General features: G+C 45.5%; 9 protein-coding genes across 17 annotated transcripts; 2 read left to right on the top strand and 7 right to left on the bottom strand.

Annotated features, from left to right (window-relative positions):
• Nucleotides 1-5,579: 5,579 nt before the first annotated feature.
• On the bottom strand, nt 5,580-7,602 carry DAD1 (defender against cell death 1). The gene is made up of 3 exons (XM_005533986.3): nt 7,357-7,602; nt 6,260-6,410; nt 5,580-5,757 (listed from the first exon to the last, which is right to left on the bottom strand). The coding sequence occupies exons 1-2, from the start codon at nt 7,565-7,567 to the stop codon at nt 6,280-6,282; spliced, it is 342 nt and encodes a 113-aa protein (XP_005534043.2). The 5' UTR covers nt 7,568-7,602; the 3' UTR covers nt 5,580-5,757; nt 6,260-6,279.
• An 8,004-nt stretch (nt 7,603-15,606) lies between these two features.
• Nucleotides 15,607-16,545, top strand: LOC102112461 (olfactory receptor 6E1-like). Its single transcript, XM_005533990.2, has one exon. It carries the CDS (start codon nt 15,607-15,609, stop codon nt 16,543-16,545), a length of 939 nt encoding a protein of 312 aa, XP_005534047.2.
• Nucleotides 16,546-23,725: 7,180 nt separating this feature from the next.
• On the bottom strand, nt 23,726-27,025 carry LOC102112651 (cathepsin G-like). 3 transcript variants are annotated; one of them, XM_088068020.1, is made up of 6 exons: nt 26,961-27,025; nt 26,167-26,258; nt 25,602-25,755; nt 24,949-25,120; nt 24,605-24,862; nt 23,726-24,061 (listed from the first exon to the last, which is right to left on the bottom strand). In XM_088068020.1, the coding sequence occupies exons 2-6, from the start codon at nt 26,222-26,224 to the stop codon at nt 23,894-23,896; spliced, it is 810 nt and encodes a 269-aa protein (XP_087924146.1). In that variant the 5' UTR covers nt 26,225-26,258; nt 26,961-27,025; the 3' UTR covers nt 23,726-23,893. The 3 variants fall into 3 exon arrangements, with proteins under 3 accessions (XP_087924146.1, XP_087924145.1, XP_014117946.1); XM_088068019.1 differs by having other exon boundaries at nt 26,843-26,969; XM_014262471.2 differs by lacking the exon at nt 26,961-27,025 and having other exon boundaries at nt 24,979-25,120; nt 26,167-26,602.
• Nucleotides 27,026-27,277: 252 nt separating this feature from the next.
• On the top strand, nt 27,278-30,471 carry LOC102112840 (olfactory receptor 10A5-like). 7 transcript variants are annotated; one of them, XR_015774661.1, is made up of 4 exons: nt 27,278-27,407; nt 27,494-27,615; nt 28,496-28,598; nt 28,875-29,431. XR_015774661.1 is itself a non-coding variant. In XM_088068015.1 (4 exons), the coding sequence occupies exon 4, from the start codon at nt 29,501-29,503 to the stop codon at nt 30,449-30,451; it is 951 nt and encodes a 316-aa protein (XP_087924141.1). In that variant the 5' UTR covers nt 27,278-27,407; nt 27,494-27,537; nt 28,496-28,598; nt 29,460-29,500; the 3' UTR covers nt 30,452-30,471. The 7 variants fall into 7 exon arrangements, 6 of the variants coding, with proteins under 6 accessions (XP_087924141.1, XP_087924142.1, XP_005534049.1 ...); XM_088068015.1 differs by lacking the exon at nt 28,875-29,431 and adding an exon at nt 29,460-30,471 and having other exon boundaries at nt 27,494-27,537; XM_088068016.1 differs by lacking the exon at nt 28,875-29,431 and adding an exon at nt 29,460-30,471 and having other exon boundaries at nt 28,518-28,598.
• Nucleotides 30,472-30,987: 516 nt separating this feature from the next.
• On the bottom strand, nt 30,988-35,779 carry LOC102113031 (olfactory receptor 4D2-like). The gene has a single exon (XM_088068018.1). The coding sequence runs from the start codon at nt 35,445-35,447 to the stop codon at nt 34,494-34,496; it is 954 nt and encodes a 317-aa protein (XP_087924144.1). The 5' UTR covers nt 35,448-35,779; the 3' UTR covers nt 30,988-34,493.
• A 7,123-nt stretch (nt 35,780-42,902) lies between these two features.
• Nucleotides 42,903-48,819, bottom strand: SDR39U1 (short chain dehydrogenase/reductase family 39U member 1). Its single transcript, XM_005533988.3, has 6 exons — nt 48,789-48,819; nt 48,092-48,198; nt 47,679-47,761; nt 46,686-46,807; nt 45,487-45,630; nt 42,903-45,267 (listed from the first exon to the last, which is right to left on the bottom strand). The coding sequence occupies exons 1-6, from the start codon at nt 48,817-48,819 to the stop codon at nt 44,852-44,854; spliced, it is 903 nt and encodes a 300-aa protein (XP_005534045.2). The 3' UTR covers nt 42,903-44,851.
• Nucleotides 48,820-51,719: 2,900 nt separating this feature from the next.
• LOC102113225 (olfactory receptor OR9H1-like) lies at nt 51,720-52,655 on the bottom strand. The gene has a single exon (XM_005533993.2). It carries the CDS (start codon nt 52,647-52,649, stop codon nt 51,720-51,722), a length of 930 nt encoding a protein of 309 aa, XP_005534050.2. The 5' UTR covers nt 52,650-52,655.
• A 5,582-nt stretch (nt 52,656-58,237) lies between these two features.
• Nucleotides 58,238-59,185, bottom strand: LOC102113410 (olfactory receptor 6Y1-like). The gene has a single exon (XM_005533994.2). The coding sequence runs from the start codon at nt 59,183-59,185 to the stop codon at nt 58,238-58,240; it is 948 nt and encodes a 315-aa protein (XP_005534051.2).
• A 3,681-nt stretch (nt 59,186-62,866) lies between these two features.
• Nucleotides 62,867-63,826, bottom strand: LOC102113602 (olfactory receptor 6B1-like). Its single transcript, XM_005533995.2, has one exon. The coding sequence runs from the start codon at nt 63,824-63,826 to the stop codon at nt 62,867-62,869; it is 960 nt and encodes a 319-aa protein (XP_005534052.1).
• Nucleotides 63,827-67,984: the final 4,158 nt, after the last annotated feature.

Genomic DNA, 67,984 nt, shown 5'->3' with positions numbered 1-67,984 from the left:
CCAATGGACCCCCTTTGCCTTCAGGTTCTCTCTGCCCCTGGCAAGTCTGGAAGGGAAATGTTCTCCCTTTGTGACATCAATTTCTTCAACATCTTCTGATGCCCCAGTGATTCCTTTCTGGGACTACCTAAAAACAGAGGCCAGACAAAATCAAGGGAATAAAAAGTTCTATTTATTGAAGAGTCTTCAGGCACATTTAGGGCAGACAAAGCACCCCCAGGAGTTACACTCAAAAATGGACAATGGCTCACGAGTTTTCACACTTCTGTAAGTTTGGTCCAGTTGCATATTGGGGGTTAATCTTCCATTTACAGCTTCAGGTAATGAAGTCATTTACCCCCAGTTTGTTCCCCACAACTCACTTTTGTTTCCATCTCTCAGGGCCTGAGGCACTGAGGTTTCCTTGATTTCCCAGGCCTAGAGAGGAATTCTTTTGTCTGACCAAAATGGGAAAGCATCAGCTGACATTGTATGTGAAGTTTAGGGTTGTACACTGAAGAATCTCAGGATTACAAATACACAAAAAATAGAGAAGCTAAAATCCTAAGGCATCACCAGGGCTTCCTCTGTGGGCGAGAAATGAGAAGTATGCTCTGACAGAAACACTCTCCCTGCAAAGCCTGAACCTTGCCTGTACCTCCCACCAGCTCCCAAAGTGGCAGGAAAAGCTTCTCTGGACCAGTGAGGGTGGCTGTCCCTCACCCAGCTGGGCTCACAGCCTGCACAAGGAGCTGGTTTTGGAAAGGGTCACGATTCAAACACTTTTAGCCAAAAGCCCTGGTGCTTCCTGCGGGAGGACCCTGCTGGGATCTGACCCCACACTGCTGAGCAGCAACACCACAAATCCTCGCTGGTGTCCTGCCTTGGTCCTGCACCTGAGCACTGAGCACTGACACAGGTCACAGAGTTACTGACCCCTCCTGACAAGGAGCAGCTTTCAACCTTCCACGTCTACCCTGACTGTTTTACAGTACAGATGTTCAGGGACTTGTTCTCGTTTCTCCCTTGACACAACCATCGTTTTCAGATCTCTCCAGCTGTAGGAAGTCCATGGTTCTTTAAGTGCTGGATTACAGGCAGCTCTTGGAGACTACATTCCACTCATGATGAAATCTGCCATGTCACTGGGAAGCCTGAAGAAGCTGTCTAAGCCATATATGAACTATAAAGCAAGTCAGAAGTCATTGCATTTCAAATATTTGCAACCAATTAACCTCATTCCAAAAACTTTCAGGGATGTGGAAGAAAACTTTCCATACTCATTTACCTTTAGCATCACTTTTCAGAATTAATAATCATCATAAATTTTTTATGTTGCAATTCAAACTCACTCCCAGATGAAAGAGTTAAGGACTGTGCTGTCTTTGTTTCCACATCTGTGTCTTTCCTCTTCCAGGTTAAACCGACCCCAGGGACAGGATTTGCCAAGTGGGAGATGAGTTAAATGCTTTGACTAAAATGGCTCCTGGCATGTGAGCTGCAAAGCAAGAATTTGCAATCTACTTCAAAGACACTTTCAGATATCAGGCTGCCAATCTCCCACCACCACAACATGCCCCCCTTTGCCTGCATTTTCTTGTTTATTTCGAGATATGAAAACCACAGAGCAAAGCAAAGCCAGGAAATAATACAGCAGGACAGGAGGTGGGCTCATGGCCCAGCTGGGGCAGGAAGAGGCCACAGCACAAGTTCCATGACGCCACAATCGAGATCTGGGTCACCACAGATGCTCGTCTATACCTGACCACAAAAACCACTTCCTCTGGAAAGTGCAGCACAAAGGGGGTGGGGGCAGCACGTGGCAGGGAGGGGAGAAGCTGTGGAAAAGAACAGCAGACGTTAGACCACGAGCCAAAGTGGAATGAGGTTAAGACATCCTCCCCTCCCAGCCTCACCACAGCCTGCACTTGAGGAGCTGTTTTGGGTACAGCAGCAGGGATTGAGCTATGTATAGTGTGGGCAGGGAAAGGAGGGTAGAAATGCTTGATAAAGCATGGTGGGATTAGATAACAAAGCTCTTAGAATTGTGTCAGAGTTTCTGAATTTGCTGATAGGTCTCTGCACCCTGTTTAGAGACTGGAAAATCCTTCCACTTCTCCTGGCCCAGATGAGAAGGAAGGATGAAGGGGCAGGCCAGAGTCCTCTCATACTGTCAGAGAAGAAGGTTTCCATGGTCCACATTTAGCATCCTCTCCCCTGTGGGTAGAAGATGAATTTGTGTGTTTTTTCAAGGTTTTGTTGGAGAAAATATCCTGCCCAATATTTGTCACCTCTCATCAAACATGGCCCTGTGCACAAACCATCCTCTCTAATTTTCCTCCTCCTGCTTGTGTGACCAGGGACCCAAGTGTGGACTTTACAAGGACCAGAATCTGAAGGTGTCAGTGGATTTGTTGAAGCTTATTCCAACACAGGAGCTGTGGTAGGGCTTGGATTCATCATAGAGTCACAGAATCCCAGAATGGTTTGGTTTGGAAGGGACCTTAAAGCCCATCCAGCCCCACCCCTGCCATGCAAGGGACACCTTCCACTATCCCAGACTGCTCCAAGCCCTGTCCAGCCTGGCCTTGGGCACTGCCAGGGATCCAGGGGCAGCCCCAGCTGCTCTGGGCACCTGTGCCAGGGCCTCACGACCCTCACAGGGACAAATTTCTGCCCAATATCCCATTTAACCCTGCCCTCTGGCAGTCTGAAACCATTCCACCTTGCCATATCACTACTTTGTGAAAAGTCCCTCTGCAATTCTACTTCCCCTCAAGAATTCTACTGTCCAATTAATGGCAACTGGAGGAATTGTAAGCAGGAAAGAAGCAGGAAAAAGGGGGGAAAACCCCAAAACCTCCACAGCAAAGCCTCACATCTCCTCTCACTCAGTCCCTGTGCCCCAGGCAGTGGCCAGGGGAGGCTCCATGCCAGAGCTGAGCATCATCCCCCACATTTGCTGCTCCTGCTGCCCTGGCACAGCTCAGGGCCCTTCTGGTGAGAAAGCAGAGCTGTGTGGGTCATTTACCATCATATTGCTTCTGCCCAAGTGAAGCTCCCAGGCCTTGCAGAGCTGTGTTTTGCATTGCCAGCTGGGTGGGTGTTGATAACAGATCGTGTCCCTCTGACACTCCTTCCCCCACCAAAGGGGACGGGAGTGGGGGAGCTCCTGGGAGGGGACACAACCAGGCCAGCTGGCCCCAATTAGGCAGGATATTCCATACCACATTATGGGCAACTGAGAGACAGGGACATCCAAGTCAAGGTAAGAAGCCAATTTCATAAAGCATACAAGGTGTTTATATAGGGTTTTACTTGTATGGCACTTCCATAGGGTTCTACTTTTGGTAACAATTTCCCATTGGTTATACATTCTTCATGACATCAATTAATCATCACAAAGTTTCACAACATATCCCTTGGTCACTTCTGCCCCAGGGAGGAGTTATCTGTGTCTGTCTCTCCCATGGTTTCTGTTCAATTAGGTTTAAGATTCCAGGCTCCTTTTTCAGTTCCTCTGTGCTCTGTTTTATTCCCCATACCATATGATGTCAGCTCAGATACATAAGGTAAGGGAGAGATGAGGAAGGGAGGGTATTCCTGAATTTTCAGTGTTTGCCTTCTGAAGGAACCATCACACGTGGCAAAGCCCTGCTTCCCGGGAAGTGTCCCAACATCACTGCTGATGGGAAGCAGAGACTGACTTTTATTTTTTCTCTTTAGCCCATGCACATGCAGATCTCTACTGATTTCTTTCTTTTACTGTAATAAAACTGCCTTATCTCACCCTGCTGGTCGTTCTCCATCTTATTCTCTCCCCTGTCCCAGTGGGAGTGCTGGAGTGACTGAGTGGGCACCTGACACCCAGCCAGAGTCAACCCACTACACCAGCCCTGCCCCGAGCCCCTGCCTGCTCTCCCAGGGCTGCTGCCATTGCAAACGAGTCCAGGAGTGGTGGTGCCCAAGCTGCACAAGTTCTTTGTTCCTGACACAGACCCAGACTCCATTGTCTAGGACAGTGAAAACCCTGACCCCTCACAGCCAGTGTTAGGCAAGAGACTTGGGAGCCCCAGGTTTCAGACTGTTACAGCTTCAATGGTTGCAGCACAGCTGGAAATGCTAAAAAGGTGGTAGACAGGAGCCAAATAGAATTCTGAGAGGTTCTGAAGCCATCAGAGACCCAAAGCTCCATCTCCTCAGTGCAGCACACAAACATTTCCATGCCATGGAGTCTCAAGGCTTTCAAGGTTTTGCTTCCCCAGGATTTCAGCTGCAGAGAAATCCAGACGAGCACGAAGCAGGATCAGAGTGAGGACCAAACCTCATACATGAAGGCTCTAGTGAGACCTGAACACACTCGATCAGCACAACGGCATGAGGTTCAAAGCCAAGTGCTGCTCCTGCAGTGGGGTCACAGCAACCCCCTGCAGCTCCAGGCTGGGGCAGGAGTGGCTCAAGAGCCGTTCAGCAGAAAGGGACTTGGCAGCACTGGTTGCCAGCCGGCTCAGTGTGAGCCAACAGTGTGCCCAAGTGGCCAAAAAGGCCAATAGCAACCTGGCTTGTGTAAATAGTGAGGCTGCAGCTCGAGTGCTGCACTCAGTTCTGGACCCCTCACTTTAAAAAGAACTTTGAGGGGCTGGAGTGTGCCCAGTGAAGAGCAACAAGGCTCATGAAAGGACTAGAAAATATTTCTCTTCTGAGGAATGGCTGAGGGAGAGCTGGGGTTGTTCAGGGTGGAGAAGAGCTGGCTCAGAGGGGGTCACACCACACCTCTGAAAGGCTGGAGTGAGGTGGGGCCGGTCTCTGGTGCTGTGACTGCAGAGAGCAGACCGGGGGAATGGCCTTGGGCTGAGACAGGAGATTCAGGTTAGATCAGGGTGCTCAGGCCTTGGAAGGGGCTGCCCAGGGAGGTGCTGGAACCAACAAACCTGGGGTGCTCAGGATCTGGTGTGGGTGATGAGGTTGAATTAGTGGCAGTGCTGGGTGGATGGTTGGGCTGGAAGGTCTCTTCCAACTTCGATTGTGTGATTCTGAGGGGGGAACTTCTCCCTGGGCCCAGAGCAGCTCCAGTGCCACCCCAAGGCCCTGCCATTTGGGCAGTCCATCCCAACATCCCTGTGGTTATCAGCACATCTCAGTGCAGGCACCCTGACACTGTGGAGGGGTGGCTGTATCACCCAGAGGCCTCAGTGAGCCTCTAAGTCCAGCTGGGACAGCCAGATGGGGCCCAAGTGTCTCTGAGGGGTGTGGGAGGGTCTGTGGGAACTGGCTACACCTGGGGATATGCTGGAGGGCACTTCCTTCCTTTTGTGACCATTAACCACAGCCTCACCTGAATTTTCCACAGCTTTGAAGCCCAGAGGCACATTGGCAACAAACTCTGGAAGATCAAAAGGAAGGAAAGAGGGAGATGAGAACAGTGGGTGACAACTGAGTTTCCATGATCCCTTGTTTCCTGCTTCCCTTCAAAACTGGGGTGCAGAAAAAAAGCCTGCTGGGTAGAAAGGAAGGGAGAGAGGTAAAACCAGGGAGTCATGCCTGAGAGGGAACCTGGATGCAGGAGAAGCTCTGTATTTGTCACCAACAAAAGGCTGCAGTATCATAAAGTGTTTTATTGATGATCACAGTTACACAATGAGACTGCAAACCCCTCCACAGAACACTCTGTGGGGGGAGATCTTGAGCCCTGCATCCCCTTCCTCCACCAAGGAAGAAGGTGAGAGTGTGCTGGGCACTTCCCTATGCCAGGCTTTGCCATCAGGAGCAGTTCAAGACCTGGAAAGAGAGCAGCAATGTTTCTGTAGAGCAGACAGGACAAAGCTCCCCCAAGCCCCAGAGATCCTGTGGCCCCTTACAACAGTCATGGGCATGTCCCCACTACTCAACACCCAACTGTTCCTGTCCCCAGCTGCCTCATCTGCAAAGAAACTCCAGACTTGAACCTCAGCCATACCATGGCCTCACAGAGCCCAGGACTTCGAGCTCCCAAAGCTTCTCCTGCAAAGAAGAATGGGGGATTTCTCTCCTGAGAGAAGAGTGTGGGTAGGTTTCTGTAACAATCTCAGTTAAACTCTTTAATTACAAAAGCCAAAAAATGAATGCTCAAAATCAGAAAGCCATAAATCCTCACTCTGTGCCAACCCAGAGGACAACAGCTCAGCTATGCTTGGCCCAGAGGAAGTTGGGAGCTCAGGGGATTCCTTCTCATTCTAGTTCTCCCCAAAAGCACTGCAGTCCTGTGGTTGCCCCTTTTGTGACCCCACAGATCAGTAAGTACCTGACAGCCTCTCCAAGAGCTCAGCCAACAAAATTGATGACGACGAGATGGAGAATGGTGTTGGCGAAGAGGAAATCAGCGAACGCCCGCTCCGGTGAAATGCCCTGGAACTCACCCTTGTTCTGGGGGTTGATCTGGATCCGGAGACAAACTGCACAGCAGAGAAAGAATGAGCCATCAGTGGGAAGCACAGCCTTCCTGGGGCAGCCCAGCCCAGGATGGGAAGCCACTGGGGAAAAGTTATTCCATTTTTTCTACAGATGAGCAGAACACTGTCAGGGAATTTGGATGGGGCCATCATGGAGTCAGTGCTCCCACAGCACCACACACACCACAGGGTGCCCAGAGTCCTGTGGGGAACAGGCTCAGAGCAGGACTGGACTCACACAGAAGTGTGGATATTCCTATGTGCCCTGTTGGGTGTGTCAGAAACACAGAACGGTTTGGGTTGGAAAAGACCTTAGACATCTTCTCACTGCAATCCCAGGGTCACTTTCCACTATCCCAGGTTGCTCCAAGCCCCATCTAACCTGCTCCTGGACACTTGAAGGAACTGGGGCAGTCACAGCTGCTCTGGGCAACGTGTGCCAGGGCCTCCCCACCCTCACAGAGGGAATTCCTTCCCAATATCCCACCTAGCCCTATCCTCCGGCAGTGGGAAGCCATTCCCCCTTGTCCTGTCACTCCAGGCCTTTGTCCAAAGTCCCTCTCCTGCTGTCTTGGAGCCCCTTTAGGCCCTGGAAGGGGCTTTCAGGTCTCAGTGCAACCTTTTCCCGAACACCCCCCGCTCTGCCAGGCTGTCTCCCCTGTGCTGAGGGGGGCTGCACAGAAACAGGGCGGCTTTGGGCTATTCGGGAACCAAGCCCCGCAGGTGCCGAGCTGCCCAGGAGCTCCTGCCCCTCCGGGAGCGGAACGGGGAGCTCGGGAAAGGGCGGGGGGTGCTGAGGGTCCCGGGGTTCCCCGGCTGCCAGGGCGGCTCTGAGCGCTGCTCCGGGCCACCCGCTGATTTCTGAGGATCCCCGGCACACCCGAGGCCTCCGGGCGGGGGCTCAGGGTGACCGCCAGGGCTGTGAGGGGGACCGCGGGCCGGCACTGACCGCCCAGGATGAAGCTGCCGACGGCGGAGATGAAGCCGCTGAGGAAGGAGTTGAAGGGGAAGGTGCCGACGCCGAGGCAGTAGCCGAACTGCAGCGCACCGGTGAGCAGCACGTAGAGCAGGAAGGCGTCCAGCGCCTTGAGGCGCCCGGCGGTGCCGCCGCCGTACTCGGACAGGACCCGCCGCGCCACGGCCCGCACCGAGCCCGCCATCGCCGCTCCCGCACTGCGCACGCGCCGCGCCGCCCCCCGCACCGCGCGTGCGCGCAGCGACGTGGCGCTAAGGGATAGGGGAACCCGTGCCTTGGGTCTGCGCATGCGCCAAGGGCCTCGCGGCGTCCGCACCCCCGGTGTTTTCCAGGAGCCAATAAGAGCGCAGAACCGGCTGTTGCTGGGCAGATTAGAGAGCCGCTCCTTTTAAAGAGCCAATCAGAGCCCAGCACTGCTGCTGGGGGTGGGGCCTTGCCTGAGGCGGCTCGGCTGAGGGGTTGTCCGGGGGTTCCTGGCCCAGGGTCAGTCCGAGATCCAGCACGATGGTGCTGGAAAACAGACCTTTATCGCCCTGCTTGGAGCAGGGGAAAGGAAAAACACTGCTTTCCCTTTTTATTTTTATTTTTTATTATTATTTTTATTTATTTTTATTTTTTAATTTTTTTTCTTTAAAATCTGTCATGGTACTGAGCCTGAAGCGAGAGCAAAACAACTCTGCTGCTTTTAGGTTTCCGAAGGGGGGAACGACTTTTCAATAAAGCAAAGCAGAACTTTCCTCTACACGTTCATTCTTTTTAAATCATTCCAGCCTTCCTATCTCTCCAAAGTGAGGAACGCTGTCACTGTCGGCAGTGCATGCTCCCACACGGGCTCTGCAATAAAGGAAGGGCATTTTCCTATCATAGAGACAGCGATTTTAGATTTTATGAGGGATTTAACCCTCACCTTCTGCAACAGGTCATAGTAGAGCCTTCAGGGTGCATTAGAGCGAGGTGACTCTGAATGATGAGTGTTTGTAAATATACACACATGCAGAGTTTATTGTAGAACACACAAAATCAGGTGTGTAGCCATTCTGGTTGTCGTTTATAGGAATATGACTGTACAGCCATAAAGATGGTTCAAAGGACTGTTTCAGCACTCAAGGCCTGATGGAATTAACATCTCAGCAGAGTGGGAGTAGCACAGAAAATACACAAAAGATAATGACCATAAGCAAACATCAACTCCAAACATCACCTGGCATTGTCAGAGATACCTGGTATGAGAAAAAGATGAGAGAACCAAGGGATGAGGACCTAATTAACACTGGAGGCCAAGAGATCCATAACAAATAGGAAACCAATAACTTCATACCTTGAAACCAATGAACACTCAACCAATGGATTTCCATGGGTTTTGACTGTGTAGGTATCTGAAAAATCTTGTAAGGAGTGATGTGGGATGGAAGGATTTTCTCTTCACACCTGGGCAATGTGTGGATGAAATTATTTCTGTTGCACATCCTGGCCAGAATAAAGTAATGCTTTCATTCTGTAACACTAAATACGTTGTTGGAGGGTTTTGGCTTTTTCTGGAGTTTCAGTGGCATTGCAGGGCAACCATAAAAACTTGGTTTTGATACCAATAGTCAGACGGATCTGATGGGCCCCATGCTGGATTGTGGGAGTCAGTTTGGCTGTGTGAGGTACAGGAGCTGTTCCAGGGCCAGTGCCAGCTCTGAGGCGTTGGTGATGCACTGTCAGCCACTGCTCCCTGTTGGGTTTATACACAGGAGAATTGTACAACTGCCCCTTGCTCCTGCAATCCTGCAGTTACTGCAGCAATTCCTTCACGGGTTCCCAAGGGCCGTGGGTAGGGTTTCACTTCTGTTCTTTTTAAAGGAGGCAGACTTGGAGCAGTTTGCAACAGATGCAGAGAGGGAGGTGGGAGAACAAACACCCATCCCCTGCCTCTGGCATCTGTTCAGACACATCACTTTAATAGATCCAGCCCCAGGGTTTGCTGGTAGAGGCCTCACAATCATGACAACTTCTGTGCCTGTCTCATCCCCCAGTAACCAGGATTTTATCCAGGCTGAGCACTGGGATTGAGATTTACCAAAAGACATCAGTTATCTATATCTTTTTGTTGTCTGACCTAATGTCACGATGAGTGGCAAGTTCAGTTTGAAGTGCTGACATTTTTACCCTGGTATCTACCTTAAAAGTAGCCAAGGATTTAAAAGGGTGGGAAATAAACAGGATTATCACATTTCTCTGGCTTTTTTTCTGTTCTTTTCTGTGAGCCTTCACACGTAAATCCACCTGCCACTCCCCAGCTCACTGGCTGAGAGCAGTAGAGTCCAATTTCCCAACTTAGAGCAGGTTTAACTGGTTAGTTCGATTTCTCGACCAGCTGGGGGGATGACAGTGTTGAATTCCTGAGGGAGCCGCCCTCAGGAGGTGCTTTGATCTTATCCCAGTTCCTTATCAAGCCTTCCAGATTAGTGGTGGGTAATTTGTCCATTATTTCTTGAGGACTTCCTTTTGCAACACCCTCCACCCACAAACTGTACCTTGTTCTCCCACAAGGTGACACATTTTGTCAGCAGTTACCTGGTGAGGGAGGTTTTAGGACCTGTCCACCCTCCTGATGTCTGTTTTTGGTTTAAGACCACCTGTACCAGAGATACCCAATTGCTCACCTGTAGTTATTAATTATTGAGCTACCTCCAACCAGGTTATTCCTGGAGGTGCATGCCTTCTCCAGGCCTAGGGATTGCCATAATGTGCTTTTCTAATTGTTTAACGTGGACTTGTAGTGCATCAGGCAGGCCTCAGGACTGAGAGAGGAAATCTCTGTGGATTTGTCTCAGTTTCCATAGGGGAATGTCATTGTAGGTGCAATAATTGCATGTGCGTTAATTGCAGACGTGCACACTTTCCACAGTGTGGCCAGTTGTGGGGGGTTTACTCATGTAGGGATCTCCCTTTCCATAGGGTCCAACCCCCCTGCCCCATGGGCTGTGGGAAATAGAAAAATGGAAAATTTTACAGATGCTGAAGGGCTTGATCTGCCAATCTCTCCTTCTGTGCATCCTGAACCAAGGACCAACATTAGAAGGGGACAATTCCCATTTGGTTTGCCCTGGGCAATTATTCCTCTTCAATCAGTCATTAACCCACCTTGGGTTAGTGGGTCTTTCGCCCTGGTAGCACTTTGAGGGTCAGCTCAATTCTCTCCCAGAGAAAACCTTGCAATGGGCCCAGGGTACAGCAGAAGAAAGATTTGATGTGCCAGGTCATACCAGGAGAAATTGCCTCTTTTGGGCCAAGTTCCCAGCACAGAGAATGTCTCTGCTACTCTCTGCTCTCTCCTACAATAGCAATTACCTGCTTCTGTCCTGATCTGATTCTAATTTCATCCTGGTTATTCTGAGACACCAAGGAAAGTGCAAGCTGCAGATCTTGTAGAGATACTATTCAGTGTTGTGCTAAACTCTGGGGAAAATTTGGGTTTTAAAGGCAGTACATGAAAGCACCACAGCTTGCAGTCAAATGTAAGTTTGCTCCCACCTGCTTACAGCTCTCTGCTCTAAGGTAGGAACAGCTGTAGAGTCATTCTGTTTCCCTTTCTTAAGTGTATTTTCTCTCAGAGTTACACTGGTCTTGGACCTCTATTTTCCTGCTAATACTGATATATTCCATTTAGTGTCTTTTTGCTACTGTAACTTTTCTTGTCCTCCAGTCTGGGAGCATGAGGGAATATGTACAAATCCCAAAAGTGTCCTTTTGCAGGCAACAACAACAGACACTAGGCTGTGGTGGTGGAATGTCTTCTTTTAGAAGTCAGCTGTGGGGTGGCAGTCACCTCACTGTGGCTGTAGTTGTCACAGAGGTATCACCCCCTTGCCTCAGTCCCAAGTTGAACAGCTGAATGTAACAGGACATGGTCAGCAGGAAAATGAAAATAAATAACTGGGTGAGATGAGCCTTCACAGAGGCCACCAGTGAGCAGGTGACAGAAGAACAGTACCTAAAACTGCTGGAAAGCTGTGCCATGATATCTCTGGGCACTGACTGGATTGACAACTTGTGAACACTTGACTATGAATCCCCAGTAAGAGATATGGGGGGAACACTGGACCCTGTGGGCACAAAGAACATGGGCTGGGAAGGTTGTGTATTGGTGCCAGCCTGTCCAAAACCTGAGGTGAGAGCAGTGGTCACAAGAGCCCAGCCCTTCCAGAATTCATATTCCCAGTATTCCTTACCCTGGTGGCTGCTGGGGATCTGTGATGTGACATCTCACTCTCAGTGAGATGCCAGCAGGAGACAGAGCTGTGAGAAATGACAAATTCCTATGAAGTCTGAGTTATGTATTGAAACTCCTCAGCTCTTATCCCACAGAAGTCTTTATGTGTATGAATAAAGAGTTACGGTTTTTAGCACCTGATCACCGCTGATTAGCTCATTTTTTCACAAAAACCATACTCATTTTTTCACTCTTTTTGTGCATTAATTGTTGTTGTGGTTTGACATTGGCTAAACGCCAGGTACCTACAAAAAACTCTTCACTCCTTTTCTTTTGCTATAGTTGAGGAGGGAGAAAAAAAAGAAACATGGGGGTTTTGTCAGTTTGTTACTTCTAGAAATCTTTTTTAAGTTTGCTTAGGGAGAGGAATTTCTTCAGTTATGTCGTGGGGCTCTTCCATGGGGGACAGTTCTCTGTGAACTTCTCCAAGGTGGTTCTAACTTTGACAAGCAGCAGCCCTGCCTGACCTGCTGTGAGTGCATACACCTGTGAAAGCTTAAGCCCACTAATGGCATATGATGCAAGTCAAAATACAACTGCATCTATATATTGCATGCATTTCCTAGATGATGGTAAGGCAAAGGGGTAGGATAGAGTAGCACACCCCATCCTCAAATGAGCCATGGCACACAGGGTGATAAATGAGCTGAGTGTGATGAGCCCTGGTACAGACCATGGATTAACAACTGGCAGAATGACACGTGAACCTGCTGGAAACACATATCCCAAATCATCATGGAGCTCCCACTCCTACATCAGAACTTCCTCATTTCCAAACATCATATGCTGCTGGTTTATTTCTAGCTCTGGAAACATCAGCAAACTAGAGGAAAACATGTTACAAACAAAGAGATGGGCTTTGTATCCCAAGTTTGGGATACTTGGAGTCCTTGTCTTTCTTCCTGTTCTAAATGGTTACTGGTAATTTTGTTTACTTGTCCTTGGTGTGAGGTGCAGGAATTAAGCCCAACCTCTGAATTGCTTCCCTCAGGAAGAGGGAAAGTATTAAATGTCAAATGTGGCATTTTGATTCTGCAGAACTGAGATTTTCTTTAGTAATTGTCCTTTCCTCCTCTCCACAACTACAAATGAGCTGATTGGGATGAATGAGTCCCAATTTAAGCAAGGATCTGGGGTACTCCTCACTGACTTAGGAATGAGCTTGGTTTACAAGTTCTTACAAGGGTGTGTTTCCTCCTCACTTTAGGTCTCTGCTTTAGGAATCCACATTAGTCACTTAATTTCTGATAGTGAAGAGAGAACAATGATAGTACTGAAGGGTGGTTTATACTCTGGTCACCATCCCTGGAAAGCTCAAAAACTGACAGGGTGTGGTACTTTGTGGTGTGCTTTAGAGGGCCTGGTGGTGTTGGGTTGAAGGTTGGACTCGATGATCTTGGTTGGACTTGATCCTTTTACTGATGGTGTGATTCCTGTCTGACACTGGTGTCTGAGCTCAGCCTCTGGCAGCTGGGGACCAGCTGGAGTGGGCTGTGCTCCCTCCCTTGTCCTGCACTGCTAACCCCAGCTGCAGGCTGTGGAGCAGCTCTGGACAGCCCTGTGGCTCCTGGAGGACTGCTGAGCACAGCAGCAGCACCTCTGGAATGCTGAAGGGTCACTGCACACCACACTGCATCCACAGGCTGCTCTGGCCAGGCATTAAATCCTTCTTGTTGGCACTTGTGAGACTGGGACAACTGTGCACAGTACAAAAAAAACCCCAAAGGTGGTATTAGAATGGTGTGAGTCCAGTGAAGGGCAAGGGAGTTTATCAGAGAACTGGGGCATATCACACCTGAGGAGAAGCAGAGAGAAGACAAAGTCAAGAGGAGGGATCTGCCTGAACCGTCCACCAAGGGGGAGTTAGAGAATAGTTAGAGCCAGACCTCTCAGAACAAGAGGTGTTGGTCATGGCTTAAAGCAAATCTTTGCTGCACAAAAGGAAATAAATATTCACAGTGAAAACATGAGGGAATTTGTGGCACCACAGGGAAGTTGATACATTCCTGTGTTTGGAGATATCCACACTTAACTGAGAGAAGGTTATGAGCAACCTTATCCAGCTTTGCTTTTAGCAAGGATTGGACCTCCAGAGGTCCTTCCCAGTCTCATTTTCTCTGTGCTTTCATTATGTTCTTGCTGTTCTTTCACAGGTGTTTTCCCACAAGGTGTTTTTTCAGATTTTCATACCTAATTGGTCCCTGAGGTTTGACACAGTGAGGAAACACAAGACTGTAATACACTGCCACTATTATATAAAGGAACTGGAGAGGAAATTTTATTGCCAAAAATCAATTGTCAAGCTAAGTTAAGGCGAAACAGGATCAGACTCACAATACTTTTTGTAGCATCCTGGATTGTTGTGGATATGGTAACTACCTGGAGCATTTCTTAGAGTTCAGGTGAAGTTTCCTGAAGAATAGAGAAAGTTTAAAGGGACATTGACTTGGAAAACTGAACTTTTAGTCTTCAAACTAAAGTAAGAGCTGTTACTGAGGGAGTTTTTTGGTTTAGAGGAACACTGTCAACTTCCAGATAAAATCTGTCTATCTGTGGTATTGAAAAATATGTTCTATATTTCGTATGGTTTGTGAGAGGGAAGTTGTTTTGTATTGGTGTTTTTTGAGAAACAACCATAAGATGATGCCAATAAACTCCTGTGTTTTGCTGGGAAAAGGGCACTAAGGAGAATGATTTGATGGGAATAGTGCATTAAGGATAATAACAATAATAATAATAATAATAATAATAATAATGCAATAAGTGCATCCCAGCTTATAACTATCTTTTTGTTGAGCATTTGAAGAGGGAAATTTGAGTGTCTTGTTTGTTATCAGCTAAATAAGATGTGCTTGCTTTTCCTGGAAATTCATTGCTTTGATGTTTACTTAAGTCATTCAGAAATATCTGAAATTAATCTGAAATTAATCTAAAACCAGATTAAAATATCCAGATAACATAATAGATAAAACCTGGGAAACATAAGTGCAAAACAAGACAAGTCTCTTTTTACAGCAAGGAGGGCTGATGTCTGGGAGGAAGAGGAGGGAGAATGCAATTGAAAAGCCACAGAAGGGACCTGGCAAGCCTGCAGGAAAAGACTGTGATTGAAGGGATCAGGCAGAGTTTTCAGGTTTCCCTTCAGGAGATAATGGCATGGTGTAGTTCAGCAGTGCCCAGATGGGTGCACTGGACAGAGAACACGTCTGAGCTTGGGGCAGGGTGAGACAGAGGGATGATGCACATGGGGCTCTGAAGCAGATTGTCCATCAGCATCAGAGTTGAGCCACTGGAGCTGCAGAGCTGAGGGTAAAGAAACACAATTTCCCCACAGTTTTCCCCATTTCCTCTCTCACACTGGTGCTTGCTGTAGCATCCAAGCACTGCTCTGCGTTTCACCTCCTCTCAGGGGTAGCCAGACAGCCTTAACTTTGCAGCATTGCTGTCTCTGGCCTCTTCACTGAAGAGTCTCTACCTCTCTTTCCCCGTCTCCTTTTAATTGCAATAAGTTTCTCTTTTGCCATATTAATGTGTCCTTGAACCAATCTAACCTGCTTCAGGGTCAGTCTGTAGTGTGACTGCATTCCTCTGTGGTAAATCTCTGGACACAGGCAAAGTTCTCACTCTGGGCATTTTCCTGTGTTTGCTGGAGGGTGGATGTTGTCAGATCATTCAGAGAAACCCAGGGTCCACAACAGCTTCTGCACCTCTCTCAAGTGTGCTGGGAGGGAACTGTAGGAATTGTTTTGACTGAAGTGAGGACTCAGTTTTACAAATGGAGCTTGGGACTCCTTTTACATGATCAGGATTTTTAATATGTGGTTGTGGCTGCTTCAGTCTTTTACAAGATGCTTGTTGCTGGTATTGCCCTATAATGTTAGCAAAGCCAAACTGACACATGTTAAATTGTTTTCCAACAGTTCCCAAAACAGGTCTTTTCTTTTTCTGTCAGCAGTGATGTCCCAATGAACCGCACAACTGTGGTGGAATTTGTCCTCCTGGGACTGGCTAGCAGCCGCCATTTGGAGATCACCATCTTTCTGTTTCTTGCCATTGCCTATTTCTTGATCCTGCTTGGAAACATTTCTGTCATCAGCATCACTCTCATGAATAACTTCCTTCAGACCCCGATGTACTACTTCCTCAGGAATTTTGCCCTTTTGGAAATCACTTTCACCTCCACATTCCTCCCCAGCACCCTGTACAGCCTCCTGACAGAGAGGAAGACAATTTCCCTGCCTGGTTGTTTCCTTCAGATGCTGTTTTTCTACTACTTGGGTACCTGCACGCTTTTCCACATGGCAGTGATGTCCTTGGACCGCTATGTTGCCATTTGCCACCCTTTGCATTACACAGCTATCATGAGCAGCAGATTTTGCCTGCAGCTGATCCTGAGCTGCTGGGCAGTGAGTTTTCTCTTGATGTTTCCTCCCACCATTATGATTGTGCAGTTGCCATTCTGTGGTCCCAATGTCATGAACCATTTTTACTGTGACACTTCCCTGTTGTTGCAATTGTCCTGCACAGACACAAGCTTCATCGAGCAGCTTATGTTTATCATACTCATTATCATCCTCCCTGGTACCCTGATAGTAACTGCTGTTTCTTATGGCTGCATTATCCTCACCATCTTGCGTATACCATCATCTGCAGGTAGGAAAAAGGCATTTTCCACTTGCTCAGCTCACCTCATAGTGGTGACAGTGTTTTACAGCACGTGTCTTTACAGGTACATCCGCCCTGCACAGCGAGGTGGGCAGGACTCTGACAAAATTCTCTCTTTATTCTTCTCTGTGCTGACTCAGACACTTAACCCGTACATCTACTCTCTCAGGAACAGGCAAGTCAAGCAAGCTTTAAAGGAGGGAATTCTGAAGTTTTCTGGCACCCTGAGACAGATGTGAATGGTGGAGTAGCCCATCCAAGTATCTGAATTGTTTCCCAAGTGCAACATCTGTATTGTGAATTAAAGATGCTCATTTCAAATGGTTTATGCTTTCTAGATGTTATGTAACTCCTTCTGTTGCCAACAAAAATGTGCCAGCACAGAGAAGATTTTCTAGTCTTCTGTTACCTGGCAGCAGCTTTGCCTCAGCATTTTCCCCCTTGCTGGGATGGGTTAGCCTTGGTGAATAACCAATTTCCCACTCACACCTTCCACCCCACAGTGGGACAGAGCAGAGGCAGAAAAGAGGAAAAACAGAAACAAAAACTCTGGTAGATTGAGATAAAGACAGAGAGATGGTTTGCCAATTTCTACCAGAGTGAAACATACTGGATTTGGGGAAAACCAATGTAATTCATTACCAACTAAAATAGTTTAGATTGTGAGAAACAAAATTAAATGCTAAATACGTGTACTTCCCCCATTTCTGTGCTGAAGTTTATTCATTCATTCCAGACTCCTCCAGTGCTGTCCCCAGCACTCAGGGTGGGTGGGGAGGGTTGTGCTCAGTGCATGGGGTTTCCCCTCTGCTGCTTCTTTCCTCTCACACTTTTCCTCTGCTCCAGTGTGGATTCTCCACAGGCTACAAAGAATACATTGAGCTACAAAGCAAGTACAAAAATAACATTCTTATTATTGTTTTTATTTTTAGAACTTCAGCTTCCACAAAGCCATGGTTACAATCACTACCATACACACTATACCCATCAACAGAATCCCTTGTCCTCCCTCTAATGCAGTACAGGATAATCCTTGATCCCAAGTACAGTTCATGGAACATTTTGTTTCAGTCTTAGCTGTAAAGGCATTTCCAGGTTTGGGGCTGGCTTTGGCTGTGTGTAGTGAATCCAGGAATCTCCACCAGTAGTTTTTATAGCTGTGTGGATAGTAAGGAGAACTTGGAATGGTCCTTTCCACTTTTGCTTGAGTGGTTCTTTGCTCCAGTTCTGGACATATCCACAATGTCCTGGACAGTGAGAGTGTGGTGGAACATCCAAGGTCACTGATGATGCTAAAACAATAAACCTTTCCAAGGATGAGAATGTTTTTTCCCAAAGTTTCCCATACTCCCTCAAATTGTGATTCCTTACTCTGTGTTTTTCCCTGGGTATAATTACAGCCTGCCATGGTCTCCCATAGAGGATTTCATATGGAATTACCTTCTCCTTGGAGCTTGGCTGAATTCTAATTCTCAGCAATGCTGGGGGAAAAGCCTGTGGCCACTTAAGTGATGCTTCCTGTCAAATTTGGCCAGTGGTCCTGTTAAACCTCATGGTGTTGGTCCTTTGGACACTGGCTGTTCCCACTGACTGTGGCATGGGTGTGTCCAGGTGGGAGGCTCTGCACAGAGGCTATTTGTGTGTGCAAAAATATTTAATGTAACAAGTGACACCAGGTCCCTGGAAGATCACTTTTTCCTAAACAAATAATAGACAACAGACTGCCAATCCCTAAAAAAAAAAAAAAAAACAAGAAAAAAATCCTTACAAAAATAATAATGAGACAAGAGAGAAGAGGGAGAGAGAAAGAAGAGAAACATATAATTATAATAACTAACACTGAAATAAAAAACATTAAAAACATTTTTTTTCTCATTATTTCCTTCAGTACCTGTTATGTTTTCTAGTTTGTCTTAGCTTTAACCCCAGCTGGCAACTAAGGACCACACAGGCACTCACTAACTCCCCCAGAGGGAGAGAATTGAAAAAAAGGTGAAACAGGGCTTGAGATAAGAACAGTTTAATAATTGAAATAAAGTAAAATATAATATTACTAATAACAATGATAATAATGAAACAGAGAGGGAGGAATAAAAGCCAGCAGCACAATTCCTGTTCTGACCAACACCCAGCCCATCTCTGAGCAGTGACCAGTGCCCCCAGCCAGCTCTGCCCAGTTTACCTGCTGGGCATGTTGTTCTGTGGTGTGGGAGATCCCTTTGGCCAGTTCAGGTCAGCTCCTGGCTTCTTGTTCCCCTGCTCATTGCCAGAGCCTGGCAAACTAAAATCTCAATTTACAGTGAACACTAAACCATCCATGTGTTATCAGTATTATACTAAATCCAAAACTCAGTACTGTGCCAGCTACTAACAAGAAAATTATCTCTGTGCCAGCTGAAACCAGGCCAATATAGCATTTGATTATGAAATGGTCACCCACTCCTGCCAAGGAAGGTAAGTCATACCATTCCTTATTTTCCTCAATCTTCTTCTGGGTATTTCAGATTTTTATAAAGTTTTCTATCCAGAAACTTTCATCAGTCTTTACAATTCTTAGAAAATGTGTATTTCAGTTTTCCACTGGTTGTGCTGGTCTGGTGTGGTTGCAATACATGGTTGCCAAAACATCCTGCTGCAATTCTGTGTGATGCTTTCCAAACTCAAGGAAATTATTTTGTTAAAAAATTTGCATAAGGCAAAATGAAAATTACCCAATGATCTCTCACACAATTGTTTGGACAATGTTCAAGAATTGCTTAAAAAGAAAATAAACAATCAGGCAATGGTAGGAGTGTCATCTTTTTTCTGTAACTTCTCAGTGATGATGGATGAATGATCAAATTTAGCTATTGATGCTTTACAGGCTGTGATGCATTTCTTCTTGACTTGATACATGGCAAATGGGGAATCAGAAATAGAACAGTCATTGCAGCATTTCTGACCCTGGAGTTTGGGAATATCCCAGAAATGCAATCTTTTCCTCCTTTCCTTGTTTTTCCACCTGCTTTTCCCACCTCACTTTTCCTACACTTTTTTTATGGAAGCTTAATAAGTGTCCTGCCAAAAATGAGGACTCTCAAAGCACTGAAGAAAGTCTTCTCAGTTTTTTACACTGTTGCAGATCCAGTGCTCATCTACAGTCTGAGAAATACAGAAGTGAAGGATACTCTGAGCAAAGTGGTCAAGAAATGTGAATATTTCCTAAAGGTGAGGGAACTATAACCATTGTCTTCCCCTAGAAGACAATGAAAGAAAATAACATATTTGAGGAGAGCTTCTCACTAAATTCTTATCTCTCAGAGCCTGTGACATTTACCATTGACTTTTTACTATTAAATTGTTGCACTAATCTGAGTGAATTTAACTGCTTGAGGGAGGACGAGGCACTTTTCTGTGGAAAAGGGTTCTCCCTCTATGAATTGCACCATTTGCCTGGATATTTAGTACAAATTTAATCTAAGTAATAATTCCCCAAATCAGCTGATTGCAATCCCACTCCTCTGAACCACGCCCCATTTCACTTTATCAGAGTTGTTAAGGACAGATGAATCTTGGATTAATACTTTAGATTTATGGAATAAGTTTTTTAGACAGCTAAAGATAGGTCTAAAGATGAATGAATGGAATTCAGAGGGAACAGCCCAATCTCTCATTTAGAGTAACTATACCAACATGACTGTAATTATCTCAGTGGATGTGAGTGCTACACAGCTGCAAGAGTGATTTTTTTTAATTGTTTTTTAAATTGAATTACATGCTGGTAGCTCTTAACTGGTTCCACACTTTTAAACATTTCATATTCATATTTGTTTGTAATTGTCATCTCAGCTGTTTTCAGCCATTTATGTGAACTTCAAAACTTTTCTAGGCCAAACACTGATGGCAAATGTGAGCATGAGTTCTACAGTGCCTCACCCAGCATCCTCTTGTACAGTTTCTCTCAGTGAGCAGAGAAGGATGTGCTGAAGGTCTGATGCAGCAGAGAACAGGGCCTGAGGTGCTGCATTTAAACCTGGGTGTCTGAATGCAGGGTCACCCAGACTGGGGGGGAAGGAGGGGGCTGGGAGTTAGGGGTGCTGCTGGGTCCTGAAGGTGCAGTGTGTGTTACAGTCACTGTGTGTGTTCAGTCAGTGTCACACTCCATGTGTTGCAGTCCCTGTGCTACAGATGCAGTGTGCTACAGTGTTGCAGTCACTCTGTTGCAGTCACTGCATTGCAGTCACTGTGTGTGTTGCAGTCACTGCATTGCAGTCACTGTGTGTGTTGCAGTCACTCTGCTGCAGTCACTGTGTGTGTTGCAGTCACTGCATTGCAGTCACTGTGTGTGTTGCAGTCACTCTGCTGCAGTCACTGTGTTGCAGTCACTGTGTGTGTTGCAGTCCCTGTTGCAGTCACTGTTGCAGTGACAGTGTGTTGCAGTCACTCTGTTGCAGTTCCTGTTGCAGTGACAGTGTGTTGCAGTCACTCTGTTGCAGTCACTGTAGCAGTGGCAGTGTGTGTTGCAGTCACTGTGTTGCAGTCACTCTGCTGCAGTCACTGTCTCGCAGTCACTGTGTGTGTTGCAGTCCCTGTTGCAGTCAGTGTGTGTGTTGCAGTCACTCTGCTGCAGTCACTGCATTGCAGTGGCAGTGTGTGTTGCAGCCACTGTGTGTGTTGCAGTCACTGTTGCAGTGGCAGTGTGTGTTGCAGCCACTGTGTGTGTTGCAGTCACTGTTGCAGTGGCAGTGTGTTGCAGTCACTCTGCTGCAGTCACTGCATTGCAGTGGCAGTGTCTGAGCACTGCAGCTGACGCCTGGAGAGCAGCTCTGTGCCTCTGTGGGTGTTTGGAAGCGCAGCTCTGGGAGGTGTGTGTGTGGTGTTTCCTTTCCCCTGCCATGAGGCTGCATTGCTGCCAGGAAGCACCACCTTGGCCCTGCCTGGACTCTGCTGTTTGACTGCAATGAGGGAAGGCTGATGCCAGAGAGTTTGAGGCTTCCTGAGCTGTCTGTAGTCAAACTCTGTGAGTTTGTGTTCTAATGAGCCCTGCTGGGAGCACTTTGTCCAACTTTGTTTCTGTCTCGCACTGGGCTCTATTAAAGCTCCAAGTTTGTTCCTGCTTCTGCCTTGTCATTTCCTCAGGGTACCTTGGCAGATTTTGCCACAGCTGAGAAGCAGGGAGGTGGTACCAGGGTCCTGCAGGGGCTCATTAAAATGCTGACAGCCATAATGAGCTCTGTGGTTGTTCTTCTGCCGCTCCCCGCAGCGATGGAAGCATCGTGTGGTTAATTAGGGAGCTCCCACCTGTGCTACAATAAATACCTACAGCTTAATTTCTGTTTGTCTTTTGTTCTAATTACGTGTGACAGGGAGAATGGAAATGGAAACATTTTAATAGGGAATTAGTCCTGGCCTATACCCTGGTGGGAATCAGGAAGAGAGAAAAAGTATCTTAGTGATTAAGCATTTGAGTCAAAGTTTGATTCATGTGCTGGCAATAAGACAAGTCTTTTTCCAGTCTCTTCTCCTGTTACTGCAACCCCCAGCGGTGCCAAAGGCTTTGTTTGCAAAGCCTTTCTCTGCTCTAATTAGCACTACCTTTACCTGCTGTATTAATTATACACAGAAACAGAAGGAATATTCATCATTACTGCAAAAGGCTTTCAAGGCTTTTTTTAATGACTGAAAGAAAAAAAAACCTTAGTTAACAAAAAAGTCATATCTTCTACTCTGATCCCCCTGTGCTCCAGTTTTCCCAGGACGTGAATTCTGAAAAGAACTGGCTCAGTGGGGAGATGGACAGGTGATAGAAATTTTCAGGCACAATCAGATTAAGAAATACTTAAACAATAAATTAGGAAAAACTGAATACCTACCTGGAGATCACGGTGAGTTGTGTCACTCAGATGTCTCTACTGGGGCCTGTTGCAATGCTACAAGGCTAATAGTTTTAAATTAAAAGACAGTAGATTAGCCACTTAGTTATTAGGATATATATATAAGGAAGAACATTAGCATTTTAATTATTAGATTAGATATAATAAAGAAATTTTTTATTATGAGGGTGTCAAAACAATTAAATGGGCTGCCCAGAGAGCTTTAGATGCCCCATCCCATTCAAGGTCAGGTTGGATGGGGCTCTGAGTAACTTGGTCTAGCAGAAGGTGTCCCTGCTCATTGCATAGGGGTTGAATTAGATGATCCCTTACTACCCAAATTATTCTAGGATTCTGTGGGTGTTTCCAGTAGCTTGAGGTGATCCTTCCCCTCTGTTCAGTACTAGTGAGGTGGCACCTGGAGTACCACGGGCAGTTCTGAGCTCCCAGTAAAAGAGAGACACAGATGTGCTGGGGAGAGTTCAACAAGGTGGTGTGGAGATGATGAAGGGACTGGAACATCTCTCCTGTGTGGAGCACCCGGTACAGCTGTGAGTTCTTATCCTGGAAAGAGCAGGCTGTGGTGGGATAATAAGCATGGATGTAAATCTCTGAAGGAAGGATGTAAGTGGGAGACAAACACGTTCTTTTCAGTGGTGTGCAGTGACAGGACAAAAGCACAAACTGAAACATGGGAGGCTCTGAGCATCAGCAAACACGTTTATCTGTAGGGTGACCAAGCACTGGTACAGTTGGCCAGGGAGGTTGTGCTGTCTCCATGCTCAGAGATGTTCCAAAAACACCTGGAACTGGTCCTGAGCAATTGATGCTTTAGGTGGCCATGCTTGAACAGGGCCATTGGACCAAGTAAAAAATGGAAGGTCCCTTCCCACCTTGACCATTCTGTGTGACTTTAGGGTAGTGTCAGTGTACAGCAGAGTAGAAAACAGCTCCAATTCATGTAAGGTTTCCTGTCTGTGACTCATTGATCAGTGGTTTGCAGACAGTGTCTTCAGGGTGGGCAAGGCTAAGCTGGCTGCAGCCCAAAGGTTTGGGTGATACCACCAGAGCAGGAAAGGGATGTGGTGTTGAGCAGGGATGTGGTGTTGAGCAGGGATGTGGTGTTGAGCAGGGATGTGGTGTTGGGCAGGGACGTGGTGTTGAGCAGGGTGGCCTCCGTGAGAACAGACCAGGGGCTGCCTTCTCACTGCTCTGACACCAGACACGGAACAGCTCCTGAGGGCTTGACTGTGGTCCCACCTCAGACCAGGGTTAAGCCAATCAATGAAGCTGGTGGTGCCTCTCCAAAAAGAATATTTGTAAAAGGGCAAAATGCTGCACGGTAGTGAGGAGTGAGGCAAAACAAAGTGTGCAGCGTTTGGGGACTGAGACCCGTAGTGAGTGATCCACCTTCAATCTCCCTCAGGTTCTCCCAAAGAGTGTCACCTCCTCATTCTCCCACCCAGGGTTTGCAGCCAGCTCCCAAGAAGGCTGCAGACACAAGCAAGTTTGAACATGCTTTTATTGATGGCCAGAAAGCAGAGCTGGAACAGCAGTGGGAGAAAGGGAACAACGGGAAGCTGTGTGTACTTGGGACTTGCATTTTTACCTTGCCACAGAGACTTTCCTCAGTGCAAAAGCCTGTGTCTGCACCATGGGGGCTTCTCTGACTCCAGTTCAGCTGTCCCTGGAAGCTTCTGAGCACCAGCAGGTGTTTGATGTGTTGTGGAGCATTTTAGTCAGATGGAGAGCCTTGGAGTGCAAACTTCCTCAGCTGCTCACGTATCCAGGGCTCAAAATATGAGATTCTGGTAAATACCTCAGGGAAGAGGCGGTGTTTATATCCATGAGAAACAATGCCATGAGCCTTCTGATTGCAGACTAACGGGCCACCAGAATCACCCTGTGTCATGAAGGGAGTGAGAGGGGTCAGACACGCCACAGCACAGCTCTCCTTGCTTTAAGGAACAAGTTTCCTCTTCCCTCCCTCCATGTGAAGAACCTCCTCTTCCAACCACCTCCCTCCCTCCAGACCCAGCTCTGCAGGGTTTGTAGCTCCTCACTTCTCCTCTGAGCCCACCCATGAAATAATTCAGGCCTGGAGGCACTTTGAGATTCAAAAGCTCAAAAAGAACATAGAGGTACTTTAGACATGGGGAAATATCTAAGCCATCCTAGCAAGGATATCACAAAGAATTTACACACTAGAGCACTGTTTAGGCTGGGTAGAACGTCCCCAAGGAAGTAAAAAAGCAAATGCTGTTGATAGTTAGGAAAATGCACCCCAATTCAGGGAGCACATCAGCTTCAGAGCTTTTGTGAGGACCCTCAGCTCATCATTCTAAAGGTCCTGGTCCATCCTGGTTCATTTTACTTCCACCTGAGAACCAAGCTGACTGTTGAGTCCCAACATCCTCCCAAGCCTGCAGCCCAAAACAACACTTACATAGTAAGATGCCTTTTTATTGTAGTCATCCCCAACACAGATCATAGACTGACGCTGGTAGTCACAGAATTGCTGCTGACATATTGTCTCATTTTGCACCTTCAGTTCCACCTCCCTCAGCACATTAGTCCTGTGTTCTGTCACAGATGTCCAGCCCCAGCCAGGCACCTTACATTCAGCTCCTGCTCTCACATGTCCCTTGCTGCTGGGAAAGGAGATAAGTTGCACATCCTTATTGATCCTGGCCTTTGGCTGCAGCTGTGAGGCAGAGAGAACACAGGTTAGAGCCAGCAAAGGATTAGGAACAAGTTCAGAGGTTTGGGGAGGTGAGCAGAGGGAGATACCTCTGGCAGGAAGGATGTGTTGGGCCATACCTTCAGCAGCACAATGTCATTTTTGAAGCCAGCACGGCAATAGTTGGGATGGATGACCCAGCGTCCAGCACGGACCCTCTGCTGGCTCGGCTCTCGGTTGCTCACGTTGTGGGCTCCCAGAATCACAGTGATCCTCAGTGTCCTGCCAGGAAACACCAACATGTTCCAGCCACAGGAACAGCCCCCAGAGCAGGTGGTTGGAGGGAGGTGGTGGTGGGATAAACCTCCCCAGAGAGAAGCTCTCAGCAAGTTGTCCTCTGTAACCTGGGCTCCTTCCACAATCCAGCTGAGGATCCCTCACCCCACACTGACACAGGTGGGAGCTGCCCCTTCTGAAGACAAAGGGAAGCAGGGAAGGGGAGATGCTGGACCCTCTTCTCCAGCAGTAGCTCTAAGCCATGGTAGGAACTATGACCCTGGAGACCACTGTGAGCATTCCTGTCCCCAAGGACACTCAGCCCCTGGCAGACAATTCCTGCACCTCACAGAGGAGAGCTCAGCTCCAGAGATCCCTGCTCTGCCTGAAGAGACACGAGGTACTGTTTCAGCCAGACCAGAGCTGAGGCCCTCTGGGACTGTGTGAGACTGGGAAAAATCACCTGTGCAAGGGGGCAAGGTCTTACCCTTCCTTATCCACACAGTGAGCTGCTGAGAGCACTGCATCTGGGCGAATCAGGAACCCTCCACAGTAATTAGCTTGTGAGCCAATCTGAATTTTTAAATAAGCCATGTAAGGTCTGGAGTGGGGCTTCACTTCCCGTCCACCAATGATCCTTTCTGGAAGAGAGGTGGGAAATGTTAATATGGTGTATGCTGATATTTCCTGTCAAGTTTGGGGCTGCATGAAGGGAAAGAGTCATCCCCTAATGTCATGTGCCAGTGCTACCAACAGCTCTCCTTCCTGGGGCTGTCCAAAGCATTGCTGGTGCATGATGACAATCAGCACTGTCTGGGGTCTGACCACTCCTGGCTCTGGATGTCTAAAATGCCATCAAATGCACAGCTCAAGTGCCTGTAATGTCTCACTGGTTTCAGGCACAGTCTGAGCTGAGGGATAAGAGGAGAGAGGAAAGTAGGAGACTAGGGATAGGAGAGAAGGCAAGGCAGGAACCTTGCCTGAGATTGACTGCTCAGTGTCCACCTGTGCCCTCACATGTTCTTGTCTAAGTCCCATCTCTGTGTACTCACCAGCCCCAGGGCAGGGCAGAAGGACAAAAGCACTTGTGAGCAGAAGGGGAAGCAGCATCTTCTACCAATGTCCTGATGAGCCAAACCAGTTGCTGTGACCAGGCAGGAGACAGGTACAGAATGACAACCTCTATAAATGTCATGTGGAGCTGAAACAGGAAACCTCAGCCTGCCTGCAGCTCTATCATTTGCTGATTTTGTCCTTACAACCCCACACTGGGGCTTGAGGAGGGGTTCATGACACATTCTCTGCATTTTTGTCACAATCTTCTCAAAAAGATGGAGAGATCTGGGCTGGTTCAGAGCCCCCAGAGGGAGAGGAATGGGGTATCTGTTGAGTGCATATCCCATCAGAGACCTTTGGAGAAAGCCCCCTGGGACCCTGCATGTGGGCTGGTTCCATCTAGAGATGTTTCCCCCCTCCTCTGATAGGAATGGGGAGAGCTGGCCAGGGCCAGGCAAAGATCCTGGCTCTTATCAGAGTGGCTGACTGCCATCAGATGTCCTTGGGAAATCAGAAATCACCAATCAGGATAGCTAAGGTCGGTACAGATTAATTTTGTGCAATTCCAAGAGGAGGGGAGGGGAGGGGAGGGATTGATGTATGGTTGACAAGTAGTCACTTAAGACTGAAGAACAAATGTGGGTGGCTGGAATTGAATGAAAACTCTCCTACCAGAGACAGCACTGCCCCTAAAGACACCAGTCCAATTAAACAAAGACAGCAGGCAACATCAGGCTAATTCTGTCCCTGGAGTCACACATCCCTTGGTGTTTCCAGCTGTTGCTCAGACCTTTCAGGTTAACAACCAGTCACCAGCTGGTGAGAATGCAGAGTTCATAGCCTTAGACACATAAGACATGAGATGCCTGTGTCTGAGGAAATCCCTCTGGTCCCTCTTTACAGACAGGGGAGGGAAGGCTGCCATCCAGAGCAGCATTTCAGTGCTGCCATTGTTTGCTACATCCCCTTGCCCACAGAAGGAGCACAGCTCTGAGCAACCATCCCTGACAGTTCTGAAATCAGATTAAATTGATCCCACCTGTAGGGGAGTGAGGGCTTTCAAGAGACTCTACTTAAACCAGCTGTCAGAGGCAGCTCAGCCCTTCCCTTCATTGGCAAAAAATAGAGATGCATTGAGGTCTCCACCTTTTCAGCTGCAGCCAATTCAACTGAGTCAAAACAATTCTAACAAATTCCTTTTCTTTCTTTCTGTGAGACGGGTCTTTGGCTTTCTATGGTATATGCTATGTGCTAATGTCTACAGATTATTCCAGCTGCAGCAGAAGATCCATCTGCAATTAAAATCTAATTTTTAATCTGCAGTGTAAGCTGACAGTAGGAATCATCAGCCCAACACTGTTCCTAATGTAAGAAAACAAAGGAAATACTTCTATCAAAATTTGAACGACCCATTTTGGAAGCACTGGATGGCAGAGTTGCTGAAGGTAGGACACTTTACTTTAAAATGTCTATTGTGAATGTATAAAGAAAATCCAGGGAAGAGCTAAGGCCAAAATTTACTTAAAGGACCTCAGAGCCACTACACAGAAATTACATAAATTGAGGGTTGTTCTGAGAGGTGACTGAATTAGGGCATAAAAGACTGTCAGTACAGCAGTGGCTGCTGTGAGTGCTGTTGACTTTAATAAGGAGCTAATGACCACAGCAATAGTCTAAAACTGTCATATGGGCTTGGAGAGCAGAACTAGATCATTTCCACTCCAATTTCATGGCTCTAACAAGAAAACCAGTGTGAATGTGTGCTGTTAGAGACTGCAAGGAGTTTATCTGTCATGCATAGGCTATATTGAGATACCACTCAAAAAAGTGTCCTTTCATTCCTATGTTCATGGAAACAGTCAAACCCAGAAAGATTCCTTTTAAATACATCAGACCATCAGAAGTCTGAGAATATTGGGAGTTTCTTTATTGTGCTTGTGTGTTAAAGTTGTCTGTGGCTCCAGGATCCACAGCCTGCACCTCTGTGCTCATGCCATAAAACCCACAGAAGATATCCTGTGTGAGTTACAGCTGAAGAGAAGTCAGAGTCAGCCTGAGGGGTCCTGGCAGAGCTGTGTGACTGCTCTTGCTCTGAGGCTGTGTCCCTCTCTGTGTGCCAGCTCTGTTGTCGTGGTCCTTGTGTGTACAGAGCAATGTCCCCATCCATGGATATATTTCTGATGCCAAAATGCATTTTGTGCCTTGAGATTTGCTAGTGTAGGGCAGTGGCTGGTGGCCTCTTTGGTAAGAGATGCTGAGTCTGAAGGACACAGAATTAACCACCCCATTCTCCTCTGTGGCAGGCTGATCTCTTTTCTCTTTCAGTGCCTCAGTTTCCCTCTCGCAGGGCAGTGAGAAAACACAGAGCTGCTCCAGCACTGCGTGAACATCCCACACACAGCAACACTCCTCAGGGGAACGAGGCCATGTGAGTCATGAATGGATGGTCCTGAGCTTCACCCTCTGCATTTCCTTGTCATTCTCTATGGGTACCTCTGCCTTGAATTATTCCTTCTTCCTTTGCCTGCCTACACACAGAATTTTTGTTTGGTTTGCTTTGGTGCTTCCTTCTTTGGTCTTTGTAGACAGAAGTTGGCTTAGGTCTTCCCTTCACAGTTTCTGCTTGCTCTGTTTGGGAGTGCTTTCCCCAAAGCTGGGTTCTTGGGAGTATTTCTGTCCCAGAATATTTCTGTCCCACTGACAGCTGGGGATTGAAGTGAATATGAGCCAAAGCCTCCTGCAGCAACCTGAACTTCCCTGGCTTTCATCTGAAGCTCAGTTGCTCCAAAGGTAGTTTCAGATGTCTTGGAGGAAAGCTGCCTGCCCTGTCAGCCCACTCAGCAGGAAAAACAGAGTGCAAGGAGCAATGCCCACTGTTCCCCAAGGTGACAAAAGGGTTTTTCTTTCTTTGGTCTGTGGGTATTTCAGTTGTCATCTGGGTGTTCCCCTCACTGCAGGAGGAGCCTGGGGGACCAGCTGGGAGCACAAACCTGACATCTGGGGGGAGAGCATATCCTCAGCAATTACCCTGCACCCTCCCCCTAAATGCAATTAATCTGCAGCCTCCCCCTAAATGCCAACTCCTCTTAGTGGAAGGCTTGGTGATTGTCTCAGACAGTGACACTTGGAGGGCACTGACACCTCCCCCTGCAGCACACACAGCCATTGCCTTCTCCATGTGCTCAGCCCAAGCTGCTCTAGATCCAGCCTTTGATCCAGCAGCTCTCCAGGCATTCCCAAGAGACTCCTGGCTTGAGTAACTGGCTGATGTGTAGTGATCTTGTTGCAGTGACTACGGCTCTGACAGTCTGTCCCTCTGAGTCCTCCCAGATGGAGCCAGCAGAGGAACAAGATGCAGGAAACCACACCCTGCTGACTGAATTTGTCCTCTCTGGATTGTCCAGCCGCCCAGAACTTCAGCACCTGCTGTTCTTCACAATCTGCTTAGTTTACAGCATGACTCTCATGGGGAACCTTCTCATCTGCATGGTCACGGTGCACCCCACCCTCCACATGCCCATGTACTTCTTCCTCCGCGTCCTGTCCTTCCTGGATATCTCCACAGCATCAGTCGTCGTCCCCAAGATGTTGGCAAACCTCCTGTCAGAGGACAGGAGCATCTCCTACCTGGGCTGTGTCACACAGCTCTACTGTGTGGTTTTCTTGGCGGCCACCGAGTGGTACCTGCTGGCAGCCATGGCCTACGACCGCTACGTGGCCGTGTGCAGCCCCCTGAGATACTCTGCCATCATGAACACCAGGGCTTGCCTCTCCTTGGTGCTGCTCTGCTGCTGCAGTGGCAAAGTTGTGTCGGTGGTGCAGACAGCCTGGGTGTTCACCCTGTCCTTGTGTGGGCCCAGGAGGATCGACTACTTCTTCTGTGACATTCCCCCGCTCATCACGCTCTCCTGCTCGGACACCTCGCGCTACGAGAAGCAGCTCATCTCAGCCACGGTGCTCGTCATCTTCACACCCTTCTGCCTCATCCTGCTGTCCTACGCCTGCATCATCTCCAGCATCCTGAAGATTTCCTCTGCAGAGAGCAGACACAAGACCTTCTCCACCTGTTCCTCACACCTTACCGTTGTAACGCTGTACTGTGCTAGTGGGACTTTGATTTACTTACAGCCAAAATCCAGTAATTCACAAGACACTAAGAAGATCATGGCTCTCATATACACAACAGTGATTCCCACATTAAACCCCCTGATCTACAGTCTGAGGAATAAAGAAGTGAAAGAAGTACTAATCAGAGCGATGGCTGTGTTGATGAAGAAATAAAAGATTTTCTTGTCCATGAATGTGTGGATTAAAAACCTTATTTCCATTTTTGGTGAGCTCTAATGGTTTACTAGCTCGGGAGGAACGGCAGGCACAAAGATCTGTTCCACGCTTGTAAATATCTTGTCTTTATTCTTTGCTTCAGAAGCAAATTATTTAGAATTTCTATCTCAATTTCTTCCTTAGGAGTACAATATTTATACCAGACATTTCTTCTAAAACAGAGCACTTCCCATATCTAATTCAGGTATCCAGGCTGGAACTCCTCACTTCCATTGCAGTTGTTCACCTCACCCTCTCACTCTTTCATAGTGAACTTTCCAAGCTAAGCATACACTGGTTGATAGGGACTATGTGTTTTGCTTTGCCTTTTTTCTTCTTTGTTATATGTTTTCCATTCCTTCCAGCAGAAATGAGGTCCACTGAATGAAAGTGATCAGGAAATTAGTTCACTTCTTTCAGAGCCTTGTATTTTTCATTTAAGGCATGGGGAAAGGAAAGGAAGATTAACTAATGCTCATTTCTTATTTTCAGCATTTAATGCAGTGCCCACACCCTCCAAGCACTGTGGAGTCTGAGTAATGGGATAAGAGAATTCTGTAAGTCTCAGCTGGAGAAATTCCTCCAGGCATGAAGAGTTTCCAGAGGATTAACTGATATCTGGAAGGGCACACAGAGAAAAGGGCTGCTACAACCTAGGTATATTTATTTGGGAGAGTTTTTGAAGTTTATTCTGGAGAGAACAGGTGAATAGCCTGGGCCTGAGCCTGCTTCAACCTGCACTTTCCATATTGAGGTCAAGCAAAGGAAATCTCCATTACCAACGTGGCCATACTGACCTTTGAGGGCTGTCTCTGTTTCATCTGACTTAGTTACCTGGCCATAAAGGCAGTAAAGTATAATTGAGTATAATGTTCTTTAGTTGATTTAGTTTGCTTGTAAAAGAGAAAGGCAATGTAAGTCATCTCAGGATGAAGTCATTGCCTGACTTCAGACACTTCACAGTGAGCTAATGACAAAGTGATTAATTGCATTTGGCAATTTGCTTAGACTCCTCTAGGGAACTTAACTTGTCTGTGTACTGTTGTATATTTTTTCTTCATAATTAGAACACTGGAGAAAGACTTAATGAAACTTCATTTACATTTCTACAGACTTTGCTTCTGGCAGCTGATCTACTTTTACCTCTGTAAAAACAGAATTTTCTTCTTGTTTTATTACTTGAAAAGGTAATACTGAAAGAAGCACTTCTTAAAAAATTTTAATTAGTCTAGTATAATGACAGTAGTGTTAATCACTTTAAGGGACATTGCATTCCAAATGGTTAAAGCTTTTAATTTGCCTCTTTTAAAGATGTTTCAGACTCGAGTCCAAGGAGAGACATCCAAAATCATTCATCCATTTGGAATAAACCTTTTTTATGCCTGCTGCAATGCCCAAACACTATCAGTAACTTTCCCTTTTTCCTGAATTAATCTCTTCTGTTTCCTGTTGCCACATGTGCATGAAGGATACACCAAATAAAAACTGATGTGGTAGAAAGCAAGGCAGGTGTTCAGCTGGTGTAAATCAGAGTTTCACCTCTAGCAAGGAGCACTGATTTTTGGTCTCTAAGCCATTGGTTTTGCTAGAGCTGAGCTCACTTACACCATCCTCTCTCCTCTACAAAAAAGGGAAGTTCTGGTTAAATTATGCTGTTCAGTGGATCACAGCTATGCAAATAGACCAGGGGCAAAAGTTTGTGCCTGAATTCATCTCCCCAACCCCAATACGTGAATTCTTGATTCTAGCATTTTTATGGAAGAATGCATTTTAAAAAATCACATATTTTAACTTTTTTTCCTATTTATTATTTTCAGAAGTCTGTGTGAAATGGTATTTAATAACTAATTAATTCACTTTTTCTGGCAAAAATGTGTACTGATTTAAATGTCTGTCTCGATATGGGCTGCTGAGCTCTTAACATGCTGCCAGTTTATGGTTCTGTCAAATCATTTGTCATGGGTGCACTTGATCTCCTTAAGGAAGCCCCAAGAAAACAGCTAAATTAATCATTGGATATGTGTTGCTGGTGTGGTACTTGATTCCTCACTCTAGAACCACATAATGAAGTTTTAGCATTGTTGGAATGTGCTGTTTCTTTAATTCAGATTATAACATTAAAGGTCAGTGTTGAGTTGAATTTTTTATTAGCATTACAAGGGGTTTATTAATATACATGTATCTGTGTAGTGTAGGAAGGAAGGTTGGTTTGATTTATTGAATTATTATTGGATTAATATTATAAGTGATCTGGAGAGTTGTAGATGATGGCTTCTAGAGGTCACATGGTCCAGGAATAAGACAAGTTACAAGAAATAATAAATACAATAAACAATTACAAATAAATTCATGCACCTTAGGGCTTTAACTCTAAAAACTCTAAAACCCCAAGGCACCTGAGTTAGCACTCCAGAACCACAGCTGATGCCACAATTCTATAATTATCACCCTTGGAGGCAGAAAACAACCACAGCACACTGAAGAGACAAAGAAAACCTTATCTAAAGGATGGAAAGGGACAAACTCTCCTGCAGTGTCTGGCACACGATGTTCACCCTTGCTCAGCAGGGAGAGAGAGCAGAGGCAGTCTGGGTCCAGCCTCTGGTGCCAGTGATGATATTTGGGCAGACAGATGGGCAAGGATTCACAGTTAGCTGGGAAATTAAGTATCACTCAATTTTATACACACAGCCAGCACAATGAGCCCTTCAGCTCTCCATGGAAAGAAGAATGGAGAAAATAAAGAATGGCAAGGAATGTTTTGATTTTAATACATGACATAAAATTTTGACCTTTGACAAAGCATCAAAAAGTGACATAAGGAGGTTTTTCTTTTGTTTGCTTTTATTACCTTTTTTTCTCTTTTTTTTCCTTTTATTATTCTGAATTCTACTTCAGTTTCTTTTCCCATCAGTTGTTTATATGTTTTGTGGGAGTTTTTTGTTTCTACTGTCAAGAGGGATTTAATTTCTCACTTGTCTCTCTAAGGGAATTAAAACTCAAACAGCTCTAAACCTAAATAATCCTTACAGGTCTGAGAGTTTTCTCCCACTAATGCATTTTCAGAATGCTTTTCTCTCTATCTCAACATTGCTGGTGAAGTTACTAATGCAGTAATGTGCAGATGTCATCGTGCTGATGTCAAATTGATTTTTGCCTTTTATCTTTCATGTATTCTCTGTATTCTTTACACATGCATTTGTATCTCTGCAGCCTATTATTGTATTCTAGCTATTTTTCCCCAGTACTTTTCCCTATCCTGATAGGCAGAAAGATAAAATACATTCCCAGACCCCTATCCTACCTTGGTTCTCCCTAGGAACCAAGGCTGAGACCAGCTCTTCAAGATGTATTTTTATAAATAAAGTTTAATTTCCATCTGAGCTGGGAGGATTCAGAGAAGGCTGAACTGGGGAAAATTGCATCACCTCTTGTGCTCCTAATTAGTGATTTTTGTTAAATATGCTAATTTGCTAAACTTATAAAACTGTATTCACCCCACGGGGAGTGGGCATTTTGTGGATATTTTCCATGTCTGCCTCTGGAGGCCTCCAACAAAGACCAGCCTTTATATTCCCTTCTATAACTAATATTATCTCCAAAGTGTGTTGTTTTATCTCCAGGTTCAGTAAGGCATCAGTGCTAACTTAGAGATGAAACTACACCAGGGTGCTAAAGAGAAGTGAGACATGCTGGAGTGGAAGGCTCAGCTGTGATTTCCATAGGAGAGGAGGAGGGTGTGGGTAGGGCCCCTCGCATGGTCAGCACCCAGGGTGTGTCATGGTGATGTTTCTGTAGGTGATTTATTGCAGACAACTTTTATTAGGCCTTAGACATTCCACCATACTGCACACTCCATGTGCCTGACCTTCCTAAACTGATGGGAAGTGAATGTTGTCCCCATCTCACATCTAGAAAGTTGCTCGCGTACTGAAGGAGCAGGAATATCGGTGATGAACACGGTTTTCTCATGGAAACACCAGATCTGATGTCTTTGGATCTACTGTCGGTCTGGTTTCTGTATTCCTGCTGACAGAAATACTTTTCCCAGTGTTCTCCTGATGGCCTTTTTCATCTCAGTGTTTCTCAGTGTGTAGATGATGGGGTTTAGCATTGGAGCAAACACAGTGTAAACAATGGAGGCCACCTTGTCCCTGGGGTATTTCTTATAAGGCTGGGCATAGGTGAAGATGCAGGGGATGAATATTAAGCTCACAACAGTTATCTGTGTTCCACAGGTAGACAGAGCTTTTCGCTTCCCTTCTGTGAGGCATGTCCTTATCTTAAACAGGATGACAATGTAAGAAGTAATCAAGATTACAAAAAGGGTGATGAGGATCACTCCACTATTAAACACCATCTGGAGTTCAGCCATGTGAGTGTCAGTGCAGGCCACTTTGATGATTTGAGGGACATCACAGTAGAAATTGTCCAGTACATTTGGGCCACAGAATGGTAGCTGGAGAAGAAGACCAGTTTGTATAATGGAATGAAGAAATCCACCAAACCATGCAGCTGCCACCAATCCTGTGCACACATTCCAGCTCATGATGGACAAGTAGCGCAGTGGCTCACAGATGGCCACAAACCGATCGACTGTCATCCCTACGAGCAAAAAAGACATTGCACCTGCAATGAAATGGAAGAAGAATATCTGGAGGAAACACTCATTGAACGAGATGATTTTGTGCTGGGTGAGGAGGCCTGCCAGCAGTTTGGGAGTATTGACTGAGGAGTCGCTGATGTCGAGGAAAGCGAGGTTGGCCAGGAGAACGTACATGGGGGTGTGGAGCTGTTGGTCCACAGCCACAGTGGCAATGATGGTGAAGTTCAGTAGCCAGGTTATTACATAGATGAGGAAGAAGATCACATAGAGACAATACTGCAGCTTGTGACTCTGTGTCAGACCCAACAGGACAAATTCTGTCACAGTGGTGATGTTCTTTGATTCCATTCTTTATCCCTGCACAAACAAGAGCAATAAAGATGACTATAAATGTGTGTTGGACAATATAATTATTAAAACATAGAATCATATAATAATTTATGTTGGGAGGGATTTCTAGTATATGACCAGTTTTATAGGGGGAAAAAAACCCAACACAATACAGACAAATTCCCTTACATTTAGTGAGAACTTAGGATGTTCCAATTAGTGTCTGTTGCTGTTTGTCTCCACCTCCAGAAGGCTCTATCTCCTCATCTCATCAGGTAGTCACATACTGAAATGAGGTTTCCTGGAGTGCAGTGGTCTTGACACAGTCCTGCACTGATGGAGAGCTGGGATCATTTCCCTGCACTAGCTGGCCAGACCTTTGCAGAGCTGAAGCTGTCTGTCACTTTTTTTGACAGAGGAAAAAATTCCCATCTCCTGTTCAGCTCTTTGTCTATCAGGGTCATTATCTACAAAGCTGCTTCCTGGGCAGGCCTCTAACCCAGGCTGATTGCACAGGCCTGTCCTTTCCTAGATGCAAGATGACATATTTACTTATGTCAGACTTTATAATGTTTGTGCCAACCTATTTCTCCAAACTGTCCCTACAAATATCAGCCCTGCCATCCAGTGCATTGACTACTTTCCCCATTTTGCTGTCCTCAACAACTCCCATCACCACATGCCTTTGTATAAAGCCCCTCTATTTCTCTTGTAGGCCACTTTCACTGGAAGGCTGCTGGAAGATTTCCCCAGAGCTTTTTCTTCTCTCCATACATTAAATAACCCCAGCTCTCTCACACAGGGGAGGTACTCCAGCCTCCTGAGCATGTCTGTGGCCCTCCTTGGATCAGGAGGTCCATGGTCCGTCTCTGCAGGTCCCTGTGCTCCTTTTGCTTGGGGTCCCAGAGCTGAATACCATTCTGCAGGTGGGGTCTCGGGAGAAGGGAGTTTATGGGTAGAATTATCCCCCTTGACTTGCTGACCATGCTGCTTTTGATGCAGCCCAGGATACAATTGCTTTCTGGGCTGTGAGTGGACACTGACAGGACATACTGAGTTTTTCATGCACCAGACACCCTCCTCTGCAGGGCTGCTCTCAATCCACGCACTGTCCAGCCTTGGGATTGCCCTCAGCCATGTGCAGGACCCTGTAACTGGCCTCGCTGGACTTTCTGAGGTTTGCCCCAGCCCACTTCTGTCCTCTCAAGGTTCCTCTGTGTGGCATCCCTTCCCTCTAGAGCACCACAGCACTCACCTTGGGAAGCAGCACCTCTGCCTGGCAGTCACCTCACCTAAAGCAAGGACTGGCAAGTCAGGCTGAGCTGAAACTTATCCATGGAGCTGCAGGAGCTCTCTGTCTAAAGAGACAAAAGAGTCACCCCCACAGGAGCTGCTTTCCTTAATCCTCCCCTCCCACCCTTGTGGCTGGCTGGACATGTAAGTCTCCATCAAGCCAGGTGATCTGTGCACTAAAAAATAAGGACAAGGGAGGTGGCTGTCTCAGCTCCCATCAGAGTCAAGAAGTCTGGAGAGGGAATGTGCTCACCCTAAAGGAACATCACTGTGTCCTCCTTAGGCTCCATGGACAGCTCAGTCTCCACCAAATTTCTTTCCAAGTCCTAGTCTTCCCTTACATTATATTATTACAAAGATCTCTGCACCACAGTCCTTTTTGAAACTTTTCAGTCAGATAAATGGCATGAGTTAAAAATCACAGAGACAGTGCCTCAAGTGTTAGAAAAATAATGTTGTATATTCCAGTGAATTTGGAGACACTGTGGGGAAGTTCTAAGAGAGGATGACAACTGCTCACCTGCACCCACAGCCCAAGATGACTGAGCCATTTCACTGATGGGAAGTTACTACCTCTATTTGGCTGCTGAAACAAAAATCTGACTTCTTACAAGAAAAAGCCACATGCAAAATAAACCACAACTTTTTTATTTTCCCCTAAAAACTGGTAAATTATTCCCAAGATGGAATTGCAGAGAACTGTAGAAACAAGAACTTTCTGCACATTTCTATTGCTTCTGGTGGATACTCTGCAGGGATAATGTAACTTTTTCCCATCACAGTTTGCTCCTTAATGTCTGTGAATAATTCCATTTTAAACCCTTATACACATATCCTATTTTCTGCTTGAAAATTGCAGATTTTTTCTACAGATCCAAAAAGGAAAGCCACTTTTGGTATCAAATCATGTTTTCTAACAATCCACAGTTAATACTGTGTATTCTTTGTTCTCATTTCCCATAAACAATAGTATTTTCACAGAAGCTTGGGGGAGAGAAAAAGCAATTTGCTTTCAACTCTAATCCAATCTTTCTCTTTTGCCTCAGTAATCTCTCTATCATAAAACTAAGATTGAGTTCCAGCAAAAACTTGAAATACAGAAATGCTGAGACATTTGACAAATGACTCGTGCCTGCCTTCCCTCAGACCTCTCCCAACACATGGGGAGTGTCTCTGAAGCTGAGTGTTAAAATTCTATATTAAAAGTGACAACCGAGCATTTTCAGGTCATTTTCTCCTTCACAGTATAATCACTGTCACTGGCAGCACGTGGAATTACTCATCCTTCCAGTATTTTTGGCAGAAAGAGCAAACACCTTCAGCAAATTCCTGTTTCTGTGATCCATCTTCACACAAGCTACGAGGTGCCATTCCCAAGTTACAAGATAAAACAGCACAGCTCTACTCAGAGGAGCAGGGGATGCAAACCTACCTCCAACAAAAGGATCCAACAACCTTCCCTCATAGGATTCCTGATGCCTTTGTTAAGGGAAACTATGGGATTCAAGAAGAAAGCAAAATCTCAAATCACCTTGCACTTCTGGTCATTCAGAAGTGAATAACAATAATATAATTAGCAAAACTAGATTTGTCACTGTGGGGCTAATTAAAGAGTTCTTGTAGTGCTTCACGTCATGTGGATCAGGACCACGTGCAGATGCAGGAACCTTATGATAATTGGAGCAGAACTAAAATGGGAATGTTCATGGCAGTGTAGTTACTTCCCCCCCTTTGCAAGATGAAAAAATGCATATTATACTCTCCCAACCACAGACTTTCTGCCCTGGAGCTTGTGTTCAACTGTGCTTTAAAATAAAAATTTAGTCATTGCTACAGGATTGTTGTATTAGTAAAGCCCTCAGGGCACTAATTATTCCAAAACACTTCTCTGCTCCTTTACAAAGTGAATTTTCCTGGTTATACAATAAAAAGTTGGTCTACACATACACAAAGGGGCACACATGCCCAGCAGCAGGCAGAGAAACCACAGTAAGCTAACCAGAGAAATGGACACTGAGCCACCTCTCCCAAGGGCTCTCCCAGGAGATGCAGCAGGCACAGGGCTGGGTGTGATACCTGCTCCAGTGAGTCTGGGAACAGCTCCTGGGTCAGCCTGAGGCTGAGGCAGAGTTAATGCCCAGGAGATAAAGGACCCATCATGGAATGAAAGGAGAAAAGCATCTCAGATGGCTCCTAGGGATGTTATGGGGAGGAACCACACTTGTCTGGCCGTGCCCTGCTGCTGCTCAGTGCAGTCAGGATTCCCTGTCTGGGTCAGGGCTCTCTGTTGTGTGTCCTGTGTGTGTGTGCTGCAGCTGGAGTCACAGGGCCCATGTGTCCATGGTGCCAGGTGCCATGGCCCCTGCTTGGCCACCTGGGCACACATGAGCTCATCCTGAGCCCCTGTAAACCAGCATGCCCCAGTCCTTCCAGCTTTGCAGGCCCTCTTCCCTAAGCCTGGAGCACTGCATGGGCTTTTTGTGACCCAGGTGCAGGACCTAGCATTTGGCCTCGTTGAGCCTTCTACCACTGGCCTTGCCCCACGGATCCAGCCTGTCCAGACCCCTCTGCAGAGCCATCCCACCCTCCCAAAACTCCCATCCAAGCTGGTGCCTGCCAACTTACTAAGAGTGCACTCAGCCTCCCAGTCCAGATCATTGATGAAAGGCACTAAAAAGGACCCCAGTACTGAGCCCTGGGGAACACCAATTGTGATGGGCCACCAGCTGGATTTTAACTCCCTTCCCCACCACACTTAGCACTCAGCTGCCCAGACTGGTTTTTACCCAGTGGAGAGTGTGCCCATGCAGGCCATTGTCTCCAGGAGCAGCCAGTGTCTCCAGGAGAGCACCGTGGAAAACTGAGTCAAAGGCTTTACTAATCCAGGTAGATGATATCCACAGTCTGTCCCTCACCCACCCACCCATCTTGTCACAGGAGACCAGACTGGCCAAGCAGGACCTGCCTTTCCTAAACCCATGCTGGCCAGCCTGATCAGGTTTTCCTGTACCTACCAGATGATGGCACTCAGGATGATCTGTTCCCTTCCTGGCACCAAGGTCATACTGTCAGGCCTAGAGTTCCCCAAACCCTTCTTCTGGCCCTCCTTGCAAGTGGGAATCATATTTGCTAACCTCCAGTCAGCTGGAACCTCCCCAGTTAGCCAGGACTGCTGATAAATGACTGCAAGTGGCCTGCTGAGTGTTAGCACTCGCTTGGCACCACTGTGTGGATCCCAATCAGCCCCAGGCTTTTGTGTGCCTCAGTTGTGTAGAGGTCACTGCCCAATTTCCCTTGGATCATGTGGCTTCAGTCTGCTCTCCATCCCCCTCCTCCAGCTCAGGCAGATCAGTACCCCCAAGAACAACTGGTATGAATTGCAGCATCTTTTCAGGTTCTGAGCAGGATATGTGGGAGCCCTCACCAGGCATAAAAAGGGCTCAAAAACATCGGTGTTAACAGCAGAGACTGCAGGAATGAGGCCTGTCCATCTCTCAACAAAGGGTTGCAGAGCACTGCACTGTGCCTCACAGCCCTCACAGGCTCTGTGCATCAACCCCAGCAGCAGGGATTAACCAGCACAGCTCACTGTCAGGAATCAGAGCCGCTGTCACCTCCAGCAGCCCCAGCCCAGCACCCTCCTGGAAAGCTTTTGTGAGTCCAGACTGAACCCCTGATGATGCAGGGGCTCTGCCCAGGCTGGGGGATGTGAATGCCACTTTCTCCTTTCCAGGTTCAACCAGCAGCAAAGCCGAGAACTTAGATACTTGCCTAGGATTTCAGCTTCAGATTTACAAATTTGTAAGCTGTGAGAAAGGACAGGGTAGTCACAACATGCCCTAAAATCTTGGAAAATTGTCCCAGTCAAGTCTGAACATAGTTCAGTGGAAATTGATGGGTACAAGGAAGGGAAATACCAACTTTAATTAGGAAATCAGTGGCTTACAGTTTGTGAAAGAATGTGTAAAGCAGACTAACAATACAAATGGTGCAGAACTATGGGTACAGAAAACTCAAAATTAAGCCTTGCTGTCTTTAATACTATGTTGCAACTTAGCAGTCAGCCCAGAGCTAACCCCAAAGCAAGGCACCACTGCAGATCACTCATCTCTGCCAGAATGAGCCCAAAACTCCAGGATCAGCCTGGACACAGCTGTCACATGCCCTGGTGCCTGGAGACATGTGGCTATCCCAGCCAGACACTGGAGCTGCCTGTACAAAGTAACACAGAGGTGCTACTGATCCTAAGTGCCTCAGTGTGTTCCTGCCCATTGCCTCTGATGGGGGACCAGTGACTGCAGCCCTTGCTGGCACACACAGCCCCTTCAGTGCCCAGAGGGGTCATTGCCCCTGTGAGTAGAGCCCATGAGGGGGCCCATTCAGGCCCCAGGGGAGTGAAGAGTGCAGCCCCTGTCAGAATCCCACTGCAGGGCAGTGTCCAGGGATGTAAAAGGAGCATGTCAGCTCGTTTGGGGATATCTGATCAAAGGAGCCATGAAAGACATAGAGATGAACCAGACATGATGAGGAAGGCTGTGATGAGAACAAATCTGATCAGTCACAAAAATGGGTAAGGCTGTGTGAGGCTGAGAACATTTATTTTTACAGTAGGGAAGTATGGGAGACATCTCATAAATCCTGACCAATTAGCATTAACAAGGCAAGTAACCAGAAACAAATGGCATCACTCACACCAGCTGACGAGCTCTCAAGAAGCTGTAGGCAGCCCAGGACTTTGCAACTGATAAGGATGCAAAGCTCAGTGTCCAGGATGTTGGATGAAGACAGTGGGATGGCAGCTGCTGAGGAACTATGCTGGGACAGGGAGCAGCCAGGAGGGGTTAGACAGAAAAGGGTTATGAGAGCCTGGTTGGGTGTAAACCTGTGAGAGCAGTCAGTCCTGGTCTGGCTGAGCTCTAGACTTGAGCACCACAGTCCTGGCTTATTTAATCTTTCTGTAACACTCTGTGCAACCTCCCAGGGTCCCTCTGTGGTCTGCAAGGACCAAGTGGGCAGCTGGCATACTGAGGCCAACTCCTGAAATCAGACAGGGAGAGAGGGAGAGCAGAGACCCAGCCTGTGGTAGCAGCTCTTGGAGCCAGTGGGAACTCACCCTACAGCCACTGGGGCAGGAATACTTTGTGCCCACAAGAGCAGCTGCTGGGGGAGCAAGCCTGAGCAAGGAGAGTCAGGGGCTCCATGCCAGCTGGAGGACAGCAGGTGTGCTGATTCTGGAGGAAGCAACTGTATATCCCACAAACCAGGTGTACACATTTATCCAGCAGCAGTAATTCCAAGTAGGGGACTCCAGGTATGGGCAGGGTTATCAGGAGGGCAAGGGATCCGTGTTGGTACTTGGAGATACCTGCAAGTGTGGTGTGCCTTTGGGATAAGCCATTTGAGTGTTGCTTTGGTGTGTCAAGCTGGAGCAGCTGGCAAGGAGGGGATGGGTCAGGATGCTGTGGTCCATGCTGGAGTGCTGGGTGGACAGAGGGGTCATACTCAAGTGCTCAAAGGATTCCCAAGTGTGCACATCCTTGTGAACCCTGAGGGTGTCACACGAGTCTGCCAGCCCCATCATGCACGGTGCCTGTGTGTCACCTGTGTCCTGTGTGTGGGTGCTAACAGCCATGCCAGTATCATCTGTGTGTCACTGTCCACGTGTCTGCGTGTGACACAGCTCACCATCAGGGCTGCCTTACCCTGCAAACAGGAAGGAACAGCTGTGTCCTCAGCTTGGACAGAAACACTGGCTACAAGACCCCCAGGCTGGGATGTCAGTGGCCACACAGGAGGGTCCTGGGCCACAGCTGCTGCTTTTCACATGGCTTAACAAAATCATTAACCTCTAAAGGAACAGAGACACCTGCCCCAATGCAGAGGGGCACAGCATTGGCTCAGGTATGCCTGCAAACACTCTGCTAGCCCTGAGCACTGCAATGCCAGCCCTGGGGTAACAATGCCTGTACTCAGGATCACACAACCTTGCAGCCTGGGGGCCAGGTCACCAAAACCAGATATATTCTATTGAGATTTCAGCCTGCTGTCACCCAAACATGCACCTTTTCTGGCTCTACTGCAAAGAAAGGGGCATGGGGCATGTGTGAATTTATTGTGCTGGAAAGTCTTAACTGCACTCAGAAGACAGTGATCCCATATACAGATTCAGATGACAGAAGCTCATTTAAACCTGTCATATATTTAAGCCAAACATCATACAGAGGCAACTTTTCAAAAGTCCTGAGTGAGTTACACATCCAGACAGTGAGTCCAAGGCCTGGGAACTCTGCTTAGTGTCAGTCCTCTGTGGGATGCAAACACTTCTTTCAGAAGAGCTGAAGATGGCAGTTCTCAAAAAATACTTGTTCTCATTTACAATCACAACCCATTGCAGTCATCAAAGTTTATACAGGTACAGCAACAACCTAACTGGGCTGGTTAGCCTGCCTGCCTGACAGAAGGGTGCTGCAGACCACAACATCTGGGGAAGCTCTGAAGCTCTAAATACTCAGCTGAAGTAACTAAAGCAGCACTACTGACTGCCCCCATGGTACTGGCCCACAAGGAACTGGGTCTGTATCTCAGAGTATGTCAGCCTACTCTCACAGAAAACAAGCTCTTGGGAAGAGGAAGGAAGCTGCACCTAACTTACAGGCAGCAAAGACACAGTCCAGGAAACCCACATGTGTCTCAAACCACGTTGCTTTCATGACTACTCCCGAAGTCCCACTTCAGCTGGCTGTGCTTACACTAACTGCAAGGACTATGTCCAGTTCCATCTGCAGTCCCACTCTATTTTTCCTGCCTGGAAAGCCAGCACATTGCCATTCTGTCTCCAGTATGTATGGGCAAAGAGTCAGGAGAGTGGGACATCTAGACTTCACCAAGACTGATCCTTCAGCTACTCTGACTATAGCATGGCATAAACCAAAAATACATGGACTGCTGCTGCTCTGAATGGTAAAGAGTAGGTCTTTATCTGCCTGAAGTGCCTTTTAATACAATTTTCTAGTCCTAACTTACATCACAGTAGGAATGTCTCTCCAGAAGTACTGCTATAATAAACTTTGCTGCTCTGTGGACTTCACAACCTGCAACCCACTTTAGGCTGTGGAAGTGGGTCAAGGGAAGCATGTGGATACATTTCCTGCCACTGTGAGATGATGAAATTGCAATCTGCTTGACAAGGGTAGAGGTACTGCCCCCCAGGGCAGACCAGGCAGCTTGGATATTCTGTGTGTAGTCAGGGGGAACACCCTGAACACAAGCACCACCTCATGGGATCAATAAAAGAAAACCACCCTGATTCGAGGTAAGCACAATGAAGGCAATAGCTGAAATCTTCCTTTAGACTAAAGCTGTGACTTGCACTGCCTCACACAATGATGCACCACCCAGCTCTCCTCAGCACAAGCTTAGATGTAGTGGGCATGTAGCCAAGGCAAAAGGGGACGCAGTCTGATTGTCACCCTTTTCCCTACAGGCTGGCAAAGCAGCGTTCTCCCTCATCCCTGCCACAGCACAAGGAGCATGGAACCCTGGAAGGGTTGGACTAGATTCAGCTGAAGGTACTGACACATCAGCCTGGTACCAGACACAAGAGAGGGCAGAGTCTCCAAGAAATCTGTATTCAGCACCCTAAGATGGATCTTCTCCCACAGCCACCAAGACCTAGAAAGAGACTTATGCTCTTCGCTTTGCCTGTGTCATCATGAGGAAAAACAGGAAGGGTGACTTCCAGTACCATGGAAGAATCAAAACAGCATTAGGACCTGTTTCCTCCTGCCACATCTCTCAGGGAAGAAGACATTACACCCCCAGCTGCTTTGCCAGCAGCTCACACACAAACACCATGCAAAAAGGAAGACGGGCAATTCCACAGTCACAATCCTTTGAGGGGCTTGTGCCTTCCTTTCCCCAAATGCAGGTGATGTTGAGATTCAGGTGGCAGTAAGAGGGATGACTCCTAAACTGGGGATGCACACAGGGAGATACAGGGGAAAAGGATCCCTTTTCTCACCCTTTTTGTAGGGAGATGGGGAAGCATCAAGGGGCAGGGCTCCCCTCTTTCATGGGAAGGCATGGGAGCTCACACAAACAGGGCCCAGCCCAGCCCAACTTAGGAGGCCTTAAGCCACAATGTCCTTCAGAGCTGCAGGCAGCTCGGGGAAGATGAAGTGGTAGCCGCTCTCCAGAGTGCGTTTGGGCAGCACCCTCTGTCCCTCCAGCAGCATGACCGCCCGCTCTGCCCCAAAGACAGCCCGCACAGCCCAGGCAGGCACCGGCAACAGGGCCGGGCGCCCCAGGGCTGCCGCCAGCTCCTGAGCAAAGGTGCCATTGGAGGTGCCAGGGGAGGATGGGGCAACACCATTGAGGATGCCTTGCACAGACTCTTTCTCCAGGGCATGACACACAATCCCAGACAGGTCCTGAATGTGGATCCATGGGAAGGGCTGGAGTCCAGAGCCCATAGGGCCTCCAAGTCCCAGACGGAAAGGCAAGAGCATCTGAGAGATTGCACCACCATCTCGACCCAGCACTACACCTGTGGGGAGAAGAGAGTGAGATCAGGTACCCCTGCCCAAAGGGAAAAAGCCCCCTACACACCCAGACCTACAAGCAGGAGAATCCTTAGAGGGCTGGACTAGAACAGGACCCCCAACAAGGAGAGACAGAAGAACTGATGCCCCTTACCCATCTCTTCCCACTCTTGCCCCAGCAGTAAAGCAGAGTCACCATTAATAAGCATGATGCCCCATCTCACCTGATCTCACCACAACACCACGAGTTGGGCTCCCAGGGATGAGAGCTGCAGCCTCCCACGAGCTCACCAGGCGTGAGAAGAAGTCAAAATCCCCTCCTGGACTGTCTTCAGTGTACTCAGCTGTGGGGCTGGGGCGGTAATAACCTGCAGGGTAACAGCAGAAAGGGGGTCAGAGTTGAATGATGACACCAAGCCCCCCCTTCCCCATCAGACCATCTTCTCTGCCTCCAGGAACCCAGAACTCCTGTGAGGAAAGGACGAGAGAACTGGGAAACTTGTTCAGCCTGGAAAACAGACATTATTGCAACCATCCAGTGCCTGAAGGGAGCCTACAAGAAAGCTGGAGAGAGATTACAAGTGCCTGGAGTGCCAGGACAAGGGGGAATTGCTTCAAATTGAAAATCAGTTTAGATTGGCCATTAGCAAGAAACTCTACCCTGTGAGGGTGGGAGGCCATGGCACAGGGTGCCCAGAGAAGCTGTGGCTGCCCCTGGGTCCCTGGAAGTGTCCAAGGCCAGGTTGGATGGGGCTTGGAGCAGCCTGGGACAGTGGAAGGTGTCCCTGCCATAGCAGGGGTGGCACTGGATGGGCTTTAAGGCTCCTCCCAACCCAAACCATTCTGGGATTCTGTGAGCTCAATCACTCCACCAGGGACATCCTCACATGAACAGCACAGGGTCTCTGATGGCAATGCTGACAAGTTTTTGAACTACCAATGTGCTCTACAGGTTTAGCAGGATGCACTAACACTGAGGCAGCCCCAAACAGGCCTGCAAGCAACACACTGAGCTGGCTGGAAAGTGTCTGCTTTAATACTGGGCATCACGGAGGATAAACCATGGCAGCTTTAAAGGCTGCAGCAAGCAGTTGGAGATAATGCAGAGGGCTCCAGCTGAGGCCTTACTTACACAAATTAATTCTATGGGATGCCTGAAGGCTTTCACAGCAAAGCTCACACAGAAAAGCTTCTGCCCTAATGACACCAAGACAAAGCATAGAGACCCAAATTGCATAGAGACCCAAATTCCTCTCCAGCAGTACTAAAGCTTATCAAGGCTTGTCTGAACACAGCGACATTGATTGCAGTAAAGCTGACATTTCAAGGCAAGACATGTGCTCCCGAGGAACTGTGTTTCTGTCTGCAGGTAAAGCCTCTCCAGGTCAGCATGAGTGGTGTTTTGGTCAGGCCCAACCAATACCTACGCCAGTGACGAGGACCCAGGCACGGGGGGGCTGTTCAGCAGCAGCAATGGCTTTGGCCAAGGTCTTCGTGGTCTCCACCCGGCTGCTGGTGACCTCCCTGCAGAAGGCATCACCCCATCTGGGAAAGGGAGAACCAGGGATTAAACACCTCACAAGGACACCCCAGGAAACACTGCCACCAAGGGGGACCCCAGCTGTTGCCCTGAAAATTAAGCCTTCTGATAATGTTTTCATAGTTTTAGTTACTTTCCCATGAAAGTTCTGTAAACGTAAGTTTTTTATCACATTCCTTCTAAGAAATGTCTTTTGATGGACATTTCACATGACCAGTGTGCTTGGGAAGGTGGAAACTTAATTATCCAATCCCTGGTCATTGTCAAGAATCTATAAATACTGGAGTCAGGGAATAAAAGACAGTTTTTTTGTTCTAACACTGAGGGTGGTCATGTGAATCATTTCATGTCCTCTATTGACACCCAGCCAACACCAGCTCACAAGCACAGGAGAGGTCACAGGAACTCCCCTCACCGCAGGGCAAACGGAGGACAAGTCATCTTACAGCATAAATGCAGGGAAACACTGGAAGATGATGGCTCTTCACTTCCCCTAAAAGACTGTGGGGTTTGGATTGCCTTCGGACAAAGTCAACAAAGGATCTAGACAAAGGATCTGTTCCTCCTAGAAGTCAAACTTTGGTTCTGATTTTGCATTATCAAATGTAGGCATGGCACCCAACATCCTTTTGGAAATGTGGAACTAACTTTTCTAGCCTCCATCTGTAGATCCAGGAGGGAACCTTTCTTCCAAAGGTCTCTCAGAACCTACCAGGCCCACAGAAGTGTTCTGGATACTTGAAGATGCAAATGTCAATAGTTGGTTAACTCAAGAGCTTCCTGGTAATATTGTTTCCTCCCTTTCCACATTCTCTGACAACACAGGACTGTCCTGCCTCCACCTTGTCCCAACAGCACTACAGAACATCAAGTTACCTGCGGAAAGGGTTGAGGACATTTTCACCAGCCAAGTTGACCACAGCATCACACGGGGGCAGCCCGGAGCGGGACAGCTCTTCCTAGGCAGGAGTAACAGACACATCAACACATTAGGGCTCCCCTCTGCTCAAGCCTTCACTACAAATAAGCTGGGCAAGCTCCTAAGAATTTCAGCCAGTTTCTTCCTGACATTTGCAGACTACAAGCATGAACGGGGAAGGTTTTGCTCCTTGGAGCTACAGCAGTACCCATTTCAATGACTGTGACCCATGGAGCACCCAGCAGCCCAAAAGAACATCCACAGGAGCCAGACCTCCCTTGGCAGGCTCCCTCTATGCCATGGAAAGGCAGGGCACACGGGCTGGTTTCTCAGCCCAGCCACGTTCCCCCTCCTGTGACTGCTCTCATACCCAGCTGATCCGATCCTTGCCCCCTCGTCGCGACACATGGGTCACTTGGTGCCCTCGGCTCCGCAGCAGCTGGGTCAGGGCTCTGCCCACGAAGCCAGTCCCACCACCTGGTGAGAGAGTCAGACAGGCTGTCAGGGCTGTGTCCCTGGGCCGTCACCGCCCGGCAGCAGAGGCGCCCCGCGGCCCGAGCCTGGGGGTGCATCACCGCAGCCCCAGCAGCGCCGCCGGGCCCTGGCCCGCGCACCATAGCCAGCCCCATAACCGGGGGGAAGAGGCGGCCTGGCTCCAGCCCAGCGGGCAGAACCCGCAATCCAGGACCGCCTGATCCTTCTCCAAAACTCCGTTCCGCTCGCCACTCGCGCTCTCTCACGGCCCCGCTCCTTCCTCACGGCCCCGCTCCCTCCTCACGAACCCGCTCCCTCCTCACGAACCCGCTCCCTCACGAACCCGCTCCCTCCTCACGAACCCGCTCCCTCCTCACGAACCCGCTCCTTCCTCACGGCCCCGCTCCCTCCTCACGAACCCGCTCCCTCACGAACCCGCTCCCTCCTCACGGCCCCGCTCCCTCCTCATGAACCCGCTCCTTCCTCACGAACCCGCTCCTTCCTCACGAACCCGCTCCCTCCTCACGAACCCGCTCCTTCCTCACGAACCCGCTCCCTCACGAACCCACTCCGGCCTCACGGCCCGCACTCACCCACCACCACCCGCATTGCGGAGCTGCGCATGCGCCGAGCCGCGCCCCCCCGCGCATGCGCCCCCCGCTGCGCACGGCGCCCCCTAGCGGGGGGGAGGCCCTTGAGGGGCCAGCGGGCCCAGCGGCGCTGAGGGCTCGGCAATGGGCGGGAGAGAACGGACGGAGCGGGGCCGGGGACACGGGAACGGCCCGGGTCGAGGGGACACTCCGGGAACGGAACAGAGCGGGGCTGGGGACACGGGAACGGCCCGGGCCGAGGGGACACTCCGGGAACGGAACAGAGCGGGGCCGGGGACACGGGAACGGCCCGGGGGACACTCGGGGAACGGCCCGGGCCTGGCACCGCGCTGAGCAGGGCAGCAGCGCTGACACAGCACCCGAGGAGTTCCTCAGGGCGATTTACCAGGTCTGTAAAAGCGCAGGAGTGAATGCCCAGAGAAGCTGTGGCTGTCCCGTCTCTGGAAGTGCTCAAGGCCAGGTTGGACAGGGCTTGAGCAGCCTGGGATAGGGGAAGGTGTCCCTGCCCATGGCAGGGCGTGGAACGAGGTGAGCTTTAGGGTCCTTTCAACCCAAAGCGGTCAGAGATTCTACGATTCTGTTACTCTATTAAATATTTTAAATATTGCTAGTAGAAAACAATTGTGCAGTTGGGAATTAGGCAGGGGCTGTTCTCATTGACCCGGAGCCTCCCTTCTCTCTGACAGCTGCTTTCATGTCTCCTTGGGGCCATGGGAAAAGAAAATATTTCAAGGATGTAATTCTGCCACTGGGCTTGAAATACCTCTTCTGAGATGCAATGAAAAACATTGGAGATATAACTTCCCACCTAAAGGCAGCTGGAGCAGCCTTTGCTTCACACAGAGTTGTCTGTATTGTCAGCTCCTTTTACCTGTGTGAAGAACAGAGGGTGACAACAGCCTGCAGGCAAGATCTCCACACATTGGTGGCTCTTCTGGAGCAGCAACAAATGCTAGAGATATTTCTACCTACCTATCCAGCTTAGTCCACCTAATCATCTATCCTTGTCTGCAAGGACAAGGCTCTACATACAGCCATAGCCATTACACCACCTGTCCATCCCTCCATCCATACATCATCCTTCCCCCAGCCCCAGTCTGTCACTGAGTCACAGAATCCATAAGGTTGGAAAAGACCTCCAGGATCTTTGTGTTTGACTGAACACCACGATGTGAGCTAAATCTTTGCACCAAATGCCGTGTCTAGTCTCTTTCTGAGCACTTCCAGGAGTGGTGTCTCCCTTGCTTCACTGAGCAGCAGCAGCTCTCCTTATCCCTCTCACCACCAGCTCCATAAAAATGCCGTGTCCTGTGGTTAAGCAAGGGAGAAATGGGCTTTCTAGGAGGAGCCAGCTTGGAAATTTGAGACTTAAGAGTCATTTGCACAGGAAGATGCATCTCTGTACTTCACAGGATGAAAGGTGGAGATGAGCAGCTGTTTTCGGTGTGGCACATGCTGTTGGGTGGGTGTGAGCTGGAGCTGCTCTCCAAACACACTGTGGTCTGCTGAACCTCTTTTGGATCGGTCACGATGGTGACGTGAGTTGAAGTTGCTGAATGCACATTCTCCTTTGAACTCCTCCATAAAGGGCAGAAGGCTGTACCTCAGGACAGCCTAGTAGGTACTACAGTGTAAACTGTCCAAAAAAACAGAGTTGTAAGGGACTTTTGGATATGTCTCAAACCTGTATTTCCTCCCTCTCCCCCCACAAACCTCCATCTCATGTTTCACTTTCTTCCTAGAAAGACAAAATTAGAAATACTACAGACAAATAAATCTTCTAGTTCACTCTTGTCTGACTTAAATTAGCTGTGGATGTGTACAATGAGAATGCCTCCACCTGAACTGGCTGTGTTCCAATGCACAGAAATGAGGTACTGCAAGAGTCTGAGTTTTATGTTCTATTTTAGATGTTCAGTACACTTAGATACTCATCAAACTGTCTGATCCAATAGAATTAATTATAGCTTTAAAATGCTAGTATCTTTTGAATGGCTATAAGAGGCCTCTAAATTACAGGTCAGATGCATTGTAAATGTCTAATTATGGTTAATGAAACCAGACTTCCATCTGCTCTAGAAAAGGAATAAAGCTAGCCAGAGAAGAATAAGAAAAAAAGAGATACTTTTGTTCACAATAATGCAAAAGAAAATGTCAGAATTGTGTGTCACTGTGGTCAGCCATTAAACAGATGTGTGCTCTTGGCTTATGTAATTGACCTTATTTTTAAATTCTTACTTTTATTCTGGTTTTATGTGTAAGTGTAAATGATTTAAGTAATAGATGTAAACTTATTAAATAATTTAATGATAATCAACCATATTGTCCATTGAAGGATATCCTACATTCTATCAAAAATCGTTTAGTTGAAATAACAATGACTAGATTCTTGTACATTTGTTTATATTTCCTGCTTTTACTGACTGTCACTGTTAGAGCAGACGCAGCACAAAGCAGATCTGTAAGAAACTTTGTCCAAGCCTTTATTGTGCCCATACATAGCATTTTTATACCCTCCTGACCCCATAGTGCACCCCATCTCATTGCCCATCACCACACCAGCCCTCAAGTCCATTGGTGGAAGCACTGTTTGGAGAAAGTGTCCCCAAAAATCCAAAATACAGATAGATCTTGTTTTTCCATGGTGTTTTTTGCAGCACAGATGTTCTTTGTTTTCCTCTACCTTTATCTTCTTTCTCTTCTTCTCACAAACATACAAATCTTGCTGGCTTCTTCTCTTCTGTTAACTCTTTCATCTGACCCTCAGCCCACTGTGGGCCCTCTCCACAACTGACCATCTAGAAACACAAAAGACTCTTTAAAGCAAGTCCTGATGTCTTTTATTTTACATTCTAAGCATCTGTCCATACCAAATTGGACACTTAATATTCATTCTCAACCTCAGTAAACATGCTAAAATATCCCTTTCCTTTTTAACTGTTTTTTCAGAGACCCTTTTACCTCCCTGTTTCTGAGGGTGTAAATGAAAGGGTTTAGCATGGGAATAACAATAGTATAGAAAATTGAGATGGTGTTGCTTTTGTTGGGTGAAGATGTGGCTCCAGGCTGAGCATACATGAAGAAGACTGTCCCAAAGAACAAGCAGATTGTCATCATGTGAGAAGAGCAGGTGGAGAAGGCCTTGTGCCTGCTTTCAGCTGAAGGCATTTGGAAGATAGTGATGATTATATAACCATAGGAGATAAAAACCACCAAGGCAGTGCCCACAATTATTGATCCACACACAGCCAGCATTACGAGCTCATTGATGAGTGTGTTGGAACAGGAGGCTTGGATCACTGCAGCAACATCACAGAAGAAGTGGTTTATTTCCCTGTGCCCACAAAAGGACAAACTGAACGTGAAGCCTGTCTGGATGGTGCAGTTGATGCAGCCTGACAGGTAAGAACCCATCACCATGAGAACACAAAGCCTTCTGCTCATAATGACTTGATAGAGCAGTGGATTGCAGATGGCAGTGAAGCGATCATAAGCCATCACAGCAAGGAAGAAGGCTTCTGTTGTACCAAAAAGAGAGAAGAAGAACATTTGTGAAGCACAGCCATTGTAGGAAATGCTTCTTCTGCCCAGTAAGAATGCCAGTGCTGCCCTAGGAGTGATGACAGAGGAATAACAGATGTCCAAGGTGGACAAGTTCTCTAGGAAGAAGTACATTGGGGTGTGCAGGTTGGAGTCCATCCTGATGATGAGTATCATGCAGACATTTCCCACTACAGTGACAATGTACATGGAGGAGAAGAGAACAAAGAGAAGGAGTTGTGATCCTGGGTGGGATCTGAACCCAACCAAAACGAACTCACTTATCCTGGTGTGGTTTTCCATCTTTGCTTTCAGATGATGTTCCAAAAGGAAATTAGGATGCAGTAAATTTCAGGTAGTTTGCCTGGAGAAGCAATTATAGAAGAATAAGACAAACAATGAGATATATGAAATATAAGAAATATTAAATACAGAGTAACAGATGGAAAAAAATATAAAATTCATTAATATATCACATCTTCAGATTTTTTTCAATGATTACAGGGTAATTTGTAAACTAATAATCCTGTAATATTATCTTCAGTATAAAGAAACATTCTGCATGCAGCTTATCCAACAAATTTTAATTTAATAAACTTTAAAACCAAATAGAAACAGACATTTCATTCTACAGCTGAAGACCTCTTTCAACTGGGCAGAAAAAATCTCATACCAAGATTGCAACTAACTCACAAATGACTGCTCTACCCTAAGCAAAAGAACAAGGGAATTTGCTGCTTCAGATGATGTAAAACAATTGAAAACAAACTAATTGAAACTCATTGAAAATGAGCCAAGAAATGTATTAAAATAATGTGGATAACTTTTTCTAAAAAAAACCAAGTCTATTATTTTAAAAAACCCACATTGTTTCATGTGAGAAACTGAGTTTTTTCTTTTATTAAAGTACTTGGAAAAAAAACCCCTTCAAACGTTGAGATTTCTGAAATAAGTTTTCTCAAATGTTAATTCACACAGTATGTTAAAAACTGACTAATTGACAGAATGTTTCAAGTAATTCCATTTCAATTCTATTTAGTAAATTTATTTTCATAAGCTAGTTGTCCTCATACCTAGGCTTGAATATATTCTGTAGGCTGTTGCCTACATTAGAACTCACAGTTTGGATGCCTTTAAATTCAGTGGACAGAGATAAACACTCCAGCTTTAGAATATTTACTGTAGAAGGTATGAATCATGTTTTAAGATTTTCTGGTTTTCTCCATTGATCTAAAGGAAATTCCAGCTATTCTGTCTGTGAAAAGATGAATGTAGATGTAAAAAGCTGAGTGACAGAAATCCTCATCCAGTTACTGGCATTTTGTGTGGTTTGCTGTCATTTCCATTGGATAATTTTTCTTAACCAGCACATTCCTAATCTTTTCAAAGCACTGAATTATTTTTTAACACATTTCTCCAGCTAGCCCTTCATGGTCCTTGAAATGTAGCCTCAGCTCTAGGTACCCTCAGAAGCTCTATTTAATCCTTTAGTTCTTTTTTACCCACGAGTCTTAGGAAAGGGAAATAAATTTGGAGAAAGAATTTATCTTTGCTCTTGCTCATCAAATATTTTGACTGGTTTCCTTGGGTTTTTTTGTGTGCAGAGAGCTCAGGTTTAGGCAGTCAGGGTCAAGTATCCAGTCAAAGCCTTTTCAAGCCTGCACAATTCCTAAAGCTTCCTCTATTGTTAAAGGAGAGAAATAGATGCATCCACATGTGATTCTTTTAGTCTCACCCTACCTGTTCAAAACAAGGGAAAACCACTCCCTTAGAAGTGCTGTCTTTGTTAGAAAAAACAATAAATCTAGCCAGAAGAGAATAAGAAAAAGAGAGATACTTTTGTCCACAATAATGTAAAAGAAAACATCAAAATCTTGTGTCATTATGGTCAGCCATTTAACAGATGTGTGCTCTTGGCTTATGTAATTGACCTTATTGTTAAATTCTTATTTTTATTCTGGTTTGATGTGTAAGCATCAATGATTTAAGTAATAGATGCAAACTTATGAAATAATTTCATGATAATCAAACATATTGTCCATTGAAGGATATCCTACATCCTATCCAAAATTGTTTAGTTGAAATAACAATTTCTGCTGCTTTAAGTAAATGGCTTTTTAAATATGCTAACAAAAACCTCAGCGAAGAATGAAGATGCTGGAGATACTTTTTTAGCCAGTGAGGGGAAGATTATTGATTCACCTGAGAAGTCTCTGGAACTGTCTGTCTCTTGGTTGATCAAACAGAAAGTCTAAATGCAGACACATTAAATACTGGCTCCCTGTTAATGTACTTAATTTCCAGAAGAAGTAACTTCATTCATAAGCCCTGATTATTACATGCTGTATAATGAAAAGAAAACAATGATTTTTAGTCCAGTTCTGTCACTACATTTAACAAAGCAAAGCTCAGATTTCACACCCCACAATACACATACCTTTTAATATGGTCATTAAAGCCAGGTTTCATTTTTTGGAATTCAGGTTTCTTCAGCACATTGCCAAAAAATACCGAATATTTTTTCTACTCAGCTGATTTTTCAGTAGTCTCTTGTAATCAATGCATCACTGGCCTTTCATCTGACTGGTTCTAAGGGCATTGTCCTTAGGATGTTGCTTATATATACTTCAATAGGTGTACATAAAGACACCAGGGAATCAATTTCCAGAGTCCTGAACCTTCACAGCAGACATCTGAACCTCAAATGAGATATTTTTCTCTTATGCCATTTTTCTTTGCCTGCAAAAGGAGAAAAAAAACCAAAATAAAATGAATAAAAGGAATAAAATAATAAGGAATAAAACACAAACAATAAAGTGTAAAGCTGTTTCTGTGTGTCTTCTACCCGTACTTTTTTCCCTGCTTCTTATGCAGAACCCTTCATGCCCCTTGTAGATTTCTTTGTGCTAAGCAAAACACTGTGGACCTAATCAAGACCTCATTAGTCATTAGAATCTGCTTCTTTCCAGATTATCAAAATAGAACAGACACCGTTGGCTTCTCCCCAAGCAATGATGCTTCTCTTCTCTACACAAAAGCAAGTTTCACTAAATGTGTTCTCTTCTCTGGCTGGCAGGAGGAGCACACTCACCATCTGAAATGTAGATGTATGATTCAGGTGAGGGTCCAGCCTCTATGGGAACACTGCTCTGGAGCGCAGCAACCACTCCAGGAAGGGAAAAAGCATCTCACAACTCCTGTTTGGGTACCTCAGACACCCTGGGGTGGGGCTGTTCTTCAAAAAGCAAAATTGCATTCTTCTCAGCACAGGAGCATCACATTTAGTTACAGTAGACTATATTACATTTTCTTTGTTTTGGCACATGGTTTTAAATAAATCTGCATGAAATAGAGCTTCTATTCTTGATATAATGGCTTTCCAAATTTTGTGACTGACAATAGATCAATATCCTCTAAACCCAGACTGTCTTACATTTGCATACATTCTTATCAGCTCCCCGAGGCTGTAAGATTGAGAGAGATGGAAAGTTCCTCAGAAGCTAAGATTGGACTCTTACCTTCTTTACTGGTGGGTAGTGACTTATTTACAGTACTTTAAAGGCACCCAAACTTGACTTTGAGAAATCTTTTTTTAGGAAAACTTCTAGAAATAAACTTAGATGCAAGAGAGAAATTGCATTCTCAAAAGGTTTGTGTTTGTGTAAGACTTTTCTGTGTTCTCTCCTTCCCTAACATCACTTAGGAACCCCTGTTGAATAGGTTATGAATTATTTGTTTCAGGTTTTCTAACAACATTATTATTAGTGTACATAAACCCCATAATAACTGGATGATAATCCTGTTAACAGTGTATTTGAAAGATTTTCCTGACATTATTTCAAAACAATCACTTCAGATCAGTTCTTTAAAACCAGCCAATGTGTGTAGCCAAATCTCTGTATTAAAGGAACTTCACACCTTGCCAAATTTCAATGAAAAACTCACTAAGGGTACTGAAATGCTATGATTTGCACTTTATATATGAAAAACTGAAATAAGAGAAGAAATAGATTGTGTGATTATTGGTGTATCAGTACTTTAATATATTGCAATAAGAATGAAGCAAGCGAGCCTGATCCTGTACTGGTTTTGTCTTGCATAGAATTAAATTGCTTCACTGTAGCTGATATGGGACTAAATTCTGGATTTATGATGAAAACCATATTGAGAACACAGGAATGTTTCAGTTCTTGCTGAGAGGGAACAAGAAGCTGTGAGGGGACACAGCTGGGACAGCTGCCTGCAGCTGACCAGAGAGACATTCCAGACCATGTGGCATCATGCTCAGCAATAAAAACTGCAGGAAAAAGGAGAAAGGGATGTCTCTTCCAAAGTAACCATTAGGATCCCCATTTTCTTGGAGATGGCTGAACAGAAAAGCATATGTTACAGATAAATAACATATTTATAGGGTGACAACCCATACCCATGAGTAGAAAAGGAGCTGAGGGTAGTTTATTTAGATGTCTAAATAGATATGTCTAAACTTTAGGTATTTTAGAAGAATTCATATCTAGCTGTGTATATGTGGCTCTTGATTTTTAATGCAAATCTAAAGAACTACTGGATTTTTTTGTTGTTGTTCCTTTGCAATGGTTCATATTGTAATGTATATTCATTTTGTGTCAATCACCAATTTTCTCATAGCAGATTTTGTGCTAATGCCTGGATTACAGCCAGCACACTGCATTTCTGGTGAGAGCTCCCCACTATGGTTAAAGTCAAGCTGTTCCTGACAATTCTCAACACTTAACAAAAAGGTCTTGTTTGAAACAATTGGCAATACATGGCACAGTATGCACAGACAAATTTCTTCCAGGTTTCATCCTGGAATCTGAATGTTTCATCTGCAAAACTAGAGAAGTCAGTATCCTAGTACAGAGCATAGAATATCAGATACCACAGTCTTAGTCACAAACCCAGATTTAATATGGTCACATGGAGATGCACTCTGCTGACAGATTTATTTGTTTGTTTGTTTGTTTATTACAGAATATTAAAAGTTCTGGAGCATTGTGATAGTCTGAACACAGTGCAGTTTTCTTGGAGACACCATTTTATTTCTAATTTATGATCAGATTTTCTCACAGATGATCTGTGTTTAGCTCAGATTCACCAGCTGTGTTTCCAGCTCCTGCATGAGATCATTACTCCTGAAGAAATACTGCTGGATCCAAGGCTCATGCAGCCTGAAGGAAGTATTGAAGTGATTTATCCTTTCAGGCATGTCTGAATTTCTTCATGGAAGACATTATTTGGTGTGCAATGAGGTTATTTAGGGTATCTTGGTCCCGTTGTGAAGCTGAAACAGAGCCCAAGTGACAATGCAGCTGTACCATGTGAATACCACGAGCTACTCACCTTATACCTTCTCTAATGCCATATTAGAAACATTTTCTACTTCAGAGGATGGTTCCTTTTATCCTACACCAGGTATCTAAGAATATTACAATTACCCATCCTTTTCTGCTGCCTCTTTCTTTCAAGGGACAATGACAAAATCTTGAACTAAATAAATCACACATAGCTGATTTTCACATGCATTTTACAATGCTTTATGGACTCTGTTCCATCTAGGGGTTCATTTTCTAGCATTTTCAAACCTCTTTAAAAATGGAGCAGTCATTCAGCCAGAGACTTTTAAGAAAGAGTGACAACATAGATTCTTACAGGGAAAACAAGCAAAAAATCCCCAAACCCAAACATCTCAAGTCAAAGCCATAGTAAATACATAGATTTAACTTAGATATATTAAGGTCTAGTCCAATAAATATGAGTAGTGTTTGCATGAATAGTAGAGTTTGGCATGGATTAAGATTTGGACCTCCCGATTTCAGCTCACCAGCACTGCCAGTTGATCTTCATGAGCAAATCCCCTTTTCTGGGGCTCTTCAGTTGATTTCTTTGGTCCATCTTCTGCAAGTAAAAGTCTTTCTCATGGCAGCCCTGACTTCTTTGTTTCTAAGACAATATATGAGAGGATTCAGAAGTGGCACAACCACCGTGTACAGGACTGACACCAGCTTGTTGGCACGATAGGTGTACATGAGCTTAGGGTGGGCGTAAGTGAAAAGTGTGGTGGAGTAAAACAAAATCACCACGGTCAGGTGGGAGCTGCAGGTGGAAAAGGCCTTTTGTCTCCCCTGAGAAGAAGGAATCTTCAACACAGTGAACATGATGCAAATATAGGAGGCCACCACGGTGCACAGAGGTATCATGATAACCAGCAGAGCCAAGATGAAGTCCACTAGCTCAGCCAAAGAGGAATCACTGCAGGAGATATTCAGTAGGGGAGAAATATCACAGAAATAATGATTGATTTTGTCCACATCACAGAATGAGAGCCGGGCTATAAAGCTCAGCTTGATGGAAGAAGTGATCAAACCACACATCCAACAGCCAGCTATCAGCTGAGCACAAAGCTTGTGGTTCATGATGAGGGGATATCTGAGGGGTTTGCATATGGCCACAAAGCGGTCAAAGGCCATCACAGCTAACAGGACATACTCAGTACAAACAAAAGTCACAAAGAAATGCAACTGTGTCATGCACCCCTGGAATGAGATACGTTTGTCATGAGACAGGACATCTATGATCATCTTTGGCTCAATGACAGAAACATACCAGATCTCTAAGAAAGCCAGATTCCCTAGGAAGAAATACATGGGTTTTTGCAGGCTGTGGTTATTTCGGATGGTGAGAATGATGAGGAAGTTTTCCAACACAGTTAATAAATAAGCCAGAAGTAAAGCAGAGAAGAGAAGCAGCTGCAGTTCACCAGTGGTGGGAAAACCCAGGAGAATGAAATACGTGATTTTGGTTTCATTCCTCCCCCCCATTCTGCAGAAGAAAGATGAACCTTATCCACCTGCAATAAATTAATACAATGACACCTAACTATGCATGCTTAAATTCATAGCACGTTAAATCACCACTTAAAGACTCTGTTAAAGTTCAGGCATTTTGTTTCTGGGTTTTTAGAAATGAATTTTGTGAAATTTATCTGCTCAATTCAGAATTTTTCACTTTAAAAATTAAACCATGCTTTTAAATTTACATTTCATGGAGATAAACACACATTACAAATACTGTCTCATCTAATACATCCAAGACAAATGATGAATGATGCTAATATATTATCCATCCAGTACATAGAAATGACAGCTTATGAGGTTATAGATAGACATTTATATTTCCAATACTTAGTTTCTACATCTAAACATTTCTAAAGTTATATAATATATATTCCATGAACTGTAAGGGAAATGCAAAGTACCACAAGGATATATTCATTTTGATAATAAAAAACACCTTCAGACACATCTGAAGGAGCCCACTAGAGGTTTAAACACTTACATCTACACAAAATCTATTGAAATGGTACACATAGCATCCAGATACAGCATAAGTGCAAGCAAATTATAATTCTGGGTCAGGTTTGTGTGCCACTAACTCAGATTAATCCTTCAAAAACAAGAATGGCTCAGCCTGTGCTATTAAAAACAAAACTGTTCTCAACCTTCTGTAGTGGGAATCCACTGCCTTAGTTGATCCTGGAGAATATGATCAGTAGGGTACAGATGAAGTGTAGACTGGTATGTCAGTTGTGTGATTTATACCAGCACAGATAAATCACCACTTTATTTAACTTTGGTGTCTCATGAGATCTGATTCACAAATTATAGCTGGCCTCCCAATGGAAGCAATCACAGAAAGAGCAGAGATGTTATTGTTACCTCTGTGATTCCGTGCAGAGTTGAAGAAACTCTGAAGATTTTTTTTCTGAGACACTGAACAATGAAAAAATACAATAGCTACTGATTTTTATAGGCCAGAGGAAAATAAAAACATACCCTGAGGCAGAGGATATGGCAGTCTTTTACCAAAAAGTAATCTAGAAAAATATTTTAGTGCCCTAATCTAAATCAGTAACTTTAATGGGTAATCACTTTTGGTGTAAGTGATTTTGGGTAAGTGTAGTTTCACCCACATCAAAGCCATGTGCACAATCTTCAGACACACAAATATCCAAACTATGCATTTTCTGAATTTTATAATACAGTGCAAATATGTTCAGAGCAAAAGGAGGAGCAGAGATAACAGTGAGCTGTTACCTGATGAGGTCAGTTGCCTCCCAAGCAGGGCTGAGGTGCTGCTGCAGGGTTCTGCAGCCCAAAGAGTACAAAACCTGACCTGCTCCTCTCCATACTGCCAGGTGGGAGCCAGCCCTGGAGTCAGCTATTTTAAAATCTCCTTCCAGCTGGTCTCATGTGAATCAGATATCTTAAGCCAGAACCAAAATTACATTCACACAGTGAGAATAATGGGAGTTTAGCATCCAGGAGAGCTGGAATTACAGAAGTTATTTGGCTGTTGGAGCATACAGTTTGATTTATTTTGCAAATATGTAAGAATCTAGTAACATTTGACATACCTTGTAGTATGCTGATTGAATTCTAACTACTGGCCAAAGCCATTTGTGCATGCTGAGGAGTGTAAGGGCATCTCACTAAGACAACAACCTTAAAATAATATAAGTGCATGGAGAAGGGAGAGTAGTGTTGTCAGAAGCACGAGTGTTGGTTCTTACCTCATTTCTGTTAGGCTGGTGAGGGTCCAACTACCATGGACCAATTTTGGGATCCCTGCAATTCAAGGAAAATGTGGATATACTAGAGAAGTGCTTACTAAAGCCTGCTAAGATGTGGAGATATGACTCAGGGTCCCTGCACCATGAAAAGAAGTTGCTGTAGCTGGGTTTGTTCAATGTGGGGTTTTGTGCTGTGGTCTAACAGTGACAAGCTATGGAAAGGGACAAAGAGAGTGATTTATTGCTATTTAGGCCATTAGAAAATGTGAGGTCAGAACAGGGCTTAAACAGTTTCCCTGAGAGATTTTAGTACCTCTGACATTTTAAGCTCTCAGCTAGACCAAGCCACAGCTGATGTAACAGAGACATGGGGAGAGTTATGCTATAAAAGGGAAGTCAAATTATAAATATATTCACATCTGGAGTACTGCATCCAGTTCTTGGCTCCCCAGTGGAATAATCTGGAGAGCATCCATTCCCTGGATAATACTGAACATATTACTCAAATGTTGAAATCTACTCAGGGGGTACCTACAGCCAGATTCACTTCCCTACACATCAATTTTTGTTGCAGTTTGAGATGCCACAGGCTTTTCCATTTGACATCCAGATCAAAGAATCTTACAAAAACTTGGGTTGGAAGGACAGAACTTTACTTCCAGAATATTTTAACTCACTCTGCTGTCACAAATATATTTCAGGGTGATCAGGTTTTTCAGGGACTTGTCAGGAAAAGCTTTGAAAAGCTCAAAGCACAGAGATTTCATTACCTTTCTGTAACTGTGTTGTGGTGCTTCATCACTCTGTTTGATTTTGTTTGATTTTTTTCCTTTTTTTGGACTATCTTATCCGAATTTAATTTGTTGGAACAAGTTCCTGATGCTTTTGTCTTTTCAGGCATGCACAATTAAGAATTGTTTCTATGTCCTCTATAACACTCTTCAGGTGGTGGCAGACTGCAGCTATGCACCTCCTCAACATTCTCTTTTCCAGACTTAAATAACTGCTTCCATCTGTCTCTGTATGCTGTGTGGTCCCACCCTTCTGTCATTTGGTAACTCTCTGCTGGACTGTCCCTTTTGTCCTTCTTGTAGTGGGAAGTGCCAAACTGGACACAGTAATGTTGATGTAGTCCTGGGTAACAGAGTCAAGGATCATTTACCATCAGGCCAGCTGGTGCAAGATTTTGCATCTGTGTGTTAAATTACCCTAAAGTTCTTCCTGACCCTCTCCTTTGAATGTTACTTTAGGAAAGTGTTTAGACAACTGATTCTTCTCTTAGTGCTTGTATCTCCTCATGTAATGTTGAAGGACCACAGGAAAATAACATTTAAAAATCAGGAGGCTCATTTAGAATTTCAAATTGAAATGAAACTATGCAAATTAACCCTCTTCCCCAAAAGTCAAGCTTTGTTTTCTGAATCTGAGCTACTTCCCAAATTTGTATCTGAAGTTAATAAAGAAATTTCTCAGTGGTGGTTCATGGTCTCCTATCACAGCTATCTAAAATGACTGTTATTATCTGACTTACTGAAGTTCCCATCCTCATTCCTGTGAAGAAAATTGACATAACTATTTATTTGGTGCCTCAGATTCTTGAATCCTAGTTTCATGTTGTGTTGGATCAAGGTCAGAATGAAATTTTGTTCTTTGATGCATATTAAAAAATACATTAAGAGCAGGCAATTATGTTTCTTGCCTTTTCTACTCCTCAGGAATGATGTGTGATGTGTTCAGTTAGAAAAACCTTTTACACTCACACAGATTCATAGGTTTTAGCTGAACACACAGATTGGCTGAGGAGAAGGAATTATTAAGCACTGATGTTGAAAGACAACCCTAATAACCATTTCTGTCAAAGTATAAATCTTACTAGATTTTCACAGGATTTAGACACATTGATTTGGAAGATTATCTTCCAGACATTACATCAGTGACTGGATGCAGAAACTCTGGGGAGAGCAGCCCTGCTGCACAAGGCCTTCAGTAAAGTGTCCTTTACCTCCTGGTTCCTAAGGCAGTAAATGAATGGATTTAGCATTGGAGTGACTATGGTATAAATGATGGAAACCAGCTTGTTGAGATCCCTGGACTTTATACTCCTGGGCCGGGCGTACATGAAGAGGGTGGCTGAGAAGAAAATGATGACCACAGCCAGGTGGGAAGCACAGGTGGAGAAGGCTTTTGTCCTGTTCTGGGCCTTGGGAATGAGCAAAATTGTGCTGATTATGTAGATGTAAGAAATTATAATGACAGAGAGGGGAATCAGCAAAATAATCAAGGCTGAGATGAAGTCCACCATCTCAGCAACTCGCCGCTTAGTGCACGAGAGGTTGAGCAGTGGGCTGACGTCACAGTAGAAGTGGTTGATGACGCTGGGACCGCAGAAGGAGAGCTGGGAAATGAAGAAGACCTTGAGCACAGATGTCAGAAAGCCAAGCAGCCAAGAGCCCGTGGCCAGCTGCACGCAGAACCTGCGGCTCATGGTGAGCGCGTAGTGCAGGGGGGTGCAGATGGCCACGTAGCGGTCGTAGGCCATGACAGCCAGGAGGACACACTCAGTGCACACCAGGGCAATGAAAAAGTAGAGTTGGGCCATGCAGCCTGTGAAGGAGATGTTCTTATCCTTCACCACCAAGTTGAGCAGCAACTTGGGAACGGTGACGGAAATGTAGCAGGCCTCTAGGAAAGCTAGATGGCCCAGGAAAAAGTACATGGGCTTGTGGAGCTGGTGGTTGGTGATGATTAAAGTGATGATAATGATGTTCTCAGCCACAGTCAGCAAATACACAGCAAGGAAAAGCACAAACAGCAGAACCTGTAGCTCTGGAGTGGTGGGGAATCCCACAAGGATGAACTCATGGATGTGGGTATCATTTCCTTGTGCCATGATGACCTTGAAGACCTGGAATGTGTGAGGAGGAAAAAGGAAAGAAATAGAGAACACTTTTTATTATCTCTCCCAAGCATCCTTTCCATACTGGACTTGCAAATAGACAATTTAAGCAGAGATTCCACACCAGTTATTTAATTGACATTCCTTATTACTTAACCACATCTGAAGTTTCTTGGTGTCCTACAAGAGGATTGGTGATTCAGACCCTGGCTCCAAGAAAATATTTGGGCTTCACTGATTTCTTCACAGATCTTCTTACCTCTGTCTTCACTTAAAACACAGAGGGGAAGAGAAAACATTATTAAATGTGTATTTGATCTCAGTTGTGAGCTGCCCCCCAGACAGAAGCACAGTCTTGCTGAGTGACTGCACTCACGCACAGCAAACTCAGCTTGAGCTGTTTTACTGTCTCCCTTACTCGTGAATATTTGCAGAAGGAAATAAGTGTTTGTTCTCTCACACAGAATACTTTCAATAAGTTTTCTAGGGTTAAGGAGTATATGCATTTGGGGGTTTTCTTTTGAAATTGGAAAGGACCTGTGCATCTGAAAATTTCTCTCATTTTCAACTGATTGACTAAAATAGGCCACTTCTCCGCCCAAATAACAGTTTTTACCTAGAGCCTTGGACTACACTAATTACAGTAGTCACCCATAATTTTTCTTCTGCATTAATTGATAGAATTAATCTTGATTTTTCACAAAATACCTGTAGTTTGATGTTTATGCCTCTTCTTATCCACTTCTTAGGGAAGGTTTCAAATATTTTTTTACCTATTCCTGCACATTCCTATCCAATACTCAACTGACTTCGTAGAATGATGCTCAGTATTTGTTATTCCCAAAATATTTCTCATATATCACATTAAGAAAGAAAATCCATTAATGTTATGAAGACAAAGAAATTTGTATTTTTGTAATATAATTATTTGTCTTTGAGGTTCAAAATACTTATTTCAATTTAGATTTTTCTCTTGTGTAATCTGTGTAGAATCAATCTGATTACATAACTTACATATTTCATTACATCACTGCTGCCAAATAATAAAGTGACAGGATATTAAATACAATTTCACTTCTGAAGATGGCTTTCACATATCCTAGCCTTCCATGAGATCTAAGCTGTGGTAAATACTGACAGGTAAGGCAGGTAACTCATTTTCCAATATAGACAGTAGGGATTCAAGCAGCACAAGGAAAAAACCTAGTTTAAGTGATCTATCATGCTATAGAATACAAACCATAATTGAAAAGTGCCTGAATGAAAAAGGTATCAAAAAGAGAAAAGAAAAATTATGATTCCCCATGCAAATAATAGGCTTTAAAAATTCCAGATCTACCTTAGAATATTGACTGGCACTACTTTAATTTTAAAAGGGTGATTAATTGGACCATTCCAGGTACCTGTCCTCAAATAGCAGATCACCCTCAGGTGGCACACAAAGATAATTTCCATGTTTCAAGAATGAAGCTTTTCAGGGTAAAAATAATGGTGAATGTTTTTTACATTCTAGTCCACTGAAAATAGAATACAAATGCCTTTTTTTAACACATAAACATATTCAGAAATACTGCTGTAGAAAACACAGAGAGAGTGAGGGAAAGGTTATATTTAACTTATAATATCAACAGAGGTGATAAGATTTTTAAAAGCACACAAAGTAAAATAAGAAATTTCCATATTTCCAGTCTTTTAATCTGTTAAATCCAGCTCTGTTTTCCTTTCCAAGCAATCCCTCTCTCTTCTCTCTCACACCTTGAGAAACATGTCCATGTTTCTCTTGAAAACTACTCACAGAATCATGGAATCCCAGAATGGGGTGGGTTAGAAGAATTTTAAAGACCATTCCATCCCACCCCTGCCATGGCAGGGACACCTCCCACTGTCCCAGGCTGCTCCAGCCCCAATGTCCAGCCTGGCCTTGGGCACTGCCAGGGATCCAGGGGCAGCCCCAGCTGCTCTGGGCACCCTGTGCCAGGGCCTGCCCACCCTCACAGGGAAGGATTTCTTTCCAATATCTGATCTGAACTTATTCCTTTCCAGTTTGAAGGCATTCCCCCTTGTCCTGTCTCTCCAGTTCCTGGTAAGAACTGGGAATGCCCCTTCCAAAGCACTCACAAATTGTGTGGGAATTCTCAGAGCTCAGGTGAGATCAGTTGAGAAGAAACACCTCTAACAAACCTAGAGGAAAAGAAATTAAATGCTCTTTGACTGAACAAGACATCAGTATCTATGCTTCTTTCTCTCTTTCATTCAGCTAAAACCTTACCCCTTTGCTTTTCTGGTTCTCTCCCACTGGCTGAAAGCTCAGCTTTGTAAACAGCTGTGAGCAGAAACAGTTCCTGCCGGCTTCTGTCGCTTCAGCTGAGCACAAGATTTCCCAGGATGCTAAAACATCTCTCAGTACATTATCCTTCAAAGCCCAAGAGAACTGGGAACAGAATTAGAGGGAATAAATTTCCCTCCTTTTTCTAAACCTCACTGAAGGTGTTGCTCTGCTGGTGGTTGTTTGCTTGTTAATTTTTTTATGTGCTAACTAGCTATTTATTGTAGCATCATGCAGACTTGAATTTTTTTTCTTTCTCCAAAGCCACTGCTGTCTATGTGACAAGGCATCAGACTAGAACTCAGGACATTTGCACTTTGCTGGTGGCTCATGATGGGTAGCTCTGACCAATAAAACTCTTCAGTTATCAGTGCCTTAGTTTCTCCATACATTAAATAATTATTGCACCTGTCTTGAATATTGAGGTTCCACAGAGAAAGTAGCACCCAAGCATTAGGTATCAATAATATTTTAGGTGTGAAAGACACCATTCAGAGGGGAAATGCAAGTCCCTGGACATGCCTACAGCTTAGAGTGAGATACAGCCCAGAGAGAACACCCCCAAATACAAGTGACAATAGTGCAAATTTCCATGTGTGAACTACATGACTGAACTCCCAATAAAGTGAGGGGGGAGAGAGTCAACAGGAAAGAGTCTGGACAGTGTTTCACCTCATTCAAAAGGTTCCAAATTATTTGGGATTCAATTTCCAAAGTGTCTCTTTTCAAACACTGCTGAGTGATCTTCACAGCCTTCAGCTCTGTATTTTCTGGGGTCTTCCAGACCTAGGAAGATGTCCTGGATACCAAAAGCATTAACAATCTGTTCCCTTCTCCAGTGGATTAAAATAAAGATGTATCCCAGACACTTATGTGTGCTATAGGACCTTCAGCTTTGTGCTGCTGGAAAATCCATTGCTTGGGAAAGTTAAGACTTCATCTCTAGAAATCTGGTTCTCCTAAGTAGAGTGCAAATAAATGTAACCCAGGCAGACAGTCAGAATGTTCAGGCCTTATTTCAAGGTATTATCAAACAAAAAGAGAACAATGAAGCACTCCAGAAGAGATCTGTTAAGTTTTCAGGCAGACCTGAATATATTTTTGCAAATAAATTCTGTTTCTAAGTTAATCCATGGAAATCTTGAGTTGTTCATTAAACACACCTTCAAGCTTCATGCAGAGTTAAAGATCCCAGAACTCACAAAGTCTGTTTCATGGAACTGAAAACACACTTTTCTGGACCCTGATACACCTTGGAGTTACTTCAAAGAGAAATCTCAAAGAGTTCAACACAGCAATAGAGGACAGAGCACGGGGAGAACCTGGGTGAAATGCTGTGATGTGATGTGTTTATAGCAATCAACTCTCTGGGTTTAATGCCAGCTAAACTTGATCAGGGGGCATGGATCACTTGGGGTGGGGTGTTATTAACAGCATACTTGAAGACAGATTTTGTGTTTGTTGTATTTATTGATGCTCTGATGAAATTCGTGTCAACAGGCGGAACTATGGATAGACATTTAGAGTTGTACCAAGTGTAATTAAAGTCATAAATAACAACCAATTTCGTTGTTTATTATTATGATTGTTTTATATTAGTTATTAATAATTCTATATTTATTTATTAATAATTCTTTGTTTATTAATAGTTCTATATTTATTGATGTTGTTATTATTTGTTTATTATTATTCTGGATGCCTACAGACCAGAACAGGAGGATGAAATTAAGAAAAGCTGGATATTTTTAAGTCTAATTGCGGCCTGCTACACCCCCTCTTCCTGCTTCTCAGAGAATCAATTAAATTCACTGAGAATTAAATTAATG

This window comes from Pseudopodoces humilis, chromosome 29, assembly GCF_049639895.1.
Source record: "Pseudopodoces humilis isolate 2021_Gansu_Grassland_sample_001 chromosome 29, ASM4963989v1, whole genome shotgun sequence".
Classification (NCBI taxonomy): domain Eukaryota; kingdom Metazoa; phylum Chordata; class Aves; order Passeriformes; family Paridae; genus Pseudopodoces; species Pseudopodoces humilis.
This window is presented reverse-complemented; position numbering and strand designations above follow the sequence as displayed.

Excerpts from the sequence above, each read along its gene's own strand:
- DAD1 (XM_005533986.3), bottom strand. The coding sequence starts at position 7,567 with ATGGCGGGCTCGGTGCGGGCCGTGGCGCGGCGGGTCCTGTCCGAGTAC. Across the intron at positions 6,411-7,356 it reads CGGCAGCTTCATCCTGGGCG|TTTGTCTCCGGATCCAGATC; the intron begins GTCAGTGCCGGC and ends TCTGCTGTGCAG.
- LOC102112461 (XM_005533990.2), top strand. The coding sequence starts at position 15,607 with ATGAACCGCACAACTGTGGTGGAATTTGTCCTCCTGGGACTGGCTAGC.
- LOC102112651 (XM_088068020.1), bottom strand. The coding sequence starts at position 26,224 with ATGCTGCTTCCCCTTCTGCTCACAAGTGCTTTTGTCCTTCTGCCCTGC. Across the intron at positions 25,121-25,601 it reads CACTGTGTGGATAAGGAAGG|GACACTGAGGATCACTGTGA; the intron begins GTAAGACCTTGC and ends GTTTCCTGGCAG. Across the intron at positions 24,062-24,604 it reads ATAAAAAGGCATCTTACTAT|GGTGATTCTGGTGGCCCGTT; the intron begins GTAAGTGTTGTT and ends TTCATGACACAG.
- LOC102112840 (XM_088068013.1), top strand. Across the intron at positions 28,599-29,445 it reads CCTCAGGGGAACGAGGCCAT|TGATCTTGTTGCAGTGACTA; the intron begins GTGAGTCATGAA and ends GCTGATGTGTAG.
- LOC102113031 (XM_088068018.1), bottom strand. The coding sequence starts at position 35,447 with ATGGAATCAAAGAACATCACCACTGTGACAGAATTTGTCCTGTTGGGT.
- SDR39U1 (XM_005533988.3), bottom strand. The coding sequence starts at position 48,819 with ATGCGCAGCTCCGCAATGCGGGTGGTGGTGG. Across the intron at positions 47,762-48,091 it reads GCAAGGATCGGATCAGCTGG|GAAGAGCTGTCCCGCTCCGG; the intron begins GTATGAGAGCAG and ends ACTCCTGCCTAG. Across the intron at positions 45,268-45,486 it reads TGGTGTTGTGGTGAGATCAG|GTGTAGTGCTGGGTCGAGAT; the intron begins GTGAGATGGGGC and ends TTCTCCCCACAG.
- LOC102113225 (XM_005533993.2), bottom strand. The coding sequence starts at position 52,649 with ATGGAAAACCACACCAGGATAAGTGAGTTCGTTTTGGTTGGGTTCAGA.
- LOC102113410 (XM_005533994.2), bottom strand. The coding sequence starts at position 59,185 with ATGGGGGGGAGGAATGAAACCAAAATCACGTATTTCATTCTCCTGGGT.
- LOC102113602 (XM_005533995.2), bottom strand. The coding sequence starts at position 63,826 with ATGGCACAAGGAAATGATACCCACATCCATGAGTTCATCCTTGTGGGA.